General features: G+C 37.9%; 5 protein-coding genes across 5 annotated transcripts; 2 read left to right on the top strand and 3 right to left on the bottom strand.

The window, feature by feature from the left end:
• The first annotated feature begins 8,942 nt into the window (after positions 1 to 8,942).
• On the top strand, positions 8,943 to 9,887 carry LOC121456857 (olfactory receptor 1496-like). The gene has a single exon (XM_041665346.1). It carries the CDS (start codon positions 8,943 to 8,945, stop codon positions 9,885 to 9,887), a length of 945 nt encoding a protein of 314 aa, XP_041521280.1.
• Positions 9,888 to 26,640: 16,753 nt separating this feature from the next.
• Positions 26,641 to 27,573, top strand: LOC121456716 (olfactory receptor 1468-like). The gene has a single exon (XM_041665123.1). The coding sequence runs from the start codon at positions 26,641 to 26,643 to the stop codon at positions 27,571 to 27,573; it is 933 nt and encodes a 310-aa protein (XP_041521057.1).
• Positions 27,574 to 49,030: 21,457 nt separating this feature from the next.
• LOC121456516 (olfactory receptor 1468-like) lies at positions 49,031 to 51,743 on the bottom strand (the record flags this gene model as incomplete). Its single annotated transcript, XM_041664742.1, has 2 exons — positions 50,817 to 51,743; positions 49,031 to 49,039 (listed from the first exon to the last, which is right to left on the bottom strand). Coding segments are annotated over exons 1-2 (936 nt in total), but the record flags the coding sequence as incomplete, so codon positions are not given.
• An 8,694-nt stretch (positions 51,744 to 60,437) lies between these two features.
• LOC121456492 (olfactory receptor 1468-like) lies at positions 60,438 to 61,373 on the bottom strand. The gene has a single exon (XM_041664684.1). It carries the CDS (start codon positions 61,371 to 61,373, stop codon positions 60,438 to 60,440), a length of 936 nt encoding a protein of 311 aa, XP_041520618.1.
• Positions 61,374 to 70,704: 9,331 nt separating this feature from the next.
• LOC121456755 (olfactory receptor 1496-like) lies at positions 70,705 to 71,643 on the bottom strand. The gene has a single exon (XM_041665187.1). The coding sequence runs from the start codon at positions 71,641 to 71,643 to the stop codon at positions 70,705 to 70,707; it is 939 nt and encodes a 312-aa protein (XP_041521121.1).
• Between the last annotated feature and the right edge of the window lie 446 nt (positions 71,644 to 72,089).

Genomic DNA, 72,089 nt, shown 5'->3' with positions numbered 1-72,089 from the left:
TGTTGTTGAATTCTAACTTTAATCCATGGTGTTCTGATAAGACACAGGTGGTTACTAATATTTTTTTGTAACTGTGGATGTTTGCTTTGTTACCGACTATGTGGTCGATTTTCGAGAAGGTTCCATGAGCTGCAGAGAAGAAAGTATATTCTTTCCTATTTGGATGGAATGTTCTATAGATGTCTGTTAAGTCCATTTGATTCATTACCTCCATTAATTCTCTTATTTCTCTGTTAGGTTTCTGTCTGATTGACCTGTCCATTGGTGAGAGAGGAGTGTTGAAGTCTCCTACTATTAGTGTGTGCGGTTTGATGGCTGCCTTGAGTTTTAGCAATGTTTCTTTTATGTACGTGGGTGCTTTTATATTAGGGGCATAGATGTTCAGGACTGAGACTTCATCCTGATGAATTGTTCCTGTTATGAGTATAAAATGCCCCTCTCCATCTCTTCTGATTGATTTAAATTTGAAGTCTACTTTGTTAGAGATTAGTATGGCCACACCTGCTTGTTTCTTAGGTCCATTTGCTTTATAAGCCTTTTCCCAGCCCTTTACTCTGAGTAGGTGCCTGTCTTTGTGGTTGAGGTGTGTTTCTTGTAAACAGGAGAATGTTGGATCCTGTTTTCGTATCCAATCTCTTAGCCTGTGCCTTTTAATAGGTTAGTTGAGTCCATTGACATTAAGTGATATTAATGACCAGTGGTTGTTAACTCCGGTCATTTTTTTAGTCATAGAGTTTGTGTGTTTCCCTTCTTTGATTTGTGTTGGTGAAGGGTCTCTAGATGTCTGACTTATTGTGGTCATTGTTGGACTCCTTGGTTAGTGATTTTGCTTCTATTACTTTCTGTAAGGCTGGATTTGTGGCTGCGTATTGTTTAAATTTGTTTTTATCCTGGAAAATTTTATATTCTCCATTTATAGTGAACTAAAACTTGGCTGGGTATAGTAATCTGGGCTTGAATCCATGGTCTCTCAGTTTCTGCAGTACATCTATCCAGGACCTTTTGGCTTTCAAGGTTTCCATGGAGAAGTCAGGTGTAAGTCCGATAGCTTTACCTTTATAAGTAATTTGGCCTTTTTCCTTTGCAGCTCTTAATATTCTTTCCTTATTCTGTATGTTTTGATAATTATATGGCGAGGAGATTTTTTTTTTGGTCCAGTCTATTCGGTGGTCTGTATGCTTCTTGAACCTTCAAAGGAATATCTTTCTTTAGGTTGGGAAAGTTTTCTTCTATAATTTTATTAAATATATTTTCTGGACCATTGAGCTGCACTTCTTCTCCTTCTTCTACTCCTATTATTCTTATGTTTGGTCTTTTTATTGTGTCCCATATTTCCTGAATATTTTGTGATGAGAGTTAGTTGGACTTGCTGTTTTCTTTGATCAGTGTGTTTATTTTCTCTATGGTATCTTCAGAATCTGAGATTCTTTCTTCTAACTCTTGTATTCTGTTGGTTATGCTTGTTTCTGTAGACTCTGTTTACTTAAATTTTCCATGTCCAGCCAGCCTTCTGTTTGTGTTTTCTTCTTTGCCTCCATTTCAGTTTTCAAGTCTTGAACTGTTTCCATTATCTGTTTGATTGTTTTTCCTTGGTTTTCTAGGGTATCATTCACTGATTTATTCAATTCTTCAAACTTTCTGTTATATTTCTCATCCATTTCTACAAGGGCGTTTTTTACATGCTGTTTAAGGGCATCAATCACTTTCATGAAGTCAATCTTTTCTACTTCTTCTTGATTAAGGTGTTCATATCCTCCTGTTGTGAGGTCGCTTGTTTCTGGTGGCTTCATGTTGCTTTTCAGCTTGTTGGGCGAATTCTTGCCTTGGCATCTGCCCATCTCTTCTTCCAAGTGCTCCCTTATGGATCTTCTTTTACCGGATCAGGTCTCCTTGCCTACCCAACGCTGGCTCTCCCCAACGTTGGCTCTCCTGGCGCCGTGAGATCAGGTCTCCGTGCTGGTTGGGCAGGTCACAAACAAAGCGCCTACCCTGCTTGGTGCAGACAGGCGATAGAAGCAAAGGGACTCCCGCCCGCTTTGGTGCCCCGAGGATTCGGACCCAGTGCCCAGTCAGGCTGGGCTGGGTGATGTTATGTGCTGAAAGAGGGCGGTGGGGCCGAAGTGGGGAGGGTTCTGGATGGGAGCTGGGTGCGCTAGGAAGAAAGAGGCGGTATGCAGGGAGTGGAATCCCTGGAGAGAGCCCAAGAAAGATAGGGGGCCAAGGAACCTCTGAGCTCCCCTTCCCAGGCTGGCACCACGGGGCCAGAAACTCACCCCAATGCTGTCTCTCCTGGCGCCGAGAGAACAGGCCCTGGTTGATTCTTCAATATGATGAGCATCTAGTTCCGCTTGTACCAGTTGTTCTAAAGCCTGCAAATTATCTTCAGCTAGAGGCCACTGCATAACCCATATTGGCCTCTCAGTTAACCATTTTAAAGGTGGGGCTGTTGGTACTTCTAAAGGTTTGTTGGTTGCTTTATGTTCCTGTACAACCTGAATGGCTGGTGACTCTTGTTCATAGTACCTTATTATATCCTTCCAAGAATTATGAGTTCCTGGGACTGCAGGAATGTTAATCTGGGTATTCCATTGCTGTAGCAGGTCACAGCCCCATAAATTTATTGCGATATATCTACATATGGCCCCAGTTTCCCTTTTTGACCTTTGGCCCAATACCGTTTATCTATCTTGTGCTTTGTTTAACTTGAGATATGGTTCGAATTCCTAGTAATTGAACATCTGCCTCTTGAAGAGGCCAATTTGGATTCCAAGATTCTTAAGTAATGATACTCACATCCGCACCTGTGTCTATCAAGTCAACAATTACAATGCCACTTATATGTACTCTTAGCTTGGTCTTTGCTTACTTATAGAAGTTTGCCAGAATATACGTTTCTTATTTTCTATTGGGATTTTTGACTTATCCTCCATGTTTATGACATCATTAGAAGAGTATGTTCTTGCACAGAAGGTTCTGGGTTTTTTAATTTTCCTGGTATGACATGTGGCAGATTTAGCTTTTACTCAGAAAAAAAGGTTTATATGCTGCATGGTCCTACCCAGAGTTTAGGTGGTGAGGATGTCTCCCACCCAGCAATCCTAAGCCAGAGGTGAACTACCTACACCATATTAAAGTCTGAGAGAGTTGGAGCCAGCACCCAGGGCCACTGAGACCAAGATGCTTTGCATTTTAAAAAACACTTCTGGTCAGAAAAGAATTACAGATAACACAATAAGGACAGATTCAGACATAAAAGATCTCTAAATGGGTCACAGTGTGGAATAAATGTACATAGGCTTAGAAGAGAGAAGGAAGAGTACAGAGAGTTATAAAGTAAAGTTAATGCTTAAAAAAGGTGTTAAGTCTTTAAAGAGACAGTACAGATAGTCATAGATTAAAAAGAATAAAGAAAATAAGCCATGGAAAAATAGAAAATTCACAGAGAGTCTGGATTATGTATATTATTGTGTTTAAATTTTTGACAGTGAATAAGCTAAGTACAGAGAGACATTTCATTGTATGGACTGCTAAGCTAAAGAAACACATATATTATAAAGATATCTTGACTTCAGAATTTGGGTCTCAAAACATGTTACTTGGGAAAAGTGGTTCTTTTGTTTTCACAGAAGATGAGAACCTGTGGATTGCATCCAGATGAATATGGTTTCATGGACCAAAGCCTCCTGGAAGGTCACCATAAACACCCTCAAAAAATTACTTTGCACACCTGCTGACTGAGATGAACCAATCACACAGTGCCCCCAAACAGCTGAAAGCTTTCAACACTGGAGAATTTTGGTGCAACCTTTGTTTTCAGCCATCTTCTGAGGCATTGGATTATATTCTGCTGCAAGATGGAAAAATTGATATATTTTGAAAAGTTAATAACAAATTATTTAAAAATAGTGACTGGGCAATATTTTAATATGTAATTTAGATTTTTATCCTGTGATGTTGCTTAGTAGTTGTAGATCCCTTTTCCAAGGTTCTAGAATTATGAATGAACAAATATGTTGCCTATGAATAACTTAAACAATTACTCCATCAACATATAGTTTCATTCTTATGTTGTTGTTGCTTGATACATCATAATAAATGAGCTACATTTTCAAGACTTAAAAAACTTTGAAATTAATATAGAGAAAAATATAAATATCAAAATTGTTGGGAAAACAGCAAGCAGATTGTTGAGAGAAATATATGCTAGAGTAATTACACATTTGGAAAAGAAAAATTATGTAAAGTTAATTGTGTTAGTAACCTAGAAAAGAAGAATGCTTCAAACTCAAAGGAAGCAGGAAAAAAGAAATTACATGCACAATCAGATACACACACATACACACAGACACACACAGTAGTACTCAGTTGAACTTGAAAAAAAAATATAAAAAGAAGTAAATGAAACCAAAATCTGGTCCATTGTGAAATGAACACACAGACACACACAGTAGTACTCAGTTGAACTTGAAAAAAAAATATAAAAAGAAGTAAATGAAACCAAAATCTGGTGCATTGTGAAATGATAAAAATAAAAAGTCCATCCCCAAACTTAAATGAAGAAAAAGACATATGTACCTAAGATGAGAATTGAAGGAGGAGGCATGATATACATGCCAATGAAATTTGGGTATAACAAATAATTCTGAGAACAACTCCATCTCCACAAATTGATAGTCAAGATCAAAACAGCCAGTTTCTTCAAACATAAAGCCTTTACAATTACTTTAGTGATTTTCCAATAGCCCATCCTTAGCCTACACAAATATATATACTGGAGTTACACATAAATCCTTTCCATTTCATTAACAGACAAATGGTAGATATTAATTGATATTCTCTTCATTTTCCAACTTCTTCATAAGTATATTTATGATTGATCAGTAGCCATCATCAGATCCCACCTCAGGAGACTGAGAAAATTGGTCCTGAATGGATCCTGGGCAATTATTGTATCTCTAATGAGTTATGTAGGACTGGACTCCACTGGGATGCAGAGCCCCTGGGTTCAGAGATGACTAGAAGGGGACTTGTAAGAAGGTGCTGATTACAGAGGTTATTCTTTCCTGTGCTTATATGAGTAAAGGAAACTAGGGTCTGAAGCAGTGACCTTAATACATCTTCAGTCATCATAGATAAAATGTCAGAAGGTACCCAACTGTCCTCCAACTTATGCATCTTGCATTTCCAGTTTTAGCTCAGTATGACTGGCAATTTTCAGGTATGATAAAATTCTTTGCATTTCCATACTTTGCAATACTTCATCATACTTTAGAAATACCTTGTTCCATAGTCACCTTGATAATCATTTTGGTGATGTTCAGTATTATTACAGTTACTTACAGGGCAATTCTTTTTCCATATCAATCTAGTATCAGGGTAGGGTAAATGATGTCTTATGTCTTCATTTAAAACATCTTTAGCTTTGGAACATTAGCAAATATTTAACAGATTTATCAAAAAGAGCTCAGAAGTCTATAACTTCAAGTAATACACATATTTGCTTCTCACTGCAACCCATCAACAAAAGTATTGACATCGCCTGAGTGTCCATTTATAAAGTTGAATATCAGGTTCAAAACCAGCACCAGTGTTTTCAGAGAATCCCAAGAGAGTTGCATGTATGCTAACTGCTAAAAACGTTTCCAAGGAAGATTGTCATCTGGTATTCAAGTAAAGATTGCGAGTTCAAAAAATTGAAGAAATGAGGTCCATTAAGTCATCAGCAGAAAACTTTACAAATGACCTCTGCTTTGAAATTTTTTCACATAACCTCCATAAAACATGGATTCTACTCATTCACAGATCATGAATAATTCTGAGAAACTAGGTGCATGATTTCTCCTGTATTGCTCTTCCCCTTTTCACCAAACACAACATCTAAGAGTTAAACTGTTTAGTGCAGCTCCCCTAGTGACCATTAGCAGGATGGAGACTCCAGCAGCTTGGACTCAATCCTATGGTATCATGGAAGAAATTTCCAACTCTCTTGTGTTGTTAATTTTCCTGTTATTTTCAGTTAGAAATGGAATTTAGGAACTTTGTCATGCTACATAGCTAAAGTACCACCACTGAGCTAAATGCTATGGCCCTTGTTCCCATATATCTCTGTGTAATTCTCCTTGACTTCTTTGCCAGCTTTGGTATAGACTGAGGTTAATTATACAGTCATTTAGAAGAAAACTTAACAAGGCAAGAAACTGTTATAAAGATTCAGTGCACACAATTGAGCATTAGTAAGTAAAAATGGTGCAAACTGGAGTCCCTGGGCAGAGTGAAGGTAACAATATCAAATCCAAGGCAGTCTGGATGAAGATTCTAACAATACTACACTATTTTTCTGCTTCTTCCAGCAACTGATTGCATGAGGCTCATCACATAATGAAGGGTTAGAGTTACTTTACTATGATTTAATGTTAATTACAATTTGAATGTTAGTAACAGTGTCAAACATTTTCACAGAAATAAATAAAGCTATAATTTAGCCAAATTGCTATTGGGACCTAGACTAGTTTGTATAATAATTAATTATTAAGTTAGTTATGGATATCAAAAGAAGAATAAAATTAACAGCTGCTTTGTTAAATGTTCATCATATATATTTTCTATATCACTATCATTGAAATCATATGAACTGAGCCATATTTTAGTCATTAATATTATCAAAATGAGCATTGCATATTACTTGCTTTAAAATTTTTTCATGAGCCAGGCGGTGGTGGCGCACGCCTTTAATCCCAGCACTCAGGAGGCAGAGGCAGGCAGATCTCTGTGAGTTCAAGACCAGCCTGGTCTACAAGAGCTAGTTCCAGGACAGGCTCCAAAACCACAGAGAAACCCTGTCTCGAAAAACCAAAAAAAAAAAATTTCATGAATATACAATTGCATTTGTAAAGCTAATCACAGAATATCGAAATTTCAAGCTAAAAGGTTAAGTTTAGTGAGTTTATATTCTGGGAAGATTGAAAAAGAGTAATTATTTTAATTTAATGCTCATTTCTGCCTTAAGTTTGAAAGAGTCTTTGTCTCTGGGAACACAAAAGTCAGAAAATCTTTATGGATACCAAGTCACAATGAGGCAGGACTGGCATTGCTGCAGTATGAGGGTGGCATGGCTTTTCCTGCATGAAGTTACAGTATAGTAAAAGCAGCTGTGAATCAGTAATCAGAGATATCAGTAATTGGGAGATGAGCACAAGATGGAACATAGTAGTAGATCTTACTGTGGTAGAGACACAAGGAATAGTCAACATAGCATATGACATATCATATTTTAGAAATGTACTGGGATAAGCCACACCACATGGAGAGGATGTATAGGTATTATGAACACCAAATCAGAAATCTTGGAAGCATGAACTTCAATTTGAAATAAAGCAATGCTGAAGAGAAGAACGCAGGCACCATGTGAGTACATAATGGGCTGTAGAGGTTGATAGAAGTTAGGTAAGCAAGCAACATTTGTGCACATGATAGGAATTTTGTCTAAGAATAAGATGATCATCTGAGAACAGAATCAGGAAAGAGAGCTTTGGAATTTTTAAAAGCAACCTGAGAGAGAAAGATGCCATGTGACAGAACTCAGGTGGAAAGGTTTTTTATTGGGGGAAAGTGGGAAATGAGGGAGAGGACAGGTGAGACAGGCCTATGAGGCAGAGAGACAGGTGGAAAAGCATAAATAGAAAGAAAAAGGAAGCGATGGGAGGTGGGCAAGGCCCACCTTTTATCAAAGACTATAGGGAATATGCACAGATGGTGATCTTTGTGGCTGCAGCTGAGGATTTTTCCTTTCAGAACCTCAAGGGAAGGCCAGTACAGATACATGAGTACTACTAACAGAGAGGACTGTATTTCCAACTCAGAATGCCAGTGTGGATTAAAAATTATTGAATAAAATAGTGTGTAGACACGGGACATGGGTTGTAATTGAATGTTAACTTTAATATTTCAGGTAGGAAATGATGGAATCCATTTCTAAGAATATGATTGGAGGGTTTTAAATGTCAGGGTAAGAAGAGGATGAAGATGTGAAACTACATGCTATACTAGAGTAGATATCAAGGTAAGAAAAAAGAAAAATGCATTAAAACTAATAAAATGGATCTTAAACTAATTTTATTGTAGTGTGAGAAACAAGATAGCGTGAGTCTAAAGCTGTTGGAAAAAAGAAGTAACTTTTTCTTGGGAGGTATTGAGCCTCAGATGTTGGTGGAGGAAACCATGTAAGATGATTAGTGAGCAATTAGGTAGTGAATCTGTGTTAGAAAGAGAACAATAACTGATTTTCAATTTGTAATCTAAAATAATAAAGTATAAGTGTTTTTCTTGGAGCTCATATGAAATTAAGGGCATTGAGTGTATAAAAGTCAATCAAGAAAATTCACAGAAAAACTACAGAATTGAGTAAACTATAGTTTTCTAGAATAAGCAGGCAGGCAGAAACAAGATATGCCAATACATTGTGCATATCAGAAACAATTAGTAAGGACTAGACACTACTAGACTAAAATAGAACATGCTAATGCAACATTAAGATAAGCCATTTGTGACTATAATGATTAAACATATTTGGATGTAGGGATTACAATAACTTTTATGACAGTGAGATTAAGTACTGAAGAACATGCAACATAATACTCCATGTATGTTTCAGAATCATGGCTGCTTTCACTGGGATGTAGAGATTTTCACTGGGATTGGGAGAGTGCTGGCAGAGCATATACTACTGGAGTAGCAGGTCATCAACTACCAAGGACAACTAAAGAAACTAAGAAATCAAGGTTATTACACGCCACAGTAAAGAATGTAAGAATTACAGAACATAAAATTTTTTTTTCTAAATTAGCAAATGAGATGAAGAGTAGAATTCATTTATCTCACACAGGCACAACCATTGGGTAATTATTAAATTGTTAATTATTATTTTAAAGTCTTTGATGCAGGTCATGACTGGAAACAACCAAACTGTTGTCTCACAGTTCCTCCTCCTGGGCCTGCCCATCCCCCAAGAGCACCAGCACCTGTTCTATGCCCTGTTTCTGGCCATGTACCTCACCACTGTCCTGGGGAACCTCATCATCATCATCCTCATTCTACTGGACTCCCATCTGCACACACCCATGTACTTGTTTCTCAGCAACTTGTCCTTCTCTGACCTCTGCCTCTCCTCTGTCACAATGCCCAAATTGCTGCAGAACATGCAGACCCAGGATCTATCCATCACCTATGAGTTTTGCCTGACACAAATGTATTTTTTCATGATTTTTGCAGACATGGAGAGTTTCCTTCTTGTGGTCATGGCCTATGACCGCTATGTGGCCATCTGCTTCCCCCTTCATTACACCAGCATCATGAGTCCCAAACTCTGTGTTTGTCTATTGCTGTCACTGTGGTTACTGACCACATTACATGGCTTGATGCACACCCTACTCATGGTGAGATTGTCTTTTTGTGAAAACAATGAAATTATCCATTTTTTCTGTGAAATATCAGCTCTCCTGAAGATAGCATGCTCAGACACTTACATTAATGTGTTAATGATATTCATCATGAGTTGTCTCCTTGGTATTATACCATTCCTACTCATTGTTATGTCCTATGCAAAGATTGTCTTCTCTATTTTCAAGGTTCCATCTACCCAGGGTATACACAAGGTCTTCTCCACCTGTGGTTCCCACTTATCTGTGGTCTCTCTATTCTATGGGACAGCTATTGGTCTCTACTTAAGTCCATCAAATAATAACTTTACTGTGAAAGAGATTATAATGGCTATGATGTACACAGTGGTGACTCCTATGCTGAACCCCTTCATCTATACCCTGAGGAACAGAGACATCAAGGAGGCCCTGATAAAAGTTTTCTGCAATAAGAAAAACTTTTTGCAATGGTAACACTTGTGATTTTCACCTAATTTTCTATAATAAACATAATTATGTTAATATTTTATCAGATGTTGTCCCTCACCATAGAACCTACACCAATGGGCATGCTACCTAAATGTTCAATACATAAAAGGTAAGAGGTATAGTGGAGTAGTCAAAGTAGGAAAGATTGACACTGAGTCCTGACTACAGCTTCCTCCAAACGATGTGTAAGTTATTCTGGAAATGCCTAGTTGAAGAAGATCTGTCTAATATGATCTCTGTTACTTACAGTCATAAGTTGTTACACCATTTTATCATTTACCCTGAGTTCTCTGTTCACTGATTTGTCAATTGAAATAGTTTAAGTAATGGATTTATGACTCTTGCCAACAAAGAAATCTTTCCACCACCCAGCTTCCTTCTAATATTTCCTACAGATTCTCCCCACACTGAATTTGACAACATTTTTCTGTTAATTCTACCTTATTATCTTCATGTCTTTTTATTTTTCCTGACTATAAATTTTGGGTAATCATTTTGTACAACAGTGTCATTTATGTAATTTGCTCTTAGTTTGAGGTTGACTAATAACCAGTGACCATTCAATTTACTTATCTAAGATGAGGGAAAAAAGAAAGAAAGCTATAAATTGGTAATGCCTCATGTATGTTTCATATTTTACTTGAATAAACTTCTGCTCATAGTGTATGGATTTATTTTAACCTGTGACAGTCTCAAAAAAAAGAAAATAGAGAAGGTTCTGTTTCACAGACTGAATATTGTAGTTGGTGACTTTCCATCTCACATGAAGGGGCAATGGTTGAGCGTGTATTAAGTCATAGACCAATTCCATTCTTTTTTTTCATTTCTTTACTTTAGAAAGGATTTTTTCTTTATTTTTGTGTTTTTTTTTTGCCTCACTGTAGAATGGAATAACTTTATTCCCTTTATTTCCTCAGTTGCCCTTGGTAAGTGATGATATACAAACCCAGTCCCTTATACTCTGCTGACCTTCCCCAACATCCATCTTCAGGTGAAGTCAATCCTGCCTAGAAAGCTTGTCACTGCCTGGTGAAGATCTCCACTTGAGCCTCTGTGTAAAGTTCAAGAGGACATCTTGAAACCTTTTGTTCACACATATCTTCTCTTTGTCCTTTATCTTGTTTCTTGAATCATATTGTCATTTCCTATGCACTGAAATACATAACTACTGCTCTGTACATACATATATTCTAAAAAGTACATAATAGCTCATAGAAGTTTGAATTGTGCCTTTTTATTGAATACTGTTCTAGAAATTTTACTATTGTTTTCCTCATGTAGTTAAAGTAGCACCAGCTTTGACATATAAACTCTGACCTTATCATGGTATGACAGAATTAACAGGAACAAGACAAAAAGAAAAAAATAGTAGTAAATTACTTCATTTTCCTCAACCTGTGGAAAGCAAAGTTTAAAAGACAGAAATGGATTATATATTCAATAGCAATGACTTTAGGCATAATAACTATAGGAATAAAACCAAAGCTCTACTGAACAACATAGAGGGGAACTACAGTGCAAGAAAATATACCCTAGAATTCATGTGTCTTTAAACATATCTTAAGATTTTTTAACTGATACATAAATCATACAATTGTTTTAAAATAATACAATGTGATGAATACAATATAAAATGTAGAAAATGGACTGGTTCAGAGTGGAAGTAGTCTAAAGAGAAAAGGAAAGGGAAATCAAGAGAGATTAACTGAAGACTTAATAAAAAGATAGAAATCAAGTGAGGCATGATGAATCATGATGACGGTCCCAGCATTCATGAGGCTCAAACAGAAGGATCAATGCAAAAATGAAGTCAACCTGAAATGCAGTGAGACCCTGTAAGATCAGTATATCTGCATAGGGTGACATTGTGAGGTCAATTCAGGCTGTATAGTTAGACTCAGTAGTGGGATAGTTGTACACTGTGTGAAGATACTTTGCTATGACCTAGGCATAAGAGAGTGTTTCAAGCCAGCATGGAGCAGATGGGCCATTCAGAGAGATGAGGTACTGAGCAACATGTCTGCTATAGAGAATGTAGGAGTCCCGTCTTTATGCTTTGATTACCATTGATGAATAAAAAGCTGCTTTGAGTCTATAGCAGGGCAGAGCTAGGCAGGGAAAACTAAACCAAATGCTGGGAGAAAAAAGGCAGAGTCAGGAGACGCCATGTAGCCATCAAAGGGGAAAGATGTGAGCTGTTAGGTGGAACCTTGCCTGTAGGCAAAAGTCTCATGGTAAAATATAAAATAATGGAAATATGTTAAACTGAGATATAAGAAATAGCCAATAAAAAGTTAGAGCTAAAAGACCAAGCAGTGTTTAATTAGTACAATTTCTGTGTGGTTATTTTAGAGCTGAGCAGCTGGAAAAAAAATAAGCAGCCTCATACAACAAAGTGGCATGCCAACGTGGATGACATAAAACCTGAGAATGCTTAAAAAGTAATTCTAGACACAAAAAACAGAGTTAAGCATTTTCTTGGGTGGGCTTTGTTTGCTAGAAACAAGTAGAGGCACGATTCTTTTATGAGGTTTCCTGACTCAGCAATAGCAGCAGAAACCATGAGATTTCAAAGCAGTGACTTCCAGGTCTGCCAGCACAAACAGCTCTGACTCTTTCAGTGGTCCTTCTAGAGAGCATTTATTTTTTTTTTTTTTTTTTTTTTTTTTTTTTTTAATTTATTTATTTATTAAGGATTTCTGCCTCGTCCCCACAACCGCTTCCCATTTCCCTCCCCCTCCCCCGATCAATTCCCCCTCCCTCATCTGCTCAAAGAGCAATCAGGGTTCCCTGACCTGTGGGAAGCCCAAGGACTGCCCACCTCTATCCAGGTGGACGAGATCTAGAGAGCATTTAAATGGGGTCTGTGAGCAGAGTGCTACATTTTGCTTAATTGCAACAAAGACCTGCTGTGACTATAGATCTGGAGCAGAGAAAATGGCTCTCAGAGGCAATAAATGGACCTCTGACATGTTGAACTGGACGAAGCCAAAAGGCAAAGCAGCCTTAGTCCTAGTAATGTCACTTTGTATTTTTACAAGTGGTCCTAGTCAGAAAAGGATTTCAGATATACAATAAGACAGATTCAGACATAAAAGGTCTCTAAATGAGATGCAGTATGTTTAAAAAATATACATAGGCTTGCTTTTGGTAGAATTGCTATTTTACTATGTTGATTCTTCCTATCCAAGAGCATGGGAGATCTTCTCATTTTCTATTATCTTCTTCAATTTCTTTCTTCAAAGACTTAAAGTTCTTGCTAAATAGATCTTTCACTTCCTTGGTTAGTATTACCCCAAGATATTTTATGTTATTTGTGGCTATTGTGAAAGGTGATGTTTCTCTGATTTCCCTCTCATCTTCTTTATCCTTTGTGTATAGGAGGGCTTCTGACTTTTTTTTAGTTGATTCTGTATACTGCCACATCACGGAAAGTATTTATCAGCTGTAGAAGTTCTCTGGTAGAGCTTTTAGGGTCACTTATATACACTATCATATCATCTGCAAATAACGAAAGTTTGACTTCTTCCTTTCCAATTTGAATCCCCTTGATCTCCTTATGTTGTCTTATTGCTATTGCTAAAATTTCAAAAACTATATTGAAGAGATATGAAGATAGTGGACAACCTTGTCTTTTTCCTGATTTTAGTGGAATCGCATTGAGTTTCTCTCCATTTAATTTGATGTTAGCTGTCAGCTTGCTATATATTGCTTTTATTATATTTCAATATGATCTTTGTATCCCTAATCTCTCCATGACCTTTATCATGAAGAAGTGTTGAATTTCATCAAATGCTTTTTCAGCATCTAATAAAATGATCATGTGGTTTTTTTCTTTCAGTTTATTTATATGATGAATTACATAGTTAGATTTTCATACGTTGAACAAGCCCTGCATCTGTGGGATGAAGCCTACTTGATCATGATGAATGATTTTTTTCTTTTATTTATTTATTTTTTCTCCCCATCTTATAAAGTTTAGTGAAATGTGGGTTATAGGTCCCAATGGCCACTGAGGTTTTATCCAGCAGCCAGCATCAGAGATGCATCCAATATGCAGAGGTGAGTGGCTTTCCTTCAGGCACCCTGTTTTCAGAGAACAGGGCAATCTCTGGAAGGTGGGTGACTGTAGACCTCACATGATCTTTCTTTTCCAGTGATGGGCTCCTGCACAGGTTGAATGTTTTTAGTGAGAAGCATAATCCTGAGACCTGAACACAATTTGATTTCATGGATGCTGCAGCTTGTTATGTACACCAGGCAGCCTCACATCTATAGAGATTCTCTCATCTCTGCCTACTAGGGGCTGGAATTCAAGAATGCTTGGCAGTTCTTTCATGAAACAGAAACTCCAAAGGATCATCTCACCTTTGGCAAGTTCAGCAGTCTTTTTTTGTGGGTCCTGCATGTCCAGTTCTTACAATATAACATCAAGAAGTCCAGAAATGATCAGTTTCTTGCCCAAATGGCTAACTTTGTCACAATGAAGAACCTTCATCGGGTGATGGATGGAGATAGAGACAGAGATCCACATTGGAACACTGGACTGAGCTCCCAAGGTCCCAATGAGGAGCAGAAGGAGCGATGAATGATTTTTTGATGTGTTCTTGGATTCTGTTTGCCAATATTTTATTGAGAAATTTTGCATCCATGTTCATGAGTGAGATTCTGTAATTCTCTTTCTTGGTTGAGTCTTTGTGTGCTTTTGGTATCAGGGTAACTATAGCCTCATAAAAAGAGTTTGGCAGTGACCTTTCTGTTTCTATTATGTGGAACACTTTAAGGAGTATAGGTAGTAGCTCTTCTTGAAAGTTCTGGTTGAATTCTGTACTAAAGCCATCTGGCCCTGAGCTTCTTTTGGTTGGGAGGTTTTTGAAACAGCTCTATCTCCTTGTGGCTTATAGGTCTATTTAAATTGCTCACTTGGTCTTGATTTCATTTTGGTATATGGTATCTATCTAAAAAAAAGTCCATTTATTTTACATTTTTCAATTTTGTGGCATACAGGCTTTTGTAGTAAGACCTAATGATTCTCTGAATTTCCTCAGTGTCTGTTGTTATGTCCCTTTTTTCATTTCTGATTTTGTTAATTTGGATTTTTTCTCTCTGCATTTTGATTAGTTTGGATAAAGGTTTGTCAATATTGTTGATTTTCTCAAAGAACCAGCTCTTTGTTTTGTTGATTCTTTGTATGTTTTCTGTCTTTCTATTTTGTTGACTTTATCCCTCAATTTGATTATTTCCTGTCTTCTGCTCCTCCTGGGTGAGTCTGCTCCTTTTTTTCTAAAGCTTTCAGGTGTGCTGTTAGGTTGCTAATGTCAGCTTTCTCTGTTTTCTCTATGTGGACATTTAGTGCTAGGAACTTTCCTCTTAGCACTGCTTTCATAGTGTCCCATAGATTTGGGTATGTTGTATCTTTATTTTCATTGAATTCAAGGAAGATTTTAATTTCTTTATTTCTTCCTTGACCCAGGGGTTGTTCAGTAGTTGATTGTTCCATTTCCATGAGCCTGTAGGCTTTCTTGGAGTAGTATTATTGTTAAATTCTAACTTTACCTTGTGGTAATCTGATAAGACACAGAGTGTTACTCCAATTTTTTGTATCTGTAGGTGTTTGCTTTGTTACTGAGTATGTGATCAGTTTTAGAGAAGGTTCCATGAGGTGCTGAGAAGAAGGCATTTTTTTTTGTTTGGGTGGAATGATCTAAGTCCATTTGATTCATTACATCTGTTAGTTCTTTTATTTCTCTGTTAAGTTTCTGTCTGGTTAACCTGTTCGTTGGTGAGAGAGTGTTGAAGTCTCCTATTATTAGTGTGTGGGGTTTGATGTGAGATTTAAGTTTTAGTAATGTTTCTTTTACATATGTGGGTGCTCTTGAATTAAGGGCATAGATATTCAGGATTGAGACTTCATCTTGATGAATTGTTCCATGAGGGGTTCATCCACTGAGACAGTTTGCCTGAGTTAATGGTATCTCACCAACTCTAACTGGACTGGGAGTGATCAAGCATGGAAACAAACTGAATTCCCTCTGAATGTGGTTGATAGTTGGGGCAGACTGAGGGGCCACTGATAGTGACACTGGGATTTGTCTCTACTGCATGTACTGGCTTCTTGGGATCCTATTCTCTTTGGATGTATACCTTGCTCAACCTAGATGTAGTAGGGATGGCCTTGGACTTTTCACAGTGCAGTGTACATTGTCCTCTCTTAGGCTTTGAGGAGGTGGGGTGGGAGGGTCTGTGGAGGGAGTGGGAAGGGAGTGGGAGGAGGATAGGGAGTGGGATATGGATTGGTATTTTTAAAGTAATAAAATAAAATAATAATAATAAATGTACATAGGCTTGGGAGAGAGAAGAAAAAGAGTATAGAGACAGTAAATGTAATATAAAATAGTATAGATAGTCATAGAATAAAGGAGTAATAATAATAAAATAAATATTAAACTAGTAGAAAATAATAGAATAACAAAAATAAGCCATGTAAAGATGAAATATCCACAGAAAGTCTGGATTATTTATATTATTTGTTTTCTTTGAATTTTTTGACTACACAGAGATATTTGATTCTAGGGGATGCTAGAATAAACCAACATAAAGGTATCTTGACTTCAAAATTTGGGTCTGTGAGCTTAAAGCTACCCTAGGATACATGAGACTGAATAAGTCTAAAATGAGAAACAGAATTCAAAATGGGATCACATACTTTTATTCCCAGCACTAGGGGGGATAGAGAAATGAGTGATATGGCTGGGCAGAGAGAGAAATATAAGGTAGGAGGAGAAAGGATCTCAGATCATTGAGTCTGAGGTTTTATAGAAACAGCATTCAGTCTGAGGATTCATAGGGAAAGGATAGTGCCTTTGGTCTGAGTATCCAGAAGATGTAAGAACTAGTGGCTGGCTGCCTACTACTCCGATTTTTCAACATTAACCCCTATATCTGACTCTGGGATTTTATTATTACTACCAATTAGTATTCACACTACATCAGGTATTAGTTAATTTGGGGGCACAAAAGTGTTCAATTACTAAGAATAAATGACTATGAGTACTGTCTTAGCTAGAGCTTCTATTACTGTGAAGAGAAACCATAACAATAGAAACTTTTATAAAGGAAAAGATTTAATTGAGACTTGCCTACAATTTCATATATTTAGTCCATTATTATCACAGTGAGAATCATAAAGGCTTTCAGGCAGACACAGTGCTGGAAAAGAATCTGGGAATTCTATATTTTGATCTTCAAGCAACATAATGAGACCACCATACTGGGTTTAGCTTGAACACAGGAGGCCACAAAGCCCACCTCCACAGTAATATACTTCCTCCAACAAAGCCACACCTACTTCAACATGGTCACACCTCCTAAAAGTGTCACTTCTTATGGGCCACATGAGTCTATGGGGGATATTCCTATTCAAACAATTGAAAAAACACAGCCATATTAAATAGACCAACCCAACCCCAAGATTTGGGGATCATCATGGAAGAAGAGATATAAAGAATGTAAGAGTCAAAGGATGGGGAGAAGTATGAAAATATTCTGGTCTCTGGTGACGATATGGCTGTTGTAAACAGTAATTTACAGAAATTGTGGTCACCTGCACAAAACTTGAACAAAACCAAGCCAGTTAAAAATTCCAACTTGAACAATTCCAGCAGCAGTTGATATCCCAATGAAGATGGAGAAAATCTTGTAAGATACCACTCCTAGATGAAGAGCTATGGATGGTTAACATTTGTTGAGAGAGGTAGCATTCATTTCCCCCAGGGATAAGCCCTCTTATTGGTTATTCAATATCAAGTGGTCAGTCTTAGAAACATATACATATAGGCAAAGCTGATGGACTCATTGGATTATGTTTCCATGTAGATTTATTTATATGTATGTGTAGCAACAAATGTTAATGAGTAGGAAGGCATGGGTATGTGAGGGTGTGTCAGATATAGGAGGGGTAAGAAGGAAGAGAGGAAAAAGAGCAGTGATGCAATTATACATATATTTTTAAATTTTTTTATTTAATCTTCCCTCATGCATTACAACTCAGCCACAGATTCCCCTCTTTCCTCCAACCCCAACCACTCCTCCAAACATATCCTCCCCACTCTGCAGTCTTTTCTCCCTTTCTCCTCAGAAATAGTCAGGCCTCCCAGGGAAAACAACCAAGCATGACTTTTCAAATTTCAGTAAGACTAGGCACCTCCCATTCTATTAAAACTGGACCATGCAATTCAGTAGGATAGAAAGGGTCCGAAAGCAGGAAAAAAGTCAAAGACAACATCTGCTTCAACTATTAGCAATCCCTCAAGAAGAATAAGCTAACAATACTTACATATATACAAAGTTCCTAGGTCAGATCCACGTGGCCTCTTCAGTTGTCAATTCAGTCTTTGTGAGCCCAGCTTAGTTTATTCTGTGGGTTTTTTTTTGTGTTGTCCTTGACCCCTCTGGCTCCTACAATCCTCCATCCCCATCATCACCAGGATTCTCCATCCTCTCTGATGGAAAATTAGCTAGGCACCAAACTATGAGTATAGCAGAATATCATTAGAAAAAAAATCATTGATATTTTTTTGCCAGTGTTGTTTGGTTCTATTCTAGAACTCTGGGATATCCAGCTTCTGGATCATGGACCTCCAGGCAGTGTCAGGAGTAGGTTTCCTCTCATGACTTGGGTCACTTCTATAATTTCTGAACCTCCTTGAGGCCACCACATTTTGTAGAGAGGACAAATTGTAAGACAAAGGTTTTGTGACTGTGTTAATGCCCCAATCCCTTTACTGGAAGTCTTGCCCAGTTACAGGAGACAGCCTATTCAGGTTCCATGTCCCCCATTACTAGCAATCTTACTTACAGTCACCCTTGAAGAATCCTAGGAATTTCCATTGTACTGGGTTTATAGCTCATCCCCAAGATGCCCTCCAACTACAGTTGTCATTCCCCATACATTCTCCCTCATTGTCCCCATCACTTGATACCTCCTGTTCCTGTCCCCAGTGCCCCAGTCCACCTGTAATATCTATTCTGTCTCCCATTCCCTCATATATTCACACAAACTCTAATGGCCTTCCTTTTCCCCTAGCTTCTCTGAGTCTGTGGACTGTAGCATGGTTATCTTTCACTTTACAATTACTATCCTCTTATAAGTGAGTGCATACCATATTTGTCTTTCTGGGTATGGGTTACTGTTCACAGAGCTTTCTGTCTCATCTGGTCCCACAGCCATTCAGTCCCAAAGAAACACAGAGGTCTACATTAACTATAAACTGGTTGGCCTAGTAGCTCAGGCTTTCTTATTAACTAATTCTTACATCTTAAATTAGCCTACAATTATTATTTGTGTTATCCATGTGGCTTGGTACATTTTATCAGTGAGGCATTCTCCTCTTGCTTTCTCTTGGTCTGGGTGACAACTGCAGACTGAGCCTTTCCTCATTCCAGAATTCTCCTGTTCTGGTTTCCCCGCCTAAAATTCCTGCCTGGCTACTGACCAATAAGCATTTTATTAAACCAGTACAAGTGACAAAAGAGTTCAAAACCATTGTCCCACAGCAGGATACCACATTCAGAATGTTCTATTTCCAAGTTTCGTCCATTTGCCTGAAAATTTCATAATGTTTTTGTTTTTAATAGCCGAATAACATCATTTTGTACTTTATTTACACATTTTATTTATCCATTCTTTGGCTTAGGAACACATAAGTTGTTTCTAGTTTCTGGCTATTACAAAAGAAAAGCTACTAAGAACATAGTTGATCAAGAGTCCTTATGGTAGGATGGAACAACCTTTGGGTATGTGTTCAGGAGTTGTATAGCTGGATCTTGAGATAGACTGATTCCCAGTTTTCTGAGAAAATGCCATATTAGTATCCAAAGTGGATATACAAATTAGCACTCTCACCAGCAATGTAAGAGTGTTCCCCTGCTCCACATCCTCCCAAGCCTGTGCTGTCACTTGTGTTTTTGATCTTAGCAATTCTGACAGGTATAAGATGAAATCCCAGGGTTTTTATTTACATTTCCCTAATGGCTAAGGATGTTGAATACTTCTTTAGGTGCTTCTTAGGTATTTGATAATCCTTTTTTGAGAATTCTTTGTTTAGATCTATACCGGTGTTTTAATCGGATTATTTTGTTTGATTTTATCTATTTTCTTGAGTTCTTTGTATATTTTGGATATTAGCTCTCTGTCACACATGATAAAAGTCTCTTCCCATTCTGTAAACTGCAGTTTTGTCCTATTAATGATATCCACTACCTTGCAGAAGCTTTTGTTTCGTGAGGTCCAATTTATCAATTGGTGATTTAGTTCCTGGGCCACTGCTGTTTTGTTCATGAAGTTATCTCCTATTCCAATGTGATCAAGACTAGTCCCCGTTTTTCTTCTATCAGGTTAAGCACTTCTGATTTAAATTGAGGTTTTTGATCTGCTTAGACTTGAGTTTTGTACAGGGTGATAGATATGGATCTATTGCATTGTTTCATGCCAACATCCAATTATATTAGTACCATTTTCAGCTCCAATTGTTTGAGTGAAGTTGCTAATTGTTCGAGGATGCATTCTTTTTTCCATTATATAATTTTGGCTTCTTTGTAAAAAAGAAAATCAAGTGTCCATGTGTAACGGCGTAAACGAATGCAGACAGATTGTAACTTCAATGGAGAAATAGACTTACAGAACCACCATTCCTGCGGAGACCAGGAAAGCAAGCACTGCAGCATGCTAACCAGATTTATAGTAAACATTAGCCCGAGGCAAACACGCCCCCTAAGGGGCGGGACTTATCCCTACATCCATGGGTGTGTGGATTTATGTCTCTGTATTTAATTCCGTTCCATCTATCAACATGTCTGTTTTATGCCAATATCATATGTGGGTTTTTTTTTTTTTTTTACTATAGTACTGTAGTATATTTTGAAATCAGAGGTGGTGATACCTCAGGAAGTTCTTTTATTTTTCAGGATTGTTTTAACTTTCCTGGGTGTTTTCTGTTCTACATATGAAGTTGAATATTGTTTTTTCAATGTCTGTAAATAATTATGTTGAAATTTGATAGGAATTGTATTGAATCTATAGGTTACTTTAGGATCTGTAGATAGTCATTTTACTATGTTAATCTTACATATCCCTGAGAATGAGAGATCATTCCATCTCCTGATATCATCCCCAATTTCTTTCTTCAAAAACTTGGAGTTCTTGCCATACAGATTTTTCATTTATTAAGACTTTTGACGACTATTTCTATTTCTTCAGCTGTTATGGGTCTGTTGAATTTGTCTTGATTTTGATAAGTGATATTTATCCAGAAAGTTGTCCATTTCCTTTAAGTTTTCCAATTTTGTGGAGTATAGGTTTTTTAAATATAACCTGTTGATTCTCTCTATTTCTTTTGCGTCTGTTGTTATATCCCCCTTTTATTTCTGATTTTGTTAATTTGGATATTCTCTCTCTGCCTTTTGGTTAGTTTGGATAAAGGTTTGTCTATTTTGTTGATTTTCTTAAAAAACCAACTCTTTGTCTCATTGATTCTTTGTATTGTTTTCTTTGTTTCTGTTTTCTTGATTTCAGCTCTCAATTTAATTATTTCCTGCCATCCTTTTCTCTTATGTGAGTTTGCTTCTTTTTGTCCTATAGTTTTCAAATATTCTGTTAATTCACTAGTGTGGGTTTTTTTTTCAGCTTCTCTTTGTAGGCAGTTAGTGCTATGAACTTTCCTATTAACACTACTTTCATTGTGTCCTATGAATTTGGGTATGTTGTGTGGTCATTTTCATTGAATTTTAGGAAGTCTTTAATTTCTCTATTTTTCCTTGACCCATTGATAATTCAGGTGGCCATTTTTAATTTCCATGTGTTTGTGGGCTTTTTGGAATTAGTATTGCTGTTGACTTCTAGTTTTAAGCCATGGTGATCTGATAAGATACATCAGGTTATTCCAAGCTTTTTATTTGCTGAGGTTTGTTTTGTTACTGAGCATGTGGTCAATTTTTGAGAAGGTTCCATGAGGTGCTGAGAAGAAGGTATATTCTTTTTTGTTTTGATGGAATATTCTATAGATGTCTGTTAAGTCCATTTGAGTCATAACATCTGTTAGTTCTCTTATTTTTCTTTTTATTAAAAAAATAACCTAATTTTTAAAATGAACACTGTACAACTGAATAATATTCCATAGCATATATGTACCGTATTTTCATTATTCATCAGTTGATGTTTAAATTAGAACTTGAGCCTTCCTTACAACCATTTCTGCTTCTCTTGTCAACCAAAACACAGAGAGTAGACACGTCATTCTTCTTGGAGTTACTGAAACCAATATATTAGAAAGCAAATGTGGTTGTTTTACTCAGCCAGAGCAGGCAGCACTTTGTCTAAAATACTGGATACGTCCTTATCCCACTTACTATTTTCACATTCAAAAACATAAGTTAATCATCTCTATGAGCCAAATAAGATTAGACCAATAAGGATCAAGATTTCCAGGAGTAGAAGGTTTGAGTTTTATTATTATGATTACAGAACTTCATCAAAGAGATTACCCCCAAGTTCAGTACTGCAAGGAAGGAAGGAATTATAAATGCCATCAATGACCTCATGATTCATGCTGAACTCATAGAATAGGACATTAGGAAATGGTCTCACATAAAATGAGACAGGTTGGGGTAAGGTTGGTAGTAGGTACAATTATAGTTTTCATAGAAGCTAAGAAGGCAAAATACATAAATAGGCAGAGGAATACAAACTGTGTTTCTATTTGCTTGAGGAAGCATTAAATATGCCATCTCTCATTAAATTCCCATCCTTTTCATTGGCACACATAGAAATATTATTGATGAACTTCAAATTTTTCCATAATGTTGTGTATATGTATAATTTTGCAGGTACTCAGTTATTTTGAATTGAGATGCTATATTTGAAAGCCATCCCAGTGTGTATGATTTTGTATAATCTTATTCTACTTAAAACAACTGTTGGATATAGAGTTGACTTAATCATTAAAGATTGGGATCATAGCCAAAACTTACAAAACTATCCATGGTTTCTTGTGAAAAATTTTCTTGTATAAGAAACTTTAAATCATTAGTAATGAAAATAATTTATTATAATCTGGGATGGTTTTCTAGTCAGATTTTTCATTTCCCCCTCTGGCAAAATGGGCTCCAGTCAAGCAGAACTCTACTCATTACCTGTGTGAATATGCATCTTTCCACTCGGTTTTTATATTCTTGTGACTGAAATAAGTTTATTCATCTTGTTTACTGTTGCTATTTAAATTTTATATTCCTTTAAGTAGAGGATGGAGTGATAAGTGACTCTAAATGTTCTCCACTAGAGATCCCAGAATTAAATTCATCCTAGAAAGGTCCTGGGTAATTACAATGTCTTTAATGAGTGATAGTAAATCTGGATTCCTAAGAGATATATGGCCCCTAAGGCTTAGAAATGTCCACAGAGTGGTTTGAGTAAGGATGGAACATATAGGCAATGGATAAAGAGGTGAATAGATCCTGTGCCTGTGAGTAACATAAAGGTAAGGACACTGAACTAGAAACTTTGAAAACCTCTGAATATCTAGTTAAATTCAGGAAAATAAGTAGGTATATTGCTCTGAATCAAAATGAATTTCCAGTGTGGTTTAGGGCAATTTTAGAGGTATGATAACATTCTTCGTTTCTGTCTCCCAAGACATCCCCACATTAGGGAAGTATTTGTTTCATAGACATCATATAACTGCTTTTATATTGATGGATTTGTTATAATTACTCATTCTATAATTTTCTCTCAATTTTACACCTCTTCAACACAAGAGCAGTGTTGCTAGATGGAGTTTACTGCTGTAATATTGAATGGTTGTTTATGGTATATTGATTTGTGGGATATTAGCAAACTCTGAACAGTGTCCTACCCAAGGTTATGATCATTTTTGTTGCACAAGTTCACAAGTCTGTGTTTTAGTGGTAACATCTTTGACTGATCCTAAGTGCAATTTATCAAGGAAGACATTAATGTCATGAAGATGTTCATGTAAAAGTAAAAGAAGAGCTACAGATTCTAACTCAATGCTCCTATAGAGTCTAAGAAAATATGTAGTAGTACCAAATGTTAGAAACATATTACTTTGGATTTTTATTTGCTGTTTAATTTGGGAACGGTTGACTGAATAGCTAATGACAGTATGTAAATTCACTGGCACATCAGTGATAAGAATTGATGGTGATTTCTCTGTCTTCTGATCTTTGCACACATGCCTACCTAAGACAAAGGTACTGTTACTTTACAGAAGGAGAAACTGTACATGGTGGCACAGGCCAATAATGCCAGTGCTTGAGACGCAGAGGCAGGAGTGCTGCATGTTTGAGGTCACACATAAGGAGAGCATCTTTATATATGGTCCATGATATTTTCCTGCATGTTTTCCTCCTCTGAAGTGCTAATACAAATGTCTAAGCATGTAAATTCTAAATTCATCTGTTTGAACACTGTCAGTCTTTGAAGTTACAAGCATTCAGATTTTGGTATAGTGTTAGAGAAACTTGATGCTTCTCTTTTGTCAGCTTTGAGACATCAAAGGTCAGTTTAATGTGCAATCACAGAATAATGTGTGTGTATGAGTGGTGTGTGTGTGTGTGTGTGTGTGTGTGTGTGTGTTTATGTGATCTCTTGCATGTGAGTTATAACACAAACTGCCCAGTGTTAGAAACTGATAAGGCCAATGTTTGAAGAACTGTCTAGAATTTTTGAGTCTCTGAGGAGAGTGGAGGATCCAGACTTGTATCTAAGGCAAAATATGAAAACCCTTCTAAAATATACTGTCTTTTTCTTTTAATTCTCTCATCTGATTGCATAAAGAAAATCACCTTATGAAGTGTTAGTTACATTACTCAAAATCTACAGATTAAATGTCACCTTTGATTGCCTTCATAGCAACTAGTATTTTTCAAAAATAAAACATCATGCTTAAACTGACATGATGCATAAGTTAATCATCACATACAGCATAGACATCAGAGGAATAACTCAAATCAAGTTTCCAAACTAATTTTGCTGCTTTTTTATAGTTCATAAAATTTTATCATATCAATGACATTTTGGGATTAAATCATAATGGATATTTTTGGGAGTCATCTGTATTACTGAGGTGTGATAAAATGACTAACTTTGTAGAAATGTAACATTAGATCTATGATACTCATTGTAGAGTGTAAAATTTAGGATAACTGATCAAATCTTTCAATTATTATTGGGATTTTTTTACCTTTGAATTAAAAAAATGTGTAATAGTTTGAGAATGATGTAACAAATGCTCACTGCCCAAATTCATGCAATGGGTCAGGTACTGACCCCAGTTGGAGATTAGGAATGAATGCAAATGGTCAAATGAAATAAACTCATGTGTGACATTTCTTGCATATAGTTTACCATTGGTGGGAAGATAGCTTAAAACAGTTATCAAAGTATTAAGTGCATGGAATACATATAGGATGTAATGGGACATGGGTGAAGGCCTTATTGATATGGGGAGATAGAGTATATTTAGTTGTTTACGCGTTGCATAATATGCCTTACATATGAATGAGGATGAGCGAGATGAAAGAGAAAGAAAGAGGAGGAAATAATATTCAAGTGGAGAAGAAACTCATAAATTGGAAGGTAAAGAGTTTTACTGCAGCATTGATAAAGAGAGAAGTCCAAGTGACAATGTAAGAATATATAAGGAAGGGTATAACTTTGGTGCACATGAGATAATGAAACAGCATTAGTGTACAGATAATGAAATGAGGTTTGTGTCCTTGACAGGAGCTTTATCCTTATCCTCAGAGCAACAGTGGTAATCTGAAGAATAAATCAGAAAAGAGATAGTGGTACTCTGGTGTTAGAATGCCACAGTGTAAAGGAGAAGAGAATGGTCACGAGACATGGGAACATGGAGATAAACTGAGTCTGCTTCTGTATTCCAGTAAAGACAAGGTGGGATCCTCATATATGAATATATTCTCACAGAAAGGGATGGATGAAATAGGAGGTGAATGAAGATAGATTCTGTATTATTTATGAAAGCAGTTCAAGGTAAGGAAAAATAAGTGGATTAAAAGTCACAGACTTCTGACTCAAATTGAGTTTCTTTCACTGTACTATGGGACACTGGAGAAGAGAATGAGGAATGCTTTAGAAGAAAAAAATTGAAAAGATAACTTTCATATGGGGCTTTTGAGCTTCTGATGCCTGTCACAGTGCAATGGAGGGAAGATGATTAGTGAAAGTGAAGCAGAAATCTGTATATTACAGAGACATGGATGTCTGAGTTTGAAATAGTAATGTAAAGCATTAGAGTATGTGAACTTCTTTTGAAATTTATGTAAAATTAGGATGTTAAAGCTCATCCAATCTTCATGAACATCAATATACAATATAACCTAGAACAAAGTACAAATAAACAAACTACAGTTACCCATGATGTGTAGACAGTAGGAGAGAGAAGCATTAGCTCATTTTGTATCTCTGTAGATATGCATAGAACTGTTTTAGAAAGACTGAAAAATAGAAATCTCTTAATAAAAAGTTGAGAAAATCATTTGTGATGGCAATGATTACAGATATTTAGAATTAGAGATTATTATTACAATAACTGTCAAATCTATTTTTGTAGAATATATATCATTAATCTACATTCGTTTATATTTTGAATTTTTAGGGGCACTGATGTTTTCTCATTAGGACTGTAGAGGAAAAATTACAATGAGCAATAAAACTTTTACCTCCCAGTTCCTGCTCTTGGGCCTGGACATCCCCCCAGAGCACCAGCACCTGTTCTATGCCCTGCTCCTGGCCATGTACCTCACTACTGTCATGGGGAACCTCATCATCATCATCCTCATTCTACTGGACTCCCATCTTCACACACCAATGTACTTGTTTCTCAGCAACTTGTCCTTCTCTGACCTCTGTTTGTCCTCTGTCACAATGCCCAAATTGCTGCAGACCATGAAGAACAATGACCTATCCATCCCCTATGCAGGTTGTCTGACACAAATGTACTTCTTAATAGTTTTTGGAGGCATGGAGACTTTCCTTCTTGTGGTTATGGCCTATGACCGCTATGTGGCCATCTGTTTCCCCCTTCATTACACCAGCATCATGAGCCCCACGCTCTGTGTGTGTCTGGTAGTGTTGTGCTGGGTACTTACCGTGCTGTATTCCATGTTGCATACCTTACTCCTGGCTAGATTGTCATTCTGTGAAAACAATGTGATCCACCAATTTTTCTGTGACTTATCTGCCCTGCTCAAGTTGGCCTGCTCTGACACTTATATTAATGAATTAATGATATTTATCTTGGGAGGGCTTTTTAGTGTCATCCCATTCTTACTCATCATTGTGTCCTATGTGCAAATTGTCTGCTCCATCCTAAAGGTTTCATCTGCTCGGGTTATCCACAAGGTCTTCTCCACCTGTGGCTCCCACCTGTCTGTGGTCTCACTGTTCTATGGAACACTTATCGGTCTCTACATATTTCCATCAGCTAATAACTCCAATGTAAAGGAGACAGCCATGGCCATGATGTACACTGTGGTGACTCCCATGCTGAACCCCTTCATCTACAGCCTGAGGAACAGAGACATGAAAGAGGCCTTGATCAGTGTCCTTTGCAAGAAGAAAATCTCTTTATAGTGGCAACACTGATATTTACTTAAATATGTCTAGTAAATATATTAATATTTATATTACAAAATGTATATCTTAAATGAGACAAACATTTAGTGGCATACTAGAAACAAATTTTTCAAATTAGTTCAGTTAAGAAATGGGGCTTTAGTGACTCAGTGATGCCATCTTCTGTCTTTAATGTGGATTCTTGAAAATCATTAGATAAGATCTCCATACTTTATATTACTGTTATTCCAAGGTTTTGTGATTTTTTCTTCTGTTTTTATTAATTTTTTTTAATTAAAAATTTCCACCTCCTCCCCAACTCCCTTCCCCCACCACTTCCCACTCGGCCCTCCCCTCCCTCTCCCTCTCCAGTCCAAAGAGTAGTCAGGGTTCCCTGCCCTGTGGGCAGTCCAAGGTCTTCCTCCCTCCATCCAGGTCTAGGAACAGGCTAGGCTGGTTTTGTGATTTTATGCAAATTTCTATGTTGGTTGCAGTATACTTTTTAAATATTAACAAATTATATATAATTTATATTGATGCTCAGTAATCTATTTCTACTTATGTATTCTCTCATGCCAATGCATTCAAGGCTATTCCCTATTTTGCCTTCTATTAGATGCAGTGTATAGTTTAATGTTGAGATCTTTGATCCACTTGGTTTGAATTTTATTCTGGGTGACAAATATGGATTTATTTGTGTTCTTCTACATACTGACATCCAGTTAGACCAGCACCATTTGTTGAAGATGGTTTTTACTTTTTTGTATATTTCAGGTGTTTGTATCATAACTCAGGTGTCCACAAGTGTGGGGTTTATGTCTGGGTCTTTGGTTCTATTAAATTGATCAACATGTCTCTTTTAATGTTGATATCATGCATTTCCGATACTATAGCTCTGCACTACAGGTTAAAATTAGTGATGAATATGCCTACAGAACTTCTTTTATTTTTAAGAACTGTTCTAGCTATCCTGTTTTTTTTTGGTTTTGTTTTTTTCAAATGAAACTGAAATTGTCTTTTCAATTTCTGTAAATAGTTGTAGTAGAATTTTGATCGCTTTTGGTAGGATGACATTTCTACTACAATAATTCTACCAATCAATGAGCATGGTAGAGCCTTCATTTTTTTAAAATATATTCTTCAATTTCATTCTTTGAAGATTTGAAGATTTTGTCATACAATTCTTGAGCTTGCTTGGTTAGGGCTAGACCATGATTTTTTTTTATATTGTTTGTGGTTATTGTGAAGGGTGTTGCTTTAATTAGTGGTGGTCTGACTGGATTCTGAGGTTATTTCAATTTTGTATTTTTTGACACTTACGTTGTCATTGATTATGTGGTCAATTTAGGGGAAAGTTCTGTGAGGGGCTGAGAAGAAGGTATATTCTTTTGTGTTTGGGTGAAATGTTCTGTAGGTATATAATAGGTATGTTTGGTTTAAATGCCTGTGAGCTCCAGTATTTCTCTGTTTGGTTTTTGTCTAGATGACCTCTATATTGGTAGTAAAGGAGGGTATTGAAGTTTCCCACTATCAATGTGTGAGGCCCAATCTATGGTTCAAGGTCTAGTAATGTTTCCTTTACAAACATGGATGCCCTTGCATTTAGGGCATAGATGCTAAGAATTGAAATGTCATCTCATTTGATTCATACTCTGATAAATATGAAGTATCCTTCCCTATCTCTTTTCATTGATTTTGGTTTAATCTATTTTGTTAGATATTAGACTGCTGATATTAGCTTGCTTCTTAGGTCCATTTGCATGGAAAAACTAACTTCAACCCTTTATTGTGATATAATGTCTATCTATATTTGATGCTGATCTATCTTTCTTGTATGCAGAATAAGAATAGATCCCTTTTTTTACATTCATTCTGTTAGACTGTTTATTTTATCAGACAATTGAATCCATTGATAATGAGAACTCAAGAACAATGGCAATGGGTTTTTGATCCTACTGCACATACTGGCTTTGTGGGAACCTACGCAGTTTGGATGCTCACCTTACTAGACCTGGATGGAGGTGGGTGGTCCTTGGACTTCCCACAGGGCGGGGAACCCTGATTGCTCTTCGGGCTGACGAGGGAGGGGGACTTGATTGGGGGAGGGGAAGGGAAATGGGAGGTGGTGGTAGGGAGGAGGCAGAAATCTTTAATAAATAAATAAATAAATAAATAAAAAGAAAAGCTGGCTAGAAATAAGCCAGGCTAAGGCTAGGCATTCATAAGAAAGAAAGAAAAATAAGAGTTATCAATGACAAATAATTTTAATTCCATTCCTTTCTTGTTGGTGGTGGAAGTGGTAGTGTTTATGTGTGTGACTGTGTGTGTGTGTGTGTGTGTGTGTGTGTGTGTGTATCCCTTTTTTGGTTTTCATGGTGTGAGATTATTTATTTCCTGTGTTTTTATGGTTGCAGTTAACCTTCTTGGGTTGGAATTTTCTTTCTAGTATCTTCTGAAGGACTGAATTTGTAGATATATATTGATTGAAAATTTGCCTAGGTGTAGTAGTTTTGGCTATTATCCCTGGTCTCTCAGAGTCTGGAATACATCCAGTCATGCCCTTCTGACTTATAGAGTTTTCATGGAGAAGCTGTGTTCAGTTGTAATAGGACTGCCTTTATATATTACTTAGCCTTTTCCCATGGAAGCATTTATAATTCTTTCTTTGTAATGTAATTTTAGTGTTTTCCTTATTATGTATTGAAGGGACTTTATTTTCTATTCCAGTCAATAACCTTCTAATGTTTCCTCCTGTTCTTCCTACATTGATTTTCGAATCATTTCATCGTTCAATATTTTCTTCCTTTTTCATTTCTTTGTTGTCTTTTCTGGTTTGGTGTGATCCTGAACTAATGTTTCTGGTCCTCTTACATAACAATGGTATTTGTAATGTTTGTTCCTGAAATTATCAGCCAGCAGTCCTTAATCTTATTTCCACCACACCCACAGAAAGAAGCTAGAAGGAGAACATGCAAGTCTTTAAGAATGTCTTTCATTTGCCTTGCAAAATTCCTTATGCAGCCATTTTATAGTACTTGAAAAATATGCTATATAGTTTCCCTCTTATCACATGAATTGTAATATTCTCTAGTGTACCAAGAATTAGTTCTCTTGTCTTCTTCAATTCATTCCTTACCTTCCCCTGTAAGTTATGGTATAAAAATCTCTTCCTGTATTTTAGCATCCATTGACTTTTTCATCTTCAAGATCAGCTCCTGCATAGCTTGCTGATATTCTACATGTCTGTCCAGTACATATCTTCATGTAAGGCTCTGTGAGCCATTCAGAGTAAACACACACAACTTTGAATGCTAATTTCCATCACATCTCATCTTTGTCCTTAAATGTTTTATGATGTTACCTCATACCAAATTACCTAAGAATCTACTTCCCAAAATGTATATAACTATCCATAAAAGTAGATAATGATCCAAAAAACATTTACATTGTAGCCCTTTCCACTGAATATTCTATTCACATTAGAGAAAATATAATCTCTTCAACAAATGGTGCTAGAACATCGGATAATCCCAGTAGAAGAGAGAGGACTAGAACATTCTTTCTCATCATGCATGAAGTCAATATACTTCATAAAAATCTATTGATCAATAAAATCAAATTGAAGAACTACATTCAAGTCTTTACTCACGGACATCTTATTTCTTACCAGGAACCTAAAATACACACTGGAGGAAAGATAAAATTTTCAACAATTCTCAAGACTCAGGCATCATTTGAAAAAGGGAGTGAAATGATTATGAAAGCCCAGGAGAGGAATGACTCCAAGGAAACAGTGTTCTTCAGACAAAATAACTCTGATGCATGGATGAACCCACAGAAACTATGGCGGCACACATGGGGTCCGAACCTCTTCCATATGTACCACTTTTATGTTGTCCATTCATCATTTGATAGAGATCTTGACTGTTCCCATTTCCCAGCTATTGTGAATAGAACATCAATAAACATGGATAGCCACATACCAGTCTAGTAAGATGTAGAATTCTTTGGGTATATGGTTTAGATATTAGATAGGTTTTCTACTAATATCTATAGTGGTTACACCAGTTTTCATTCCCACCAACACCATATAAGGGTTCTCCTTTTCTTACATTTCACCAGGATTTGTTTCATTCACTTTCTAAATTTTAGCAATTCTGCCTGGGGTAATATGAAATATCAAAGACATTTTGATTTTCATTTCTCTGATTTCTAAGGATGTTGAATAGTTCTTAAAAGCTCAAATCATACTATAAAGGATATGCTGCACAAACAGAAAGGGATGGAAAATATCCCTAGAAATCAATTGCATAAATCTTTATTAACCATGAAGTTTCTTAATGGTAATGAGAAAGGAACAACAGCAGCAGAGAGACATTGGATAATGGAAAAAATTTCTGAATTGGAACAACCAGTATGTTTAAAGGATGTGTTGACCTCACAATGGAAATCAGGAGATGTACTATGTTGGGGAAGGGGTTTTGCTCTTGTTTCCTTAGGAGAAAAAATATTAAAATTAAAAATTAATAAAGATTTGCTTTGAAAAGGAGAAACCTCTTGAAAAGAGAAATGACAGCTCATCCACAATGGTGACAATAATAAAGGAGGTAAGAGAAGTTCATAAGAGTTTGGGCATGGTTCTGCTCTTATCTTTGCAGGAAAATACACATCAAAAATTCAAAAGACACTGGATGTTTGAATGCCGACAGAAGGAAAAATAACTATCCACTCAGGAGCATCTAGAAAACCGAATATGGTTTATGAATCCAGATACTGGTTACACTTATGTTTATACACACTCATACACACACACGTACACACATACATATACATATGTATGCGGTAATGTATTCAGCTGGTTTTGGAGCTGGACAATGGCTCTGTACTTCTCCAAATCCAAGCTTGTTATTAAAAGGAACATTCAGAGTTTCTTCTCATATTGGGAGCCTTCTGGTATGGGACAGAAGGGAGACTTTAGGAAAAATTTTACTTTCTCCCTATCTATTTTGTTTATATTGTATTCTTCATTGAATATATGTTATATGGATGATGTTTAAGTTTTCCACGATGAGCAATATGTTTTCCTTCAGATACTTTTACTGCAGTAATCTTTGAAGTTTACAGGAAGAAGATGTGGCCCCAGAGCAACAACTCCACCTAGTTGAGATGACATCATGATGTAAACAGCACTACTATAAGATCGCTTTTTTGGGTACTAGCTGCTGAAATTGTACACCTTCTCATGACATTCTGGCCAGAACGTCTAATTATGGGAGCAGGGAAGAAGTTATCCTAACCAAGGGAGCTGTTTTTGGGTTGGCTAGAGTCTTGGCTCTAGAGGGGTTCCCGGGTGTCCAGGGGGATTTGCCCAACTAGGTCCGTGGGCAGCAGAGGAGAGGGTCCTGAAACTGGCCTTCTCCCATAGACACGCTGATGAATATCTTGCATATCACCATAGATCCTTCATCTGGTGAGGGATGGAGATAGAGACAGAGACCCACATTGGAGCACTGGACTGAGCTCCCAAAGCCCAGATGAAGAGCAGAAGGAGGGAGAACATGAGCAAGGAATTCAGGCCTGCGAGGGGTGCGTCCACCCACGGAGATGGTGGGACTGATCTAATGGAAGCTCATCAAGGCCAGCTGGGTGTGAATGAGCATGTGATCAAACGGGACTCTCTGAATGTGGCTGACAATGAGGGTGGACTGAGAAGCCAATGATAATGACACTGGATTTTGATTCTACTGCATATACTGGGTTTTTGGGAGCCTAGTCTGTTTGGATGCACACCTTTATAGACCTGGATGGAGGAGGGGCTTTGGACTTCCCACAAGGCAGGACACCCTGACTTCTCTTAGGAATGGAGAGCGAGCGGGAGGGAGAGTGAAAGGAGTGGGAGGGAAAAGGGAGAATGGGAGGAGGTGGAAATGTTAAATAAATAAATTAAAAAAATAAAAATAAAAAAATAAAAAACAAAAATACACAAACAACAACAACAAAACCAAAAAGCAAAAAAACCCTATTGACTGCTAGGAAATTATTTACAACTATACTAGACAGCAATTTTGAAACTTAACCATCATTTTACTCTTGCAGGATCCCATTAAGAGAACATTGCCCCCATGACAGCGTGAAGCAATTCTAGAAGATGACACCCCTATGCCAAAAAAGTTGTCCATAGTTGGGAATACTGTCTAGAGGTTGTTGATTATTATCTTGTACTAGATAGAGGGTTTGGGTGAAAACTATGTTTGTTCAAATAAACGGTGGGAATAGTAATATTTGGTAATAGAATGAATACTTGTGAGCTATTATTTATGGATAATTTACATTGGTATAGTTTTGTATATTTGTACAATTTCAAATTATAGTTGTTATTTTTGTTTACATTATTTGTATACCTATGCAAAGTTATTCTATCAGATTGTATATATGAATGTTTTTACCTCTGTTTAGGATATTTTGTATATTGATATAACTTTTAGGATATATTTTCATATTTCATTAATATTACTCCTACCTATGGTAAAGATACTTATAGATTATTTACATTTTGAGTTTATTGTCTTCATTTGTTTACAGATTATTTAATATTCTTACATGAAGTTTTACTGTTTAAATTATACAGGTATTTATTATAGGTCAATAGTTGTTCATGTTTATTGTACATACAGTCAGATCAATTAGGCTCTTTAGATACATAGAGATTATATTCTGTCTAGATAGGTAATCTTCAACCACTTCAAGGATCTGGGGAACATGCCATTTAAATAACTTAGGGTTCTGTTGACATGAGACATGATTGCTTCTGACAAAACCAATCTATTCCCAAGAAATACTGAAGACACTCCACTTGGAGCTTGGTTCCTTCTTGGCAAAACTGGCCTTTGGGCAAGGAATTGACAATGCCTCAACCACTGACAAGTTACATGATATCCAGAAATGGATCAGCAGGACTGTCAAATCTTGCCAAGACAGGGTAAGATGATTTTAAAAAAATTTCCTGCCTCTGAAAATGATCTGTTAGTTATGCTAGGCCTTAACCAATGTTGGTTGCTTCAACTTTTCAAAATGAGACTTTGGGTGATTGCTCAGGTAGCTAATTGTCTCCGTCATATATTGTTCACTTTGGAAGCTACTTGATTTTATTTCTTGCCTGCTCTTGTATCAGGAGGATTCTAGGCATCACACAAAGATATAAACTGCAATAATGATATTAAGGAATATCAGCATCTACAGAAGGAAGTAAATTACAGGATATGGCAATGGTACCTGAGATACTTTAGTCATGTTATGGGAATGAATGATATCAGATACCCAAAGATAGCACTGCTTGGCAGAATGCATAGGATAAGGAAAAAATGAAGGTCCAAAATGCTGGATAGACAGCACAAAAGAAGACTATGGAACTTTGGGTATAACAATAACAAACATCTAGGGCTGCCCAGGATAGGAAAAACTGGAGAACCACCATAAATGGGCTGCCTATGCATCCTTAAGCATTGCCAGGACATACATGAGAATAATAATGATGACATACAGAAGCCAGGCAATCTTGTCTACTTCCAATATCCAGGAGGATAACTACATGTTTTTCTTTGGGTTCACCATCTTATTTAGCTTCTCTAGGCTCACAAAGTATAGGCTCAATGTCCTTTATTTACGGCCAGAAACCAATTATGAGTGAGTACATCCCAGTTCATCTTTTTGTGTCTGGGTTACCTCACTCAGGATAGTGTTTTCTATTTCCATCCATTTGTATGCAAAAGTCAAGATGTCATTGTTTTTTACTGTTGAGTAGTACTCTAATATATATATATATATATATATATATATATATATATATATATATATATATATATATAATTCCACACTTTCTTCATCCATTCTTCCATTGAAGGGCATCTAGGTTGTTTCCAGGTTCTGGCTTTTACAAAAAATGCTGCTATGAACATAGTTGAACAAATGCTTTTGTAATATGATAGGGCATCTCTTGGGTATATTCCCAAGAGTGGTATTGCTGGGTCCTGCGGTAGGTTGATCCCGAATTTCCTGAGAAACCACCACACTGATTTCCAAAGTGGTTGCACAAGTTTGCATTCCCACCAGCAATGGATGAGTGTACCCCTTACTCCACAACCTCTCCAGCAAAGGCTATCATTGGTGTTTTTGATTTTAGCCACTCATGAAAACTGAACAGTCAACTACTGGACCACACCTGGATCAAGGAAGAAATAAAGAAAGAAAATAACGTCTTCCTTGAATTCAATGAAAATAAAGACACAATATACTCAAACCTATGGGACACTATGAAAGCAGTGCTAAGAGGAAAGTTCATAGCACTAAGTGCCCACTTAAAGAAAACAGAGAAAGCACACATTGGAGACTTAACAGCCCACCTGAAAGCTCTAGAAAAGGAAGAAGCAGACTCACCTAGGAGGAGTAGAAGACTGGAAATAATCAAACTGAGGGCTGAAATCAACAAAAAAGAAATACAGAAAACAATACAAAGAATCAATGAAACAGAAAGCTGGTTCTTGGAGAAAATCAACAAGATTGATAAACCCCTATCCAAACCAATCAAATGGCAGAGAGAGAATACGCAAATTAATAAGATCAGAAATGAAAAGGGGGACATAACCACAGACACAGAGGAAATTTAGGGAATCATTAGATCTTACTACAAAAGCCTGTAGCCACAAAATTGAAAAATGTAAAAGAAATGGACACTTTTTTAGAAAAGTTCCACAAACCAAAGTTAAACCAGGACCAGTTGATCAATCTAAATAGACCTGTTAGTCATTGATGGAGGAAGGTCATTGGTTAAATAAAGACACTGCCTTGCCCTGATAGGTTAGAACATAGGTGGGTGTTGTAAATAGAACAAAATGCTGGGAGGAAGAGGAAGTGAGCTCAGACTCGATAACAATCCTCTCTGGAGCAGACGTGATGAAGCTCTGATCCAGGATGGACATAGGCTAGAATCTTCCCGGTAAGCGCACCTCGGTGCTACATACATTAATAGAAATGGGCCAGGCAGTGTTTAAATGATACAGTTTGTGTGTTGTTATTTCGGGGTATAAGCTAGTCAGACGGCTAGAAGCTGGGCTGTGGGAAGAGGCCCGCAGCTCTTACTACAAGTCATGAAGAATTAGAAGCTGTTATCAAAAAATCTCTGTACCAAAAGGAGCCCAAAACCAGATGGTTTCAATGCAGAATTCTACCAGAACTTCCAAGAAGACGTAATACCTATACTCCTTAATGTATTTCACGATATAGAAACAGAAGAGTCATTGCCAAATTCCTTTTATGAAGCTACAGTTACCCTAATATCAAAACCACACAAAGACTCAACCAAGAAAGAGAATTACAGGCCAATCTCACTCATGAACATCGACACAAAAATCCTGAATAAAATACTGGCAAACCGAATCCAAGAACATATGAGAAAAATTATCCATTATGATCAAGTAGGCTTCATCCCAGAGATGCAGGGCTGGTTCAACATATGAAAATCTATCAATGTAATCCATCATATAAATAAACTGAAATAAAAGACCATATGATCATTTCATTAGATGCTGAAGAAGCATTTGACAAAATTCAACATCCCTTTATGCTATTTTTTTTTTTAAAAAAGAATTGGAAATAAAGAAAAGTGAAATGGAGGTTAAAAGTAAGGGAACAGATTAGAAATATGTTGTGTTTGAAATATTTGAAAGCTTTGGGTCATCCTAAGATCATGAAACACTATTTATTCATATTTAAATATTATATTGTGTTCAATACAGAAATTTGGATAAAGTAATAAAATCGTGAGAAAATTGGGAGTCAATCTATTTCAAGACTCAATTATACCATTCTCAGACATATACCCAAAGATCTCTCTATCCTACATCAAAGACAATTACTCAATTATGTTCATTGTGGGTTTATTCATTATAGTCAGAAAACAGAAACAACCTAGAAGCCCTGCAATTAAAGAATGGGTAAGGAAAAATGCAGTACATTTACACAATGGGGTATCACTCAGTTGTTGAAAAATGGCATCATCATATTTGCATGCAAATCATTTGTAACAACAAGAAAAATTTATCTTGAGTGAGGTAACCCAGATCCAGAAATCAAATAGCGTATATATTCATTTATAAGTGGATATTAGCTGCTAAGTAAATGATAATCAAGTCACAAATCTACAGACCCAGAAAGATTATGGGGAGATGATCGCTACAGGAGCAAAGCTAGGATCTTTCTGGTAAGGGAAAATGCAATAGATTATGGGGGTAGACTGGGGACATGTATATCATGAGGGATCAGGTGTGGGAGGAGGGATAGAGAGAGACAGTGCAGGGATAGAGAGTTGGAAATTGCATGCAGTTAGAAGGCAATGTGGAATCATAGTGCAGTGGAAGCTTCTTGGAATCTATGAGGATGACCCTAGTGAGGACTCCTAGTAATGGGGAATACAGAGTCTGAACAGGCCACTTTTTCTAGTCAGACAATGTTCCCAGTGGTAAGATTTTATTACATTTGTTTGAGTTGTTAACCTAAGAATCCCCATAGAGAACCACAAATAACTCAGGCTGAGGCTAGGACAGATTTATCTCTCTGATAATTTATGGCAGGGGCCCAATTGCAGGAGACAACACACATATAGATAATTAAACATTGAGAGATTGAGCTAGTAGGGGCTTGGGGCCTTCACCCCTACATTCAAATCTCTTTGAAAAAGGAAGGTACTCTTCAGGCTTTGGAAAGTGAAGCCTGGATACCAACCCAACCACAAAACCCCTACCTACTATCTGTCCTACCTCTATGGTGTGCTGGCAATGGTGGTCTAGAACTTGTGGGAGTTCAAGCCAACCAAAGTTTGGTTTAACTTGAGGCCAACACCACAACAGAAAGCCAATAGCCTGCACTGCCTAGATGACAAGAAACCAGGGACTGAATAGCCCAGAAAAACCAATCACCATGGCTAAACATCAATTAAATGATTTCTAATGATACACCACTATACTTATAGATATGCTATGTCCAGTTGTTATTAAAGAGGTTTCACTGGGCAGCAGATTGGAGCAGTTGTAGAAATTGAAAGCCAGACATTCTGTAGAGAGATTCTAAATTGGAGGTCTCTGATGTGCAGCTAATAAAAACTAAGGGGGTTCAACCTGAAGGTCCAAAACACAAAAACAACCAGTCACTGACTCTCACCTCAACCTCAGTCTGTAATGGCGATCCTGCTTCCTGGAATCTCAGAAGGATACTGTAGGAGAGCTAATTTTCCCCAGTTTATATTCCTCTCTAGGACTGGGATTAAAGACATACACCATTGGGATTAAAGGCATTTGCCACCTGATTTATATGGCAACTAGTGTGGCTACTGGGATCAAGGGTGCATGTCATTATGGCTACTGAAATTAAAGGTGTGTTCTACCATAATCTGCTCTGTAAGGTTGACCAGTGGGACTGTTTTACTCTCAGCACTTCAGACAGTCTTTACTTATTAAAATACAATCGAAATGCTACTACAGGTCTCTATCAGTTTTCTCTCCTTGGATATCAGGGCATACTGTGTGGGGATGGGGTGAGGAAAGATTGGAGGGGTCATGGGGATGGTGGATACTAGAAGAAGAGGACACACTAAATCAACTAAGCAGGGCTCAAAGAGGCTGAATTTGCAAGCACAGGCCGCCTGCATGGGTTGGTACTAGGTCCTCTGCACATATATTAGGAGCTGTTGGTTTGATATATTTGGAACTTCAAACAGTGAGACCTGTTTTTTTTTTCATTTTTATTTATTTTTTTTTATTGATAAAAAAATTTCCACCTCCTCCCAGCCTCCCACTCCTCCCCTCTTCCCCCCACTCCTTTCCCCCTCCCCGGACATCTCTCCCCCTCCCCCCACTCTTCTCCCCCTCCCTCTCCTGTCTGAAGAGCAGTCACGGTTTCCTGCCCTGTGGAAAGTCCAAAGTCCTCCCCCCTCCATCCAGGTCTAGGAAGGAGAACATCCAAACTGGCTAGGCTCCCACAAAGCCTGGACATGAAGTAGGATCAAAACCCAGTGCCATTGTCCTTGGCTTCTCAGCAGCCCTCATTGTCCACCATATTCAGAGAGTCCAGTTTTATCCCATGCTTTTTCGGTCACAGTCCATCTGGCCTTGGTGAGCTCCAATAGATAAGCCCCACTCTCTCCGTGGGTGGGTGCACCCCTTGTGGTCCTGACTTCTTAGCTCATGTTCTCCCTCCTTCTGTTCCTCATTGGGACCTTGGGAGCTCAGTCCAGTGCTTCAGTGTGGGTCTCTGTCTCTATCTCCCTCCATCGCCAGATGAAGGTTCTATGGTGATATGCAAAATATTCATCAGTATGGCTATAGGACAGGATCATTTCAGGTTCCCTATCCTCAGCTGCCCCAGGAACTAACTGGGGACCTCGACTTGGGCACCTGGAAGCCCCTCTAGGTCCAAGTCTCTTGCCAACCCTAAGATGGCTCCCTTAATTAAGATATGTGGTTCCCTGCTCCCCTAACCAACCTTCCTTTATCCCAATTATCCCGTTGCCCCAAGTTCTCCCCACCCTACCCTTCTCACTTTTCTCTCCCCATCTCCCCTTACCCCCCTCCCACCCCACCCTTAAGATCCCGATTTTTGCCTGGCAATCTTGTCTACTTCCCATACCCAGGAGGATAGCTATATGTTTTTCTTTGGGTTCACCTTCTTATCTAGCTTCTTTAGGATAACAAATTATAGACTCACTGACCTTTATTTATGGCTAGAACCCAATTATGAGTGAGTATATCCCTTGTTCATCTTTTTGGGTCTGGTTTACCTCACTCAGGATACTATTTTCTATTTCCATCCATTTGCATGCAAAATTTGAGAAGTCATTGTTTTTTACCGCTGAGTAATACTCTAATGTGTATATATCCCACACTTTCTTCATCCATTCTTCCATTGAAGGACATCTAGGTTGTTTCCAGGTTCTGGCTATTACAAACAATGCTGCTATGAACATAGTTGAACAAATGCCCTTGTCATATGATCGGGCATCTCTTGGGTATATTCCCAAGAGTGGTATTGCTGGGTCCAGGGGTAGGTTGATCCCGAATTTCCTGAGAAACCGAAACACTGCTTTCCAAAGTGGTTGCAAAAGTTTGCATTCCCACCAGCAATGGATGAGGGTACCCCTTCCTCCACAACCTCTCCAGCAGAGGCTATGATTGCTGTTTTTTATTTTAGCCAATCTGACAGGTGTTAGATGATATCTCAAAGTTGTTTTGATTTGCATTTCCCTGATCGCTAAGGAGGTTGAGCATGACCTTAAGTGTCTTTTGGCCATTTGAACTTCTTCTGTTGAGAATTCTCTGTTCAGATCAGTGCCCCATTTTTTAATTGGGTTAATTAGCATTTTAAAGTCTAGTTTCTTGAGTTCTTTATATATTTTGGAGATCAGACCTTTGTCTGTTGTGGGGTTGGTGAAGACCTTCTCCCAGTCAGTGAGTTGCCTTTTTGTCTTAGTGAAGCTTTAGAGAAGCTTCTCAGTTTCAGTAGGTCCCATTTATTCAATGTTGCCCTTAATGTCTGTGCTGCTGGGGTTATACCTAGGAAGCGATCGCCTGTGCCCATCTGTTGTAGGGTACCTCCCAATTTCTCTTCTATCAGGTTCAGTGTGCTCGGACTGATATTGAGGTCTTTAATCCATTTGGACTTGAGTTTTGTGCATGGTGATAGATATGGATCTATTTTCATTCTTCTACAGGTTGACATCCAGTTATGCCAGCACCATTTGTTGAAGATACTTTCTTTCTTCCATTGTATACTTTTAGCTCCTTTATGGAAAATGGGGTGTTCATAGGTTTGTGGGTTAAAGTCTGGGTCTTCTATTCGATTCCATTGTTCGACTTCTCTGTTTTTATACCAATACCAAGCTGTTTTCAATACTGTAGCTCTGTAGTAGAGTTTGAAGTCAGGGATGGTAATGCCTCCAGAAGTTCCTTTATTATATAAGACTGTTTTGGCTATCCTGGGTTGTTTGTTTTTTCATATAAAGTTGATTATTGTCCTCTCCAGATCTCTGAAGAATTTTGATGGGACCTTGATGGGGATTGCATTGAATCTATAAATTGCCTTTGGTAGAATTGCCATTTTTACTATGTTGATCCTCCCAATCCAAGAGCAAGGGAGATCCTTCCACTTTCTGGTATCCTCTTCAATTTCTTTCTTCAATTCCTTAAAGTTCTTGTCAAATAGATCTTTCACTTCATTGGTTAGAGTTACCCCAAGATATTTTATGCTGTTTATGGCTATCTTGAAAGGTGATGCTTCTCTGATTTCCCTCTCTGCTTCCATATCCTTTGTATATAGGAGGGCATCTGATTTTTTGGAGTTGATCTTGTATCCTGCCACCATACTAAAGGTGTTTATCAGCTTTAGGAGTTCTTTGGTGGAGTTTTTGGGGTCACTTATGTACACTATCATATCATCTGCAAATAGTGAAAGTTTAACCTCTTCCATCCCAATTCGAATCCCCTTGATCCCATTATGTTGTCTTATTGCTATTGCTAGAACTTCAAGCACTATATTGAAGAGGTATGGAGAGAGTGGACAGCCTTGCTGTGTTCCTGATTTTAGTGGGATGCCTTTGAGTTTCTCTCAGTTTAGTTTGATGTTAGCTGTCGGCTTGCTGTATATAGCTTTTATTATATTTAAGTATGACCCTTGTATCCCTAATCTCTCCAAGACTTTTATCATAAAGTGATGTTGAATTTTTTTATTTATTTTTTTAATTTATTTATTTATTAATGATTTCTGTCTCTTCCCCGCCACCGCCTCCCATTTACCTCCTCCTCCCCCAATTAAGTCCCCCCCCTCAGCCCGAAAAGCAATCAGGGTTCCCTGCCCTGTGGGAAGTCCAAGGAACCCCCACCTCCATCCAGGTCTAGTAAGTTAAGCATCCAAACTGCCTAGGCTCCCACAAAGCCAGTACGTGCAGTAGGATCAGAAACCCATTGCCATTGTTCTTGAGTTCTCAGTAGTCCTCATTGTCCGCTATGTTCAGACAGTCCGGTTTTATCCCAGGCTTTTCCAGACCCAGGCCAGCTGGTCTTGGTGAGTTCCCAGTAGAACATCCCCATTGTCTAAGTGTGTGGGTGCACCCCTCACGGTCCTGAGTTCCTTGCTCGTGTTCTCTCTCCTTTTGCTCCTGATTTGGACCTTGAGATTTCAGTCCTGTGCTCCAATGTGGGTCTCTGTCTCTGTCTCCTTTCATCGCTTGCTGAAGGTTAATATTCAGGAGGATGCCTATTTGGGTTCTCCTTATTTAGTTTCTCTAGGATCACTAATTATAGGCTCAATGTCCTTGGTTTATGGCTAGAAACCAAATATGAGTGAGTACAAGGGATGTTGAATTTTGTCAAAAGCTTTTTCAGCATCTAATGAAATGATCATATGATTTTTTCTTTCAGTTTATTTATATGATGGATTACATTGATAGATTTTCATATGTTGAACCAGCCCTGCATCTCTGGGATGAAGCCTACTTGATCATAATGGATAATTTTTCTAATGTGTTCTTGGATACGGTTTGCCAGTATTTTGTTGAGGATTTTTGCATCGATGTTCATGAGTGAGATTGGCCTGTAATTCTCTTTCTTGGTTGAATCTTTGTGTGGTTTTGGTATCAGAGTGACTGTAGCTTCATAAAAGGAATTTGGCAATGACTCTTCTGTTTCTATATTGTGAAATACATTAAGGAGTATTGGTGTAAGCTCTTCTTGGAAGTTCTGGTAGAATTCTGCATTGAAACCATCTGGTCCTGAGCTTTTTTTGGTAGGGAGGTTTTTGATGACAGCTTCTAATTCTTCGTGACTAACAGGTCTATTTAGATTGTTCACCTGGTCCTGGTTTAACTTTGGTATATGGTATTTATCTAAAAATGTGTCCATTTCTTTTACATTTTCCAATTTTGAAGCATACAGGCTTTTGTAGTATGATCTAATGATTCTTTGAATTTCCTCTGTGTCTGGGGTTATGTCCCCCTTTTCGTTTCTGATCTTATTAATTTGCATATTCTCTCTCTGCCGTTTGATTAGTTTGAATAGGGGTTCATCAATTTTGTTGATTTTCTTCAGGAACCAGCTTTTTGTTTCATTGATTCTTTGTATTGTTTTCTGTGTTTCTATTTTGTTGATTTCAGCCCTCAGTTTGATTATTTCCAGTCTTCTACTCCTCCTAGGTGAGTCTGTTTCTTTTTTTTTCTAGAGCTTTCAAGTGGGCTGTTAAGTCTCCAATGTGTGCTTTCTCTGTTTTCTTTAAGTGGGCACTTAGTGCTATGAACTTTCCTCTCAGGACTGCTTTCATAGTGTCCCATAAGTTTGAGTAGGTTGTTTCTTTATTTTCATTGAATTCAAGGAAGACTTTGATTTCTTTCTTTATTTCTTCCTGGATCCAGGTGTCGTTCAGAAGTTGACTGTTCAGTTTCCATGAGTTTGTAGGCTTTCTGGGGGGTAGCATTGTTGTTGAATTCTAACTTTAATCCATGGTGGTCTGATAAGACGCAGGAGGTTACGAATATTTTTTTGTAACTGTGGAAGTTTGCTATGTTACCGAGTATGTGGTCAATTTTCGAGAAGGTTCCATGAGCTGCAGAGAAGAAGGTATATTCTTTCCTATTTGGGTGGAATGTTCTATAGATGTCTGTTAAGTCCATTTGATTCATTACCTCCATTAATTCTCTTATTTCTCTGTTAGGTTTCTGTCTGATTGACCTGTCCATTGGTGAGAGAGGAGTGTTGAAGTCTCCTACTATTAGTGTGTGCCGTTTGATGGCAGCCTTGAGTTTTAGTAATGTTTCTTTTACGTACGTGGGTGCTTTTATATTAGGGGCATAGATGTTCAGGATTGAGACTTCATCCTGATGAATTGTTCCTGTTATGAGTATAAAATGTCCCTCTCTATCTTTTCTGATTGATTTAAGTTTGAAGTCCAGTTTGTTAGAAATTAGTATGGCCACACCTGCTTGTTTCTTGGGTCCATTTGCTTGATAAGCCTTTTCCCAGCCTTTTACTCTGAGTAGGTGCCTGTCTTTGTGGTTGAGGTATGTTTCTTGTAAACAGCAGAATGTTGGATCCTGTTTTCGTATCCAATCTTTTAGCCTGTGCCTTTTTATAGGTGAGTTGAGCCCATTGACATTAAGTGATATTAATGACCAGTGGTTGTTAACTCCGGTCACTTTTTAAGTAGTAGAGTTTATGTGTTTCCCTTCTTTGAGTTGTGCTGGTGAAGGGTCTCTAGATGTTTGAGTTATTGTGGTCATTGTTGGATTCCTTGGTTTGTGATTTTCCTTCTATTACTTTCTGTAAGGCTGGATTTGTGGCTACGTATTGTTTAAATTTGTTTTTATCCTGGAAAATTTTCTTTTCTCCATTTATAGTGAATGAAAGCTTGGCTGGATATAGTGGTCTGGGCTTGCATCCATGGTTTCTTAATTTCTGAAGTACATCTATCCAGGACCTTCTGGCTTTCATGGTTTCCATAGAGAAGTCAGGTGTAAGTCTGATAGGTTTACCTTTATAATTAACTTGAATCTTTTCCTTTGCAGCTCTTAATATTCTTTCTTTATTCTGTGTGTTTTGATTATTATATGGCAAGGAGATTTTTTTTTTGGTCCAGTCTATTCGGTGTTCTGTATGCTTCTTGAACCTTCAAAGGAATATCTTTCTTTAGGTTGGGAAAGTTTTCTTCTATAATTTTATTAAATATATTTTCTGGACCGTTGAGCTGTACTTCTTCTCCTTCTTCTATCCCAGTTATTCTTAGTTTTGGTCTTTTTATTGTGTCCCAGATTTCCTGAATGTTTTGTGATGAGAATTTGTTGGTTTTGCTGTTTTCTTTGATCAGCGTGTTTATTTTCTCTATGGTATCTTCAGTGTTTGACATTCTTTCTTCTATCTCTTGTAATCTGTTGTTAGTACTTGTCTCTGTAGTTCCTGTTCGTTTACCCAGATTTTCCATCTCCATCCTTCCCTCGGTTTGTGTTTTCTTCATTGCTTCCATTTCATTCTTCAAGTCTTGAACCACTTCCCTAACCTGTTTGATTGCTTTTTCTTGTTTCTCTTGGTTTCTTGCGTGTCTTTGAGCGATTCATACATTTCCTCTACCTTTTTGTTTGTAATCTCTAATTGTTTATGGCAGTTTTTCACCTCCTGTTTAAGGTTTTCTATTATTTTCATATACTTCACTTTTGAGTCGATTTCTTCTAGTTCTTCTGGAGTAGGGTGTACAATTCTTCTTATTTCGGGATCCCTGGATTCTGGTGATGTCATGTTGCCTTTCAGGTTATTGGAGGAATTCTTGCACTGGTGCCTTCCCATCTCTTCCTTCAAATGGAGCCAGGAGAGGCTTGGTGTCTTGGTCCCGTCTTTGCTGTGATTGACTCTCTGGGTGTATCTCTTCCGTGTAGAAACAGGAACTGTTCCTGTCCAGATGAACTCCTCAGCACCAAAACATGGACGCCTGGTAGTCCAATGACCCGAGGACAAAAGGGTGAACTTGGGGGCAGGGTGGGGACGAGTAGAACACAGGACACCCTGCCGCACAGGCTGAAGGTGCGTGTGCTCCCTTACCGGGGGTCCTTGAGGCCTGCCCCGTAGGTAGGCTCTCACCGCTCTGGGTGGGTAGCCTTAGTGTAGGAGCAGAAAACTGTTCCTGAGCAAAGGACCTTGCAGAAAACTAAGACTTGGGGGGGGGGAGGCGTGTGTAAGAAAGACAGCCCTGCAGAAGGAGCTGGGGGAGGGGGGTTTGTGCTCTCTTCCGGGACAATCCGCCCCTGGATGGCACACACTCACCCGTCCAGATGGAATTCCTCAGCACCTAGACAGGGTCGCCTGGTAGCCCAATGATCCGGGGACAAAAGGATGAACAGAGCAAGGGGGGGGGGCGGTATCCAGAAGAGCACAGGAGAGCCTGGTGCACGAACTGAAGGTGCCCGGGCTCCCTTACAGGGGACCCTGAGGTCTGCCCGGTAGGCAGGCACTTACCGCTCTGGGTGGGTAGCCTTAGTGTAGGAGCTTAAAAAACTGTTCTTGAGCACTGGTCCTAGCATACAGCAGGGCAGGGTTGGGGAGGGGTGCTGGGGGGCTGGGTCATGCGAAAGAAAGACAGCCCTGCAGAAGGAGCTGGGGGAGCGGGGTTTGTGCTCTCTTCCAGGACAATCCGCCCCTGGATAGCACACACTCACCCATCCAGATGGGATCCCTCAGCAACTCGAGAGCTGGTTTATATCTAAGTATTTTCCCTGCTTGTGGATGACTTTCCGTTTATTGGGATTGCCTTCTCCAGCCTTGATATGAGGGCTTTCACTTTGTCTTTCTGTATTTTCTTTTGTCACATCTGGTTGCTGTCTCTTGGAGACCTGTGCCTTTCTAAAGAGGAAATGAAAGGGCAGTGCATCTGGGGAGAAATGGGTGAGCTAAGGGTAGTGGAAGGAAGGAAACTGTGGTTTGAAGGTATCTTATGAGAAAAATCTATATTTATTTCTCTTTAATTTTTTAATCTATTTTTTAATATATTAAATCCTGACAATAACTTTTCCTCCTTTATCCCCACCCAGACTCTTCTCCCTCCCCAATTTCAATCTATCTCTCTTATTTTTCCCTTCATAAAATTGTAGGTCTTCCACAGATATCCACCAAATATATTTCAATAAGAGTAGAAAACTCCCCTCAAATTAAGGCTGGATGAGGCAAGATAGTAGGAGGATAAGGGTTCCAAAGTAGTCAAAAATATCAGAAACAACAGCCCCTACTCCCTCCATTAGGAGTCCCATAAAAGACAAAGTTATACCAATATAACTTATATGTAGAGGACCTAGGTTACCCCTATGCAGCCTCCCTGGTTCTAATTTAGTTACGGTGAGACACTATGGGTCCAGGTTTGTTGATTCTGTGGGTTTTCTTGTGTCTTTGAACCTTATGGCTTCCACAATTTCTCCTCCACTTCTTCCACAGGATTCAACCCTCAGCAAAAAATGAATTAAAAAGAGGGACATTTACATAATGGAGTATTACTTAGCAGTAAAAAATACTATTATGAAAATTGTAGGCAGATGTCTCATGGACTATAATGGGTTTTAATAATAATAAACCAGAGTCTGACATCAGGGTAAATGCTGAAAGATTAGAGAAGTAAAGGAGCCAGCCACTAGAGAGAACTTTCATCTTTCCTGAATCCTCAGACCAAAATATGCAAGATATTGTCTCCACAAATCCTCAGATTGAATTCAATATACTCCTGTCTCCTCCTGCCTCATATTCTTCTCCCTGCTGATATAGATATGAATAATTTGCATCGGTATAGATCTTGGTTTATCGATACAAGTTTAAGGTAAATTTTGTTGTACTGTATATGTATATTTCTGCTCTTGATTAAGGTATTTTGTTTGTGTAGTTCATTTAACAATTTAATGTATAAGTAAGAAATTTAGGTTAATAAATAATCATCTATAATAGTCAAGTTTGTAGTCATGTTAATTAGATTTTCTAGATATATAGAGATATATTTCAGTTAGTTAGGTATTCTTCAAATCTTTCAGAGACCTTCAGAATATGGCATTTAAATGTTGTAACAATTTAGGACATTTTATAACAATGAAATGCATATGCTCCCTGCAGCACCAATCTACTTCAAAGGAAGATGGGTATCAAAGAGGCTCCTTATGGCGTTTGCTAACCATTTGGGCAAGAAACTGCTCTTGCCTGGACTGCTTAACTGGACATGCAGGACCCACAGAGAAATGACTGCTCAACTTGCTTATAGAAGGTGAGTTGGTCCTTTGGGGTTCCTGCTTCATGAAAGAGTCTGCTAGATATTCTGTAGGATACAGAAGAAAGTGACTGACAAACTGCCAATAAAGGCACAACTGTCTTTGAAATTTCCTGCTTTATTAAAGAGTCTGTTAGATACTATGGGCCTATAGGCTGAAGATGGATGCCCAAATGGTACAGAAAACTTTGGGTGACTGTCCAGACAGTGAGATGTCTCTGTCAATTCTAGAGTTTTGAAAGTTGCTAACAATGTACTTCCTGTTACTTAGGTAATATTATATCCTTCTGGAGTCTTCAATGGAATTAAAGAATTTATAGTTATATTTATAGTTTTCCTTAGTTATGATAAAAGATAAAGTAGATATAAATATTGTAACTGTAATTCTTGCTTGATACCTGTTTTATCACATGTAATTTTACTATGTTAGATTTCAAACCTTCCTTTTTTTATTTAAACAGAAAAGGGGAGGTGATGTGGGATGTATGCTGTGAATATCATTGGTTAATAAAGAAACTGATTTGGGCCTATAGCAGAACTCTAGGGAAGCAGAGTTAGGCAGGGAAAACGAAACAGAATGCTAGGAGAAAGGAGGCGGAGTCAGAGAAAAGCCATGGAGCCACCAGAGTCAGACACATGGTGATATACAGATTAATAGAAATGGGTTAAATTAATATGTAAGAGTTAGACAATAAGAATCTAGAGCTAATGGGCCAATCCATGATTTAATTAATATGTCTTTTGTGTGATTATTTTGGTTTTGGGCTGCTGGGATGAACAAGTGGCCCTCTTTCTCCAACACTCTGCCTAGCCATATCCCTTCTTGTCTCCACCTCCTTGGTGCTGGGATTAAAAGCATGTGACTCCTAAATATTGGGATCAAAGGTGTGAGTCACCTGACACTGTTTCTTTTTGAGACTGGATCAGTCAAGTGAAGCTCAGGGTAGCCTTTAACTCACAAAGATCCATCTGCCTCTGCCTCCAGAGTGCTGGGATTAAAGGTGCATGCCATCACTGCCTGGCTTCTAAGGCTAGCTAGTAGTTTAGCCTATACTCTGATCTTATGGTAAAATCCACAGATTCAGGGAAGCCAGGTGACAATGATGTTTCAAAAGCAGATTCATGAATATCCCTTGAAAGGGGAAATATAATAGATATTGAGGATGAATTGAGTACAGGTAGGAATGGCAAAAGGTGGGAGGACTATGGAGGGAGAGAGTACTGGGAGCAACAATTGGACTAGGGACACTTCAGTGTAGTAAATAGGGGCGGCGGGGCTGCGTCCCCAGCACCCCGGCTGCCCACATGGCTAGCTTATGCTCCGAAATAACAACACACAAACTGTATTCATTTAAACACTGCTTGGCCCTTTAGCTCTAGCCCTTACAGGCTAATTCTCACATCCCGATCAACCCATCTCTAATAATCTGTGAGCACCGGTCTTACCGGGAAAGATTCAGCATGTCTAACCTGGCGGCTTGCTTCATCGCGTGCGTCTGCCTGGGAGAGCAGAACATGGCATCTCTCTGAGGCATCTGCTCCCGAGAGGAGAGCTGTGGAGTCTGAGCTCACTTCCTCCTCCTCCCAGCGTTCTGTTCTGTTTACTCCTCCCACCTATCTTCTAATCAATGAGGGCCAAGCAGTTTCTTTTTATTTAACCAATGACCTTCCTCCATCACTTCAGTGGCATGGTAGAAACACAGTGCAATGGGAACTCCTCAATCATCAATTAGGGTGATGCTAGCTAAGATTCCTAATAATAGAGGATATGGATATGGAGTCTGAATCAGCCTTCTCCTAAGACTTATAGTAGCAGGATTTAGACACTAACCTAGCTGCAAAAATTTTCACCTATAATTTTTCCTGCCAACAAGATGTGCCATGGTAAATTGGCACAGAATAAATGGGAGTGACTAACCAGTAAGTGGTCCAGTTTAAGACCCATGTTATGAGAGGAAACATACCTTTGACATTCAGGAGGAAGGAACACCAGAAGCCAAATGGCCTGAAGACCTATCAGAGAACCACACAGGTCAGAAAAATATAAATAAAATGATGCCTAAGGTGTCGGTTAGACTCCATCAAACAACTGATAAAAATAGATGCAGAGACCCACAGCTAAACATTAGGGAGAGTGCAGAGAAAAATCTGTTTTCAATTAAAAAAGGAATCTAAGGGATGAAATATTGATATAACAGTGACTCTTATCTAATGCTTTCTAGAATCACACTCAGAAGGCAGTGGATAATATCAGTGAGTAACAAAGATCCACTTTCCTAACTGAACTACTTTGCAAAACTCCCTTTTGCAAATAAAATTATTATGGAGTATGGTCTATGATGTGGGTTCAGTTGTAGGGATACATTTTGTAATATTAGTATCAATATAATATATTTTCTAGATGAAATTAAGTAAAAGTCCCAGTATTGCCTTTATGAAGAGATTTTCTTCTTGCAAAGAACACTTATCAGGGCCTTTTTCATATCTCTGTTCCTCAGGCTGTAGATAAAGGGGTTCAGCATGGGAGTTACCGCTGTGTACATCAAGGCTATCACAGTCTCTTTCACAGTAGAGTTATTAGTTGATGGACATAAGTAGACGCCAATGACTGTCCCATAGAACAGTGAGACCACAGACAGGTGGGAGCCACAGGTGGAGAAGACCTTGTAGATTACATGAGTAGATGAAATTCTTAGGATAGAACAGACAATTTGTATATAGGACACAATTATCAGTAAGAATGGGATGACAATAACAGGCCCTGCCAAAATAAATATCATTAGTTCATTAATAAAAATATCAGAGCAGGCCAACTTGAGCAGAGCAGATATGTCACAGAAAAAGTGGGGGATCATGTTGTCCTCACAGAATGACACTCTAGCCAGGAGTAATGTGTGCAACATGGAATGCAGCATGGTAAGTATCCAGGACAACAGTGCCAGACTCACACAGAGCTTGGGGCTCATGATGCTGGTGTAATGAAGGGGGAAGCAGATGGCCACATAGCGGTCATAGGCCATGATGACAAGGAGAAAGTTTTCCATGTTTGCAAAAAACATGAAAAAATACGTTTGTGTCAGACAACCGACATAGGAGATGGATGGAACTTGGCTCTGCATGTTCTTCAGCAACTTTGGTGTTGTGACAGAGGCAAAGCAGAAGTCAGAGAAAGACAAATTACTGAGAAAGAAGTACATGGGTGTGTGCAGATGGGAGTCCAGTAGAATGAGGATGATGATGATGAGGTTCCCCAGGACGGTGGTGAGGTACATGGCCAGGAACAGGACATAGAACAGGTGCTGATATTCTAGGGGTGTGGGCAGGCCCCGGAGGATGAAAGAAGAGATGACAGTCTGGTTTTTCATTATCATTCTTATCATCCACTATCCTAAGGATAAAATATTAGGACACTTTTAAATTTAAAAAACAGTGAACACATATTATGGATATATTTCTACAAAAACAGATATGACAATGATTATAGTGACTTATCCTCAAACTCCAAATGTCTGTAATCATGATAAACATCAAGGAATTTTTCTCGACCTTTCCATTCCTCATCTTTTCCAATAGAAATTTATGCATTTTTGTACTGAGAGTCAGATGTACTAATGTTTCTCTCTCCTGCTACCTGTTCAACAGTTGTTTATTTGTAATTTACTATATGCTGTTTTGTATATTGATGTTATTGAAAAATCTGATAAACTTTGTTATAATTTTATATAAGTTTCAAGTAAAACATTCATACTCCAGTACCTTAGATTATCATTTCAAACTCAGATGTGTACGTCTCTGTAATGTACAGATGTCTGCTTCACTATTTACTAACAATCTTTCCACTCCATGTGTGACAGGCATCAGGAGAGCAAAAGCTACAAGAGAAATTCATGGTTTTGCTCTCTTGTCTTCCAAAACATTTCCCATTCTCCTCCCTCTCCAGTCTCTCATTGGATAGTAAAAGAAATTCCAGTTTGCATCAGAAATTTCTAAATTTGATCCATTTATTTTTTTTCTTACCTTGAATGCCTGTCACACATTATACAGAGTCTCCCCTTCATTCTCCTACTATTTTATCCATTCCTTTCTCTGAGATTATATTCATATATTAGAGTCACATCTTGTCTTTACTGGAACACAGAAGTAATTTCAATTCATGTCCATATTCTTATGTCTCTTGACCTTTCTGTTCTCCTTCAACATGCTTCATTTACACATTTAATAGAGGAGTTCCATCAACTCTTGTCTGATTTATTCTTCTCATTACCACTATTGCTCTAAGGATGAATAAAACGTTCCTATCAGGGACAGAAACATTGTTTAATTGTCTCACATATGCCAGTGGTATATCCCCCTAGGGCCTCACAGTGACACTAGAATTCCTCTTTTCATCGATGCTGGGGTTAAATTTTTCCCTTCCCCTTTTTAGAGTTGCTCATCTAATATATTATCACTTCCTTCCATTTTCTCCCTTTTCATTTTGTTCATCCACATTCATATGTAAAGGGTATTAGTTATCACATACACAGCTAAATTTACCATCTCCACATACTAAGTAGGACCCTCATCTATGTACCACAGCATTCTATATGTATCCAATGCTCTTATTGTCTTATTTTCTGCTTTAAGCTACCTTCACATCAATTGTAATCTACATGCACTAGAGGTCTTATGTGGCTTCATTCTGTTTGGTCATTTAAAATCTTTCACAATCTCTAACTAGGGTCAGTACCTGTCACGATGTATGACTTTTCTAGTGAAAATTTTTGCCTGGTGCTAAAAACTGATATATATATTTCGTCAACCTATATGGTAGAAAATTCCCCATTTCAATGGAAAAATTGACTAATTAGCATTAAATTTTACATGCTATAATGAGCATCAGAGATTTAATGTAGTATATGTGCAGTGTTAGGACTAATTGTTTGTATTATGCTTCCATAATACTGATAACTCCAAGTCATATATGTATCCTCTAATCCACAAAATGCCAATAATTTTGGTACAGAAAACAAAGAAGATGAATAAAATTTATCAATTATAAAAAAGAAGGAATAAAATTACTTTGAAAACTTCACCTAAGTTATTCCTCAACTGACTATCCTCTTTGTGATGGTTGTTTCACAAATCAAGTGTGTTGAGCCCAATACCAATTTTGGAAATATTATAGATGGTAATAATATATTCTATAAATGTCATTAAAATTTGCAGATTTTGTGTAAAAAAAACTAACACTTCATAACATGAGCTTCATTTAGTCAGATGAAATTATTAGGGCAAGAGAAAAATACACTACAGAATTTTTTTTTTCATTTTTACCTTAGATAGAAGTCTATAACCTCTACTCTTCTCAGAGTCCCCAATATTCTAGACAGTTTTCAAATGTCCACCTTATCAGTCCTTAATCTATTCAGTCAGTATCCTAAATCTCATGCATGTGCACGCACACACACACACACACACACACACACACACACACACACACAGGACTTGCCTCAGACATGCAGTACCCCTGATTTTTCTTAAACACTAGTATTACAGGTATGTACCACCAACCCATTTCTGCTTTACCTATAAGTGGATAGTACCTTTGTGTTGTGGAGGCATGTGTACATAGATCACAATCCAGAGAAATCATCATCAGCTGTTACCAATGATGGGCTAAGAGAGTACATATATTATTTAGATGCTAATCCAACCATTCTCAAATTAAACAGCACCTAGAAATAACAAAGGATATATTTCTAATAGTTGGTTCACCTGAATATTATTTAGAACTATGTAGAAGAACTGGTTTTCGTTATAGAGATATCCTTTTATGTGAGCACCTCTATATATTATATCTTCCTTGATGGACTGCACTTAGGAACAAACACAGATGTAACCATTAAAGCAGAGATTTGTGAACTTTTACAGATAAAATGGATCATCATCTTGGGTATGACACTGTTTAGAATTTGCTAAGACCCTACAGTGGAAACTATAGTAAAGCATTCAGCACTAGAACAGTGAACTCCATCTCCCAGTGCTATTCTTGAATTGAAATGTTATGGTATTGAGAGAAAATTACATAATGAGTAATTGTGATGAAGCCATCAATACAAAAGCTGTTATGATCATGAAACATTCACAGTGTAATAAATTCTTGGAAGACAGTGAAAAGAAGAATGCTACTATACCTTGAAAGCTGTCCTGCATGGCACTCAAAATTCATGTGGATTGGCAACAAGACAACAGTTTATTTTTCTGAATGTACTCAGCTCTGCTGAGGCTGAGTGATAGTTTCAGGATTAGGATCCTGCTCATCTCTATTTTATCTGCAAACACAGGAACTAGAGGCTGCTCTACTCATAACCTATCTGCTCATCCCTCCTCACATCCCTCTGTGACCACCCGTGGGCCTTAAGGGCCCTGCACCCCTTAGGAGACCAGATAGTGTATAACTCATTAAAGACAGTAATTATCCACTTCCTCCCTAGGACAAATTTACCTCAGAGATCTCTAGTGGTGACCAATTATAGTCATTGATCACTCCTTCCTACACTAAGGGGAAGGCAGAATTTAAAGAACAACAACAAACAAAATAAATAAACATATGTGTGATGCGGGTTCCCCCTCTGTACTATGAATATGTCTTATTATCATTGTTTAATAAAGAAACTATTTTGGCCTATGACAGGACACAATATAAGTTGGCAGGAAAACTAAACTGAATGCAGGCAGAGTCAGGCAGATGACATATAACTACTGAAGGAGAAAGATACCAGGAAATTACTGGCAAGCCACAGCCTCATGGCGATGCACAGATTAATATCAATGTTTTAATTTAAGATGTTAGAGCTAGCTAGAAATATGCCTGAACTATTGATGAGACACTGTTGTAATTAATATAGTTTCAATGTGTTGGGAAGCCATTTACATATTCAGTCCCAAGAAAACTAAAAAAGAGGAAAGATGCATACCCATTGCCTGTTCAAGTAATGAGCAGGCTTCTGCTTGACTGGAGCCTATATTATTAAGTGGAGAAGTAAAGTAGTTGATTAGAAGACCCCCCTAAGTTATCAGACATTATTTGCATTGCTAGTGACTTAGTCTTTCACAAAACAAATTTATGCAAGATGCCATGGATAATTTTGAAAGTTTTGGCTGTTATCCTCACCTTTAATGGCAGTGCCATCTTCCCAGCCCATCCTACAGCAGTTTTTAGAGGGATGAAACTGTAGAAAATCATACACACTATGATAGCTTCCAAATACAGCATTCCAACTCAACATGAATGACTAAAAGTAAAAGGATTTGAATAAATATGCACAATATTCTGGGAATTCATCAGCCAGCATTCCAGTGTGCCAAGGAAAAGGGCAGGAATATGGTGTTTTTTTTTTCTTTCTTTACTCTTTTTGAGTCCAGTCACCCAGCTCCCAAATAAATCACACATGAAGGCTTTTTCTTAATTATGAATGCTCAGGCTTAGCTTGCCTTGTTTATGTCATCTTATCTTAACCTAAATTATTATATCTACCTTTTGCTTCAGGGCTTTTTCCTTTTCTATTCCTGTACACATTTTATTTCCTTCTTACTTTGTGTCTGGCTGTGTAGGTGGGTGACTGGACCCAAAAGCCCTCTTCTTCCTCTCACTTTCCTAGGTCTAGCTTCCTGCTCCTCCCATATTTCTCCTTCTATTTATTCTCTCTACCTGCCAGCCCCACGTATTCTTTCTTCTGTGAAATTCTTTTTTAGACCATCATGTCTTTCTTTATTGATTTTTATTGAGCTCTACATTTTTCTCTGTTTCCCTCCCTGCCTCTCCCTTCCCCTTCAAGCCTTCTTCAAGATCCCCATGCTTCCAATTTACTCAGGAGATCGTGTCTTTTTCTATTTCCCATGTAGATTAGATCTATGTATGTCCCTCTTAGTGTCCTCATTGTTGTCTAAGTTCTCTGGGATTGTGATTTGTAGGCTGGTTTTCTTTGCTTTATGCTTAAAAACCACTTTTGAGTAAGTACATGTAATAATTATCTTTCAGTGTCTGGGTTACCTCACTGAAAATGATGTTTTCTAGTTCCATCAATTTTCCTGCAAAATTTAAGATGTCTTTATTTTTTTCTGCTGTGTAGTACTCATTGTGTAAATGTACCACATTTTCCTTATCCATTCTTTGACTGAGGGCATTTAGGTTGTTGACAAACAATGCTGCTATGAACATAGTTGAGCACATGTCCTTGTGGCATGGATTGAGCATCCTTTGGATATATATCCAAAAGTGGTATTACTGGGTCCTGAGGAAGGTTGTTTCCTAGTTTTCTGAGAAATCGCCACACTGATATCCAAAGGGGCTGTACAAGCTTGCATTCCAAACAGCAATGCAGAAGTGTTCCCTTTTTCCTACAACCTCTCCAGCATAAGTTGCTATCAGTATTTTTGATCTTGGCCATTCTTACAGGTGTAAGATGGAATCTCAGAGTTGTTTTGATTTGCATTTCTCTGGTGACTAAGGATGTTGAACATTTCCTTAAGTGTCTTTCAGCCATTTTAGATTCCTCTGTTGAGAGTTCTCTGTTTAGGTTTGTACTCCCTTTTTAAAAATTGGATTATTTGTTCTTTTGATGACCAATTTTTTGAGTTCTTTGTATATTTTGGAGATCAAACCTCTGTCTGATGTGGGGTTAGTGAAGATCTTTTCCCATTCTGTAGGCTCTCATTTTGTCTTGTTGAGCATGTCCTTTGCTTTACAGAAGCTTTTCAGTTTCAGGAGGTTCCATTTATTAATTGTTTCTCTCAGTGTCTGTGCTGCTGGGGTTATATTTAGGAAGTGGTCTCCTGTGACAATATGTTCAAGTGTACTTCCCACTTTCTCTTCTATAAGGTTCAGCGTGGATGGCTTTGTTGAGGTCTTTGATTCATTCCATAGAAAAAACGTCGCCCCCAGGACAGCTGGAAGTAATTCTAGAAGATGATATCCCCTCTCCAAACAAAGTTTGTCCTCAGGGTTAGGGATATCATTTAGGGGTCAATTATAACTGATATAGGGTTGGGGGTTGGGGGAAATTTTATAGGCTTAGGGATATCTTTGAAAAAAATGTGGGTGAAATTGGATGGGATAATAGACTGGTATGAGCTTACCCATACTAATAATAGTGAGTAATAGAGTTAATACCTGTGAGTTATTAATTATAGGCAATTGCATTGGTATAGATTCTTGTATATTGATACAAAGTTAAATTATATTGAATATTATATGCATGCATGCTTCTACCTCTGCCTAAAACATTTTTGTATATTGATATATATTTACCATATTGCATTGTACATTTCTACCTCTGATAAAATACTTAAACGTTGTTTACATTTTGAAGTCATTGTCCTCATTTGTTACACAATTGTTTATTATATAATATTCTAATATGAAGTCTTTGTTTTTAATTTATATAGGTATTAAGGATTATAGATCAATAGTCATTTATGTTTGTCATACATATAGTTAGACTAATCAGGTTCTTAAGATACATAGAGATTATATTCTGCGTAGATAGTTAATCTTTAACTACTTCAAAGCACTGTAGAAAATGGCATTTAAGTAACTTAGGGTTCTGTTGAAGTGAGACACGATTGCTCCTGGCAGCACTGATCTTTTTCAGAGAGAATGCTGAGCACCAAAGACACTCCACTTGGAGCTTGTTTTCTTCTTGGCAAAAACTGGCCTTTGGGCAAAGAAATGCCCATGCCTCAACCACTGACAAGATACATAGTATCCAGAAATGAATAAGCCAGACTGTCAAATCTTGCCAAGACAGAGTAAGACAGTTTTGAAAAATTGCTTGCCTTTGAAAATAGTCTGTCAGTTATTCTAGGCCTTAGCCAAAGTTGGTTGATTCAACGTTGCAAATGAGACTTTGGGTGATTGCTCAGGTAGCCAGTTGTCTCTGTCATTTGTTGCTTGTTTTGGAAGTTGCTTGATTGTACTTCCTGCTTAGTTAAGTAATATTATTTCCCTTCTCCAATCTTTGATGGGGTTGAAGACTAGATAATTGTAGTTACTTTTCTTTCATGACTTGGCCAAGTTATTTATCTTACAAGTATTAAATTAGTTAGGATAGGATAATTATTCAATATTTTGTTCTTATTGTATATAATTTTTATTAGGCTTAGAACTCTCTTATTTAAACAAAAGGGGAAGTGCTGTAATAAGTCTTACAGCTAGTGGTTACCCGCCTACTGGGGCTTGGCCTTTAGACCATATTTGCCCATGTAGAGCCTGCGTTAGTCCCTTTCCTCCTTTTTGCAAGCTGCTCGTTCAGATTGTTGGATTGCTGGGTTTGATTTCTGTCCACTGTTCAAGCAGAGAATTCTGATTTGTGAGTTTACCCCTAAATAAGTATCTATTTCTCAATTCTGAGCTATTGTGGGATTTCTTTTAAGCGTCTGTTCATCACTCATCAGCTAAGGAAATTCAAATCTAAACTACTTTGACATCTCATATTATTCATCTCAGGATGGCTAAGATCATTAACACAAGTAACAGTTTATATTGGTTAGGATTTGGAGCAAGAGGAATACTCATCTATTGATGAAGGGTGTACAAACTTATATAGCCACTTTGAACATCAATATTTCTGTTCTTCATAAAATTTTGACTTCATCTCCCTCTAGACCCAGGTATACCTCTCTTACGGATATACTCAAAAGACATTGTATCCTATCACAAGGATACTTGCTCAAGTATATCTGTAGTGGCTTTATTCACAATAGCCAGAAACTGGAAACAACCTAGATATCTCTAAAATGAAGGATGGGTAAAAAATATGGTATATTTACATAATTTAGTGTCATTAAGTATTGAATTGGCCACTTGCCTTCTTGAACCACAACACGTTTCCAGTGGAGGAATTGGGACACCAATCTATCCACATAGCATTTGACCCAAGCTTTATGACTGTAAGATATGTTCTGACAATGGTGGTTTAGAGTTTATGTGATTGGCCAACCAAAGACTGGTCTAACTTTAGGTTTATGCCAATAGAGAGAGCCCATTATCTGCCTGGATGGCTAGGAAATGGAAGTTAAATGGCTCAGAGACCTAGGATAGAGCCAAGCAAGATCTAACCCCCAGTAAAATTATTCCGAATGGTAGTCTGCTATACTAATAGACTGGTATCTATCTCAATTGTCATCAGAGAAGCTTCCTCTGGCAGCTGATGGGAGCAATGCAGAAAGCCACACACAAATTTTAGGTGAAGCTTGGGGAACCCTGCAAATGATGGGGAGAAAGGACTGTAGGAGAGAGTGGATTGAAGACATCAGAGAAACATGCCTGACAAATCCACTAAGTAGCTCTTATAGGGGTTCATAGAGACTGAACCAGCAATCATGGAGTTGGCATGGGTCTGCTTGAGGGACTCTGCATACATGCTGTGGTTGATTAGCTTAGGGATTTTATGGGATTCATAACCGTGGTAGTAGAACGTTTCTGACTCTTTCTTTCTCCTAATGAGTTGTGTCTCAGCCTCGATATGAGGGTTTGTGCCTAATCTTATTGCATCTTTTTATGCTGTGTTCCCAGGAGGCCTGGTCTTCTCTGAAAGGAAATAAAGAAGTGGATCTTTGAGAGTGGAGGGGTGTGGAAGGGGCTTGGATGAGTGCAGGGAGGGGGGGCTGTGGTCTGGATGTACTGTATGAGAGACAAAAAATAAACAAAAAAAGATTACTGAGCATCAATATAGTTTCATGATGTATCATTTTTTCATATTTAAAAAGTATACTATAGTCAACACAGAAATTTTTATAAAGTCAGAAAACATTGGGGTAACAAGAATGTATGAAAGGGAAGATTAAATAAATCAGTGGCTCTTACCTAATGATTCTAGAATCACACATGAAAGACAGATGATGTCATCACTGAGTCACCAAAGCTCCATTCCCTAACTGAACTACTTTGAAAAACTCATACTTACAGTTGAAATACTATGTAGTATGTTAGTGAATGTGTGTCTCCTTTCAGAGGTATATTTTATAATAGTAATATCAATATATTTGCTAGATAAATTTAATTAAAATTCTTAGTGTTATCATTACAAGGAGATTTTCTTCTTGCAAAGGACCCTTATCAGGGCCTCTTTCATATCTCTGTTCCTTAGGCTGTAGATGAATGGGTTCAGCATGGGAGTCACCACAGTGTACATCATGGCCATGGCTGTCTCGTTTATAGTGGAGGTATTAGTTGATGGACATAAGTAGACACCAATACCTGGTCCATAAAACAGTGAAACCACAGACAGGTGGGAGCCACAGGTGGAGAAGACCTTGTGGATAACTCGAGTAGATGAAACTCTCAGGATGGAGGAGACAATTTGTACATAGGACACAATGATGAGCAAGAATGGAATGACACTAAAAAGCCCTCCAATGACAAATATTATTAATTCGTTAATATAAATGTCAGAGCAGGCTAACTTGAGCAGAGCAGTTATGTCACAGAAAAATTGGGAGATCACATTGTTTTCACAGAATGACAATCTAGATAGCAGTAGGGTATGCAACATGGAATACATCATTGTAAGTATCCAGCAGAACACAATCAGAAACACACAGAGTTTGGGGCTCATGATGCTGGTGTAATGGAGAGGGAAGCAGATGGCCACATAGCGGTCATAGGCCATGAGCACAAGAAGGAAACTCTCCATGTCTCCAAAAACCAGGAAAAAGTACATTTGTGTCAGACAACCCACATAGGTGATGGATGGTTCCTGGCTCTGCATGTTCTGCAGCAATTTGGGCATTGTGACAGAGGAAAAACAGAGGTCAGAGAAGGACAAGTTGCTGAGAAACAAGTACATAGGTATATGGAGATGGGAGTCCAGTAGAATGAGGATGATGATGATGAGGTTCCCCAGGACAGTGGTGAGGTACATGGCCAGGAACAGGACATAGAACAGGTGCTGGTGCTCTGGTGGGATGGGCAGGCCCAGGAGGAAGAACTGTGAGATGACAGATTGGTTGCTCATCATTTTTTGATTCCAGTATCTTAATGAGAATGTTTCAGGGTTCCTTAAAATTCAAAATAAAATTGAACATATATGTAGGGTGCATATTATCTAACAATGAATTTGTTATAGTAGTAGTTATAATCTAAAATTCCAAATGTCTGTAATTATTACAAGCAGTAATAATTTTTATCAACCTCTCTCTAACAGGTTTCTAATCCTTTCCTTTCCTAGACACTTCTATGAATTTCTATTGAAATACAAAATGAACTAATGCTTCTCTCTTCTGCTATCTGCACATCCTGGATATCTTTGTTTCTTTGGACTTTTTTGTGTGTTATGTTGTATATTGATGTTCTAGAAGAATTTGGGTGAGCTTTATCATCATAACTTTACATAAACTCCAAGATAATCTTATATACTCTAATGCCTTAAATTACCATTTCAAACTCAGGCATGCATTCCTCTGTATCATTCAGATTTCTGCTCCACTGATAGTTAATTATCTTCATTCCATTGTGCATATGACAGTCATCAGGAGCTCAAAAGCCACAAGTAAAATTTATATTTTCATTTTGTTGTCCTATAAAGAAATTCTCATATTCCTACCTCTCTTATATCCCATAGCACTGTGAAAGTAATTTATGTTCCGTCAGAAATCTATAAATTTTGATACATTTTTCCTTACCTCAAACTGCTGGCATACATTATACATTTTCTTCCCTCATCCTATTTCATCCGCCTTTTTATGTGATATCATGTCCATATATCAGGATCATCTTTCATCTTAACTGGAATGCAGAAGCAGACTCAGTTCATGTTTATGTTTTCATGTCTCTTTATGCTTCACTTCTCCTTCCACCTGCTTTATTTACACTGCGTCATTCTAACAGAGGCATTCCAACGTCTCTCACCTGATTTATTCTTCAGATCACCCCTACGACTGTGAGGATAAGGACAAATCTCCTATCAGGCACACTAACCCCGTTTTATTATCTCATGTGTACCAAAGATATATCCTTACATGGTCTCAAATTTACACTTGATTTCTTTCTTTATCACTGCTGTGGTTAAAACTCTTCACTTCCCAATTTTAGAGTTTCTCTTTTACATGCCTATTACTTCCTCTCCCTATCCTTCCTCTTCATCTGGTCCATCCTCATTCATATGTAAGGGATATTCCTTACGATATATATAGCTAAGGCTTCCCTCTCTCCCCATACTAAATAAGACCTTGACCCATGTTTCATAGCATGCTATACATAACCCCTGCATGTAATATTTTGATGACTACTTTAATCTGTGTTCACATTGATTGTAAACTATATGTAGGAAATATTCATGATTTCATTTCATTCTGTTGTTTACAACCATTCCTAATCACAAACTATGACAAGTACCTGTCCTGATGCATGAATTTGGGCAGTGAACATTTGTCACCTGGTGCTCAAACTGATACAAATTTCTTTAACTTCAGAGGTAGATAAATCCCATTTAAACTGAAAGACTTGACAGTTATCTCTAAATTTTAAATTCTACAATGAGTGCCAGAGATCTCAAGTTGTATTTCTACAGTATTAGGGTTAGTCATTTGTATCACACCTCAGTAATACTGATAACTCCCAATCATATCCAAATGCTTTAATCTTCAAAAGGTTATTGATATTGGTACAACAGAAAGATAAATTAAAATTTTTATAAGCTATATAAAAGAAGCTCAAAATTAGTTTGGAATCTTTATTTGAGTTTTTCCTCAGATTCCTGTACTGTATGTGATGGTTATTTTCTGTATCAAGTAAGTTAATCCCAACATCAATCTTTGAAAAATATTAGTTGCTATAAAGACATCCTATAAATGTCATTTAATCTATAGATTTTGAATAAAGTAACTAACACCTCATAAGATGATGACCTTCATGTAATCAGAAGAAGGAATTAAAAGAAAATGACAGTTCATTGTAGAAAAAAATTCACATTCTGCCTGGATACAAGTCTGTATCTTCCACTATTCTCAGAGACTCCAATATTCTAATCAGTTCTTCAAATTTTGGCCTTAAAAGCCTCTAACACTAGACAGCCTATGTACTAAATCACATGGATAGGCATGAACACACACACACACACACACACACACACACACACACAAGTGTTAATGTGTGATACTTGACAACCCTTGCTAATGATCTATCACGTCTCAGAGTTCACAAAATAGAAGCGTCAAGAGATCTAATCAACTTTCATTTAAGGAGAATAACTGTATCTTCACAGACTGACAGTTTTCAATACAGTTGAATTCAGAGTTTGAACACTTAGACATTGTAAATTAGCATTACATAGAGGAAAACTTGAAGGAAAAATACCACACATCATTTAAAAAGATGTTCTCCATATCTTCTAAAACTAGCCTCAAACATGCAACACTTCTGAATTTGTTTCCTAGCAATGGCATTATAGGCATGTGTCACCATACACAGCTTCTCCTCCTGTAAATGAACAGTGCCTTTGTGTTGGGTGGGGATGTGTGCAAAAATCAGAAGACAGAGAAATCACCATCAACTATTATGACTGATTGCCAATGGACTTTATATCTTCTTTAGATATGAAGCCCACAGTTCTCAAATCAAGCAACACATAAAAATCCCAAGGGATATGTTTCTAATACTTGGAACACAGCATATCATTTAGGATTCTGTAGCAGCACATATTCTTGTTGAATAGCTTTCATTATATATTTTACATGAACACCCAGATAATATTAAAGTAATCCTTGATGGACTGACCTTAGGAGCAATCTCAGATGTTACCACTAAAACAGATCTGTGATCATGTGCAGATAAAATTGATCATCATCTTGGGAAGGATATTCTTCAGAGTTTTCTAAGACCCGATAGGGAAAGTATAGTAAGCAAACCTTCAGCATTACACCAGTTAACTCCATATCACAGAGCTGCGCCTGTGTTGAAGTGATGCGATTGTGAGAGAAAATTCCATATTGAGGAGTAGTGATGAGCCCATCAGTATAAGGGTGGTTATGTGTCGACCATGAAACAAATATTTGTACGGTGTGGTGATGTCTTGGGAGACAGAGAAAGAAGAATGTTATCATACCTGAAAAACTGTCCTGCACCACACTGGAAATTCATATGGACTGATAGCAAGACAACAGCTTATTTTGCTGTTGTTTTGCAACTCTACTGAGGCTAAGTCAAAGTTTCTGTTTCACCACACTGCTCACCTTTATGTTATTTGCAGTCACAGGTAATAATGGCCCTGTCCTCATCACATAATACCTGCAGCATTCCTAGTCACATCCCGCTGCTGCCATCTCTGGGCCATAGGGGCTCTGCATCCCATAGGAGTCCAGATCCTGTATAGCTCATTAAAAACATACTTATAATTCAGGACCTTTCTAAGACCAATTTGCATCCAATATCTCTAGTGGAGACAAATTATCATCACCAATTACTCTTTCCTACACTTAGGGAAGGTAGAATTTAAACAACAACAACAACAACAAACAAAACCAATAAACAAATAGCAGAAACCAAAAAGACAAATAAAAATCATGGAAAGATGCATATTCATTGCCTGTTAAGATAATAAACAGGGTTTCTTCTCGACTGGATCCTACTTTCTTTGGGAAAAAGTAAAGAAGGGTGACTGAATAACCACCCAAAATTATCAGGCCTTATTCTGATTGTGAATGATTTAAAGTGCATAACCCAGCAAAACTTTACAGACAAACCCATCAGAACTTTCTATATTTTTGTATTTGAACATAGCCTTTATTATCTGATCTGGCTTTTCAGCCCATTCAACAGTTTTTTTTAAATTTTTAATATTTTTCTTTTTTGTTTCCCTATTTTCTTTTTATTATATTTTTTATTATTTTATTACTTTTAAAATTACCAATCCAAATTTCCACTCTCTCCCTTCCTCCCACCCCCTCCACACACTCTCTCACCCTTCCCTCTCCAATCCTAAGAGAGGGCAAGGCACCCTGCCCCTTGGAAAGTCCAAGGCCCCCCCTACTACATCTAGGCTGAGCAAGGTATACATCCAAAGATAAAAGGATCCCAAAAAGCCAGTACATGCAGTAGAGACAAATCCCAGTGCCACTGTCAGTGGTCCCTCAGTCTGCCCCAATTCTCAATCACATTAGGATTGAGTTTGATACCATGCTCTTTCACTCCAGTTTAGTTGGAGTTGGTGAAGTCCCATTTGCTCAGACAAACTGTCTCAGTGGGTGAACCCCTCATGGTCTTATGTTCCCTTGCTCATATGTTCCCACTCTCTCACCTCCTCCCATTCCCTCCACATACCCATCCACCATACCCCCATCCAATCTTCAGAGAGGGTGAGGCATATTGCTTTGTGGAAGGTCCAAGGCCCTCCCTACTATATCTAGCTCGTCCAAGGTATACATCCAAAGATAATAGGTTCCCAAAAAGCCAGTACATGCAGTAGTGATAAATCCTGGTGCCACTGCCAGTGATCCTTCAGTCTGCCTCAGCCATGCAACTGTCAACCACATACAGAAGGACTACTTTCATCCTATGCTTGTTCTTTCCCAATCCAGCAATAGTTGTTGAGCTCCCATTAGCTCAGGTCGACTGTCTCAGTGGATGAGCCCATCATGGTCTTGACTTCTTTGCTCATATTCTCATTCCTCCTACTCTTCAGCTGGTCTTTGGGAGCTCAGTCCAGTGCTTTAATGCAGGTCTCTGTCTCTGTTTCTGTCAGTTGCTGGATGAAGGTTCTATGGTGATATTTAAGATAATCATCAGTCTGACTACAAGGAAAAATCATGATCAGACCCCCTCTTCTCTATTTCTTATTGTCTTAGCTGGAGTCAGCCTTGCAGATTCCTGGGAATTTCTCTAGAGCCAGGTTTCTGCTAACCCTATAATGGTTCCCTCAGTCAAGATATGTCTTTCCTTGCTCTAATCTCTGCCCTTCCTCCATCTCAACTATCCTATTCTCTCAAGTTCTCCTCAACCATTCCCTTCTCCTCCTCTTCCCCTTCCAGCTTCCCTTCTCCCTTTAGCCCCCATGCTCCCAATTTTTGTCAGGCGATCTTGTCTGTTTCCAATTTCCAAGGGATCTCTATATATTTTTCTTAGGGTTCATCTTATTACTTAGCTTCTCCAGGATTATGAACTATAGGCTCAATGTTCTCTGTTTATAGCAAGTTTCCACTTATTATGGCTTATGCTGGAAAGGATGTGGGAATGCAAACTTATATAACCACTTTGGAAATCAGTATGGTGGTTTCTCAGAAAATTGGGAATCAACTTACCTCAGGATCCAGCAATACCACTCTTGGGCATACCCAGAAGATGCTCAATCATACTACAAAGGCATTTGTTCATCTACATTCATAGCAGCATTATTTGTAATAGCCAGAACCCGGAAACAACCTAGATGCCCCTCAGCTGAAGAATAAATAAAGAAAATGTGGCATGTTTATACATTAGAATACTACTCAGTGCTAAAAGACAATGATATCTTGAATTTTCCATGTAAATGGATGGAATTAGAAATCACTATCTTGAGTGACATATCCCAGACCCAAAAAGGTGAATATGATAAAAAATTATTAAGAATTTTTTAATACAATGCCTAAACTAGCCTTTCCCTGTAATCCAGATTGATGATTACCTTAGTTTTCAGCATAGAACCTTCAACCAGCAACTGATGGAAGCAGATACTGAGATCTACAGCAAAGCACTGGGCCAAACTACCCGAGACCAGTCCAGAGAGGGAGGAGCAATAATAGAGCAAAGGGGTCAAGACCATGATGGTGATTACCACAGAAACAAATGATCTGAGCTAGTGAGAGCTCACTGTTCCTGGACTGATAGTGGGAGAAGCTGAATAGGACCAAATTAGGCCCTCTGAATGTGGGGGTCAGTTGTGAGGCTTGGGCAGTCTGTGGGGCCACTGGCTGTGGGACCAGGATTTACCCCTAATACTTGAACTGGCATCTAGGAGCACATTCTTTTTGGAAGGATACCTTGCTCATCATAAATATAGTGGTAGGGCCTTTGTCATGCCTTGAAGTTAAGTGTCAGACTTTGTTGACTCCTCATAGGAAGTCTAACCCGTTCTGAGCAGTGGCTGGAGGAGTGGGGTGGGGGGAAGATGAGGAAAGTGGGAGGAGGGAAGAGTAGGAATGGTTCCTAGTTGTCTTGTGGCTAGGATTTGGTGCTTTCATCCAACAGTTTTTAAACAGAGTGTGTAGAAAATCACACACACTGCGAAGGCTTCCAAGGACAGCATATTAGTTCAACATGACTGAGTACCTCCAAAAACCTTCCTGCAGATATGCAATCTGGAAAATTTAAGCTTTGTCAGTCAACTCTCTATGTGTGCCAGTATATGAAGTCAGGAATATGGCATGTATATGATATGTTTGATGTTTCTTTAAGCGAATTTCAAAGCAGCCCATGCTCCTATGCTTATTCACCAGTTTATCTTCTTACCTTTCTAGGAAAGGCTTTATTGTATCTACGACTACCACCATTACTTCAACCCCTTTCCATGTATGTTAGATCACTTCCTAAGGCTATGTTCTATGAGTTTAGCATTGACCACAAGCCACAGATGGCATTTATAATTCCTTCATTCAATTAATCTTGACCTTGATAATCATTGTTTGGATAAAATTCTGATAATAATAATGAAACATATTTTTTCTACTCCAGGGAATCTTGATCCTTATTGGTCTAACCTTTACTGGGCTCTTAGAGATGATTAACTTTTTTCTTTTTCTCAATTTAAAGGATTTATTCATTTCTTTTTAAGAATCTCCATCATTTTCATAAAGTTGATTTAAGGTATTTTACTTGTGCTTCATCTCTGTTGAAATTTTAAGGGCTTGCTGTAGTGTGATAGTTTTTCTCCAGTGGTGACTTATTACCCTGGTTGTTGTTGATGGTATTCTTACACTTGTGTCAAGGCATTTATATTTTGGGTGTGAATATTGGTCTAGGTGCCAATTTCTGAGTTTGTCTTTGTTGAATGTGTGTTTTGTTCCTTGATTTCTGTTTACTTTCTGGTTTTCTGGTCTGTGGCTTGGAGTTTTGACATCAGATGTAGTCTGTGGGTCTGCAAGAAGTCTTCATGCAAGTTCGGGCCTGGACTTCTGATATTTATTATGGTCTTTGCTGGAGCTGGGTGTTTCCATCAGATTTGGGTCTTGCTCACCATGATAAGGAGGGGGAAAGGGGATCAGCGATAGTGTTGGGGGAACACTAAGAGAGTGGGGAATAGCTGTAGATGGGCAGCCTAATTGGAATTCTGGTGGCCAGTCTGTTCTCTGATCTACAGTGAATCTCTGCCTGTATTAATTTACTTGTTCTTCTCACTGGTGTGTTCTGCATCTGAGCAAGGGATATACACCCCTATTGAGTATGGGGACATAACAGTGGGGGAAGGCAGTAAAAAGAGAAGGGATGGTAGCAGATTGGGTCTTTGGGAGCTCAGCTGAGGTGGTGGGAGTCTTCCACTGGAATCTGGGAAGCCTATTTGTTATTCTGACTGGTGTGTCCTAAACCCATACAGGGGATGTCTGTCCATCTATTTCTGTCTTTTAAACTTTGTTTTTCACATGTGGAGGACAATGAATCAATTTTTATATTGTCTGTTGTCTGTCTTTTCCCTGATAAATTTGTTACACCACGACAAAAGGCTTCCAGAGTTTACCCATTACAATAGTTGGTGTTACTTTAACTAGATGAGAATGCCAACAATAAAATTTCTTAAAACAATAGCCATTAAAACTGGCACAATTAAAAATTCTATGATGTATCATGCACTTTGGTAAATATATATGTACAGAGAAGTTGTTGTGTATCTCACTGGGTGGGAGATGATATCATAATTCAAGAAACAAGATAAGGTCAAAGAGAAAACTCTGTGACAACAGAGTTCAAAGTGTGCATGCTCTTGTTGAACTTTATACGGAGGATCAAGTGGAGATGTTTACCAGGTTGTGAGGAGCCCTAGGGTAAGATAGGTTTCTCCAGGATGGATGTCAGAGGAAGTCAGCAGAGGTCAGCAGAGTACAAAGGAGTGGGTTTGTATGTCTTCCCCTAACAAGTACAATGGAGGGAACATATGGACCAAGGTTATTCCATGCCATAGTGAGGCAAGGAATGTGAAAAATAAATAATACAAAAAATAAAGTAAAATTCTTCTAAAATAAAGAAAGATACGAAATAGTGGAATTGGCCAGGCAGTGGTGACACACGCCTTTTAACCCCAGTACTCAGAAGGCAGAGACAGGCAGATCTCTGTGTATTAAAGGCCAACCTGATTTACAAAGTGAGTTCCAGGACAGGCAGGGCTACATATTGAAACATTTTATTGAATAGAACCAGAGAAAAGAGTATCTGTCTATGATCTCATATATTTACAACCATTGTCCTTCCGTGTGAGATGGGAAGTCATTGAAATTCAAATTATTCAGTCTGTGAGCAGAATCTTCTTTATTTACTTCAGAGTGTCATGAGATTAATACAAAACCATCTAAAATTAACAGCAGTTTATAGTAAACTAGGAAATATACATGAGGTTTTACCTGCTTCTATTTTTCTTTCTTTCCTTCATCTTAGAGAAGTGAATTGAACGGCTCCTGGTTTTTAGTTAATTTCAAATTAAGATAAAATTATACAAATGACAATTATACAAAGCAATTTCCCTAAACTTGTTTAGGTACAAGACTAACCAGGAAAAAAATCAAGATATGAAAAAATTATGTTAAAATCAATGTGGGAGAATCTGTAGGAAAAGGAAAGTGGATGGTGGAGAGAATTCACCATTATTGAGTGCCATGAATCCATTACTTAAACTATTTTTACTGATACATCAGTGAACATGGAGATCAGGGAAAAATGATAAAATGTTACAGCAACTTAAGAATGTAAAGAATAAAGGTCATATTAGTTAATACTTCTTCCAAACACATTTCTGGGTTTATTTATGGAAGGTAAGAAGGAAGATATAGCCAGATATCAAAGACAATCCTATTTTAACTACTCAAGTAAAATATCTCTCTTTTGTGTATTTTCTTTTGAGACAGGGTTTCTCTGTAGCTTTGGAGCCCATCCTGAAACTAGCACTTGTAGACCAAGCTGGCCTAGAACTCACAGAGATACACCTGCTTCTCCCCCTGATGTGTTGGGATTAAAGGCATGTGCCACCACCACCACCTGACTCTCTTTTGCATATTAAACAGTTGTGTATCATGCACTTTCATGTAGTTCCAATTATGAAGGATAAGATCTGACCTAAAATATTAACATTATTGCATTTATTTCATAAAATTAAGTAGAAATGCCAAATGCTGTCATTACAGAGAGATTTTCTTCCTAGAGATAACTCTTCTTAGGGCCCCTTTTATGTCTCTGTTCTTCAGGCTGTAGATGAAGGGGTTTAGCATGGGAGTCACCACTGTGTACATCATAGCCATGAGAGTTTCCTTCATAGTAGAGTTGTTAGCTGATGGACATAAGTAGAGACCAATAATTGTCCCATAGAACAGTGAGACCACAGACAGGTGGGAGCCACAAGTGGAGAAGACCTTGTGGATGCCCTGGGTAGAAGACATCTTGAGAATGGAGGATACAATTCTTGCATAGGACATCACAATGAGTAAGAATGGTATAATAACAGTGAGTCCACTACTGATAAATATCATCAATTCATTTTCATAAATATTTGAGCAGGTCAGCTTTAGGAAAGCAGAAAGGTCACAGAAAAACTGGAGAATCACACTGTTTTCACAAAAAGACAATCTAGCCACAAGCAGGGTGTGAATCATGGCTAAGAATATTGTCAGCATCCACAGTGGCAGCAATAGACAAGCACAGAATTTGGGGCTCATGATGTTGGTGTAATGAAGAGGGAAGCAGATGGCCACATAGCGGTCATAGGCCATGACCACAAGAAGGAAGCTCTCCATATCTCCAAAAACTATTAAAAAGTACATTTGTGTCAGACAATCTGCATAGGGGATGGATGGGTCCTGGGTAAGCATGTTCTGCAGCAATTTGGGCATTGTGACAGAGGAAAAGCAGAGGTCAGAGAAGGACAAGTTGCTGAGAAACAAGTACATGGGTGTGTGCAGATGGGAATCTAGTAGAATGAGGATGATGATGATGAAGTTCCCCATGACAGTAGTGAGGTACACGGCCAGGAACAGAACAAAGAACAGGTGTTGGTGTTCTGGAGGGATGGACAGGCCCAGTAGGAGGAAATGGGATATGCCAGTGTGGTTGTTTTCAGTCATGATCTACTTCCAATGACTTCAAGAAAATTACCAGTTTCTTAAACTGCTAGTAGTTGAGCCTGTATAAGATCATAAATCAATTCCATTGTTTCATCTCATTTAGAAAGACTTTTTCTTTATCCTTTATATTCTTTAATTTTTTATTCTTTGTTTCACTATGGCATGGAACTTCCTTAATCCCTTAACTTGTTTAGTTGTCCTTGATAGATGATGACATACTAACCCTGTTCTTTTTACTCTGCAGACACTCCCCAACACATTTCCGTATCCTAGTGCATAAAGACACGTTTCTGTGACACACATAGTATATTGCATACTCTACAGTAATGAATCTTACTCTATTCAAAATAAATAAAACCTCTACATCCAAATATGTTTAGTCATTTTATCCATGAATGACTTTTTTGAATGTTACTTTAGCATGTTCTACTATCCTAGCTTTGTCT

The sequence above is a fragment of the Microtus oregoni genome, unplaced genomic scaffold (assembly GCF_018167655.1).
Source record: "Microtus oregoni isolate MIOR12 unplaced genomic scaffold, Mior012 000015F_ref0000493, whole genome shotgun sequence".
Lineage (NCBI taxonomy): Eukaryota > Metazoa > Chordata > Mammalia > Rodentia > Cricetidae > Microtus > Microtus oregoni.
Note: the sequence above shows the minus strand (reverse complement) of the source record. Positions and strands in the feature narration are given on the sequence as shown.

Coding starts and splice junctions, on each gene's coding strand:
- LOC121456857 (XM_041665346.1), top strand. CDS start 8,943: ATGACTGGAAACAACCAAACTGTTGTCTCACAGTTCCTCCTCCTGGGC.
- LOC121456716 (XM_041665123.1), top strand. CDS start 26,641: ATGAGCAATAAAACTTTTACCTCCCAGTTCCTGCTCTTGGGCCTGGAC.
- LOC121456492 (XM_041664684.1), bottom strand. CDS start 61,373: ATGATGAGCAACCAATCTGTCATCTCACAGTTCTTCCTCCTGGGCCTG.
- LOC121456755 (XM_041665187.1), bottom strand. CDS start 71,643: ATGACTGAAAACAACCACACTGGCATATCCCATTTCCTCCTACTGGGC.